We start from the raw sequence: 72089 nt of genomic DNA, 5'->3' as shown, positions 1-72089 counted from the left end.
GACCAAGTCGGGTATCAGTGTTTTTTGGTGCTCCTGAAGACTCAAAGATGTCACCCTCCAGAAAACCCCAAGGAAAGAAAAGGAAAGGACTGCCACCACGTTTAGCCAAACATGGGGACATGTTATCTGTCCTGTCCAAAGCTTCTCCACCCCTACGAAAAAAACTCATTCAAACAGCCTCCAAAGAGGTCATCGATACCGTGTGCGAATGTTGTTTGAACGTTTTGAAAGGCACGATCCCTTTGTCCAAACACCAGAAACAATGCTTAGGCAAACATCGTCACGTTCTTCGCCAAATGGTTCAAAAGAAAATTCCCATTCGTCAAAAAAAGAAGATGTTAGTGCAACGTGGAGGTATTTTACCTCTCTTGTTAGGCCCCATACTGAAAGGAGTCTTGGGAACCATATTGGGAGGACTGGTGGGAGCAAGATAAAAAGGCCTCGGAAGTTCCAAGATCTCAGAATCGACCCCTGACAACCCCATGGAAGGACGAAAACTAGCTTTAGTGCCTTACAAACGATGGATGGAATACCATCGGTGGCAAGAACAACACACCCCGCATTTACCTCCCAATCCCCATTTGAGCGAGATGTCCCAGTTACAACACGAATTGCAGTCCTTGATGGATCGCCAAGATTTGTCCGAAACAGAAAAATCACAAAAGTACGGTCAACTCTTGCAACGACTGCAACTCTTTCACCAGAAAGCTTTAGACGAAACAGCTCTACCCACTCTGAAAGATTTTAAGACCTTGATGAAAAGTCCAGCACCAGTACCAGTACCAGTACCAGTACCAGTACCACCAGTACCCGTGACCAAGACAGAAAAAGGAGAAGGAGAGGAAGGGTTTCAAACTCCACCAGAAAAAGTACGCAAGTTAACAACACCACCTACCTCCAGAATTGGATGGATTAAAAAGATGATGGCCACCCCTTCTTCCTCACAAGAGAAAAAGAAAGTGAAGACAGAAGTGAAGACAGAAGTGAAACAAGAACCGATATCCCCCGCTCAGACATCCTTCTCCTCTTCAACACCTATTGCCGGTCGCACACGCAAAGCATTGCAATCCAAGAAAATACCCCAAGAGAAAAAGAGTAGCATCCTCCAAGAGTGGGTGTCTTATTAACACACCAACCAACACAAAAAAAATGGAAAAAGTCTTAGCCAGCATTTACTACGATCCCTCCCATCCTGCAGGTTACGCAGGAGTTCAAAAATTGTATCGTGCTGCCAAAACGCGACTGAAAAGTCTCCGTTTACCTCAAGTGCAACGATGGTTACAAGAACAAGCTACCTACACTTTACACAAACCCATTCGACGCAAGTTTGCCAGAAGTCGCACCCGAGTGGAAGGCATCGATCATCAATGGCAAGCCGATTTAGCCGATGTCTCTCATTTGGTCAGCTACAATCGTGGCTACAAATATTTGTTTTGTGTCATCGACGTCTTTTCCAAATTTGCTTGGGTCGTACCCTTGACTTCCAAATCGAGCAGCGAGTTAGTGCGAGCCCTGCAACGGGTGTTGAAACAAAGCGGTCGTCACCCTCTTCGATGGCAAACGGACAAAGGCACCGAATTTCTGAACCAAGCTTTCCAAAAAGAATTAAAGAAACGTGACATTCATTTTTTTACCGCCGAGAATCCCGAAACCAAAGCCAGCATCGTGGAACGTTTTCAACGCACTTTGAAAGAACGCATGTGGAAATATTTTACGCATCACCACACTCTGAAGTACATCGACATCTTACCGCACCTGGTGCAAGCGTACAACCAATCTTACCATCGAAGCATCGGACGTGCCCCGCAAGACGTGACTCCCGACAACGAAGTGCTGGTGTTTGAGCGCCTGTTTGGTACGTCCCCGACGAGGGCTGTCCCCAAGAAAAGTGGAGTGTTGGCCATAGGAGATTGGGTGCGCATTGGCAAAACCAAACGCACTTTCGACAAAGGTTACTTACCTAACTGGACGACCGAATTGTTTCGCGTCACTGAACGAGTGCATGGCCGTCATCCTGCCGTCTATAAATTGGAAGACATGAACGGAGAAGTGCTCAAAGGAACGTTTTATTTGCCCGAGTTACAACGTGTCACCAAAAAAGAAGACGACGTGTACGACATCGAAAGCATTCTCGAACGCAGAACCCGTAAAGTGGGCAAACGACGTATCAAAGAAGTCAAAGTACGTTGGAAAGGATATCCACCCAGTTTTGATTCTTGGATCGACGCTTCGCAAGTCATCGACTATAAAAAGAAGTGACCATCATGCCCTTTCACACAGCAGACGCAGCTACGTCGACCACTCCTCCTTCACCTAGTTCTTCTGTGCAAGATTTACAAAAACAACCCTTGTGGGTGTGGTGTGGAGAACGTGTGCCTAAAACGCAAATCGTCTTTTTCTGCCAAATCTTCGTGGTGTATTGTGTCATCGGGGCAGCCATCGCCAATTTGAGTTTGCAACAAGGAGACAAACAATTGTGGACCATTTTATTGAGCAGTTGCATCGGTTACCTGCTTCCTAATCCCTCCCTGAAATTCACCTCGAACGGGAACCCCGGGAACCTTGTGTCCAGTGCCAGTGCCAGTCACCACTTCAATCACAACCAGAACCCCATTTTAGACGGAGACACGCCTCTGACGTCCACTAACCCCTCGGACAGCCACAGAACTCTGGAATTATGAGTCACCAAAACCAATTTTACTTAACCTTACCCAGTGACAGTTCCATGGAGGTGTTTCCCAAGAACACGTTGTGCTGTTACACGGCCAAATTACCTCAAGCCATCCAGTTAGATCACGAAGCCCATTGGGAAGTGGCTTTAGTAGAAATGATTCACCCGACCCAAGTCCTCAATGTCCTTCCCAATCAAAATTTTTTTGATGTGGAAGTTCATGACGAGCAAATGCAACAGTGGATGGATAGCAATGTCAAATATGACAAGAAAACCCGTACACAAAAGTACACCACCTATCACTTGTTCATTCCCCCAGGCTATTATTTTAGTGGTCAACATTTGGTCAGCACCATAACCTCCAGGTTTAATGTCGTGTTTCTGAAAGCTTTGGAGCATGTCAACAAAAATGTCACCATGGAGTACCACAAAGCAGCTCGTCGCTTCTTGATGAAATTTGAACGGAGTAAAATCCTGTCCATTTTATTTTGTCCTGAATTGTTTGACATGTTGGGCGGAGACATGGACATGAGAAAGACCATGATCAAGAAAAACGAATTACCCATCGTTTACGACAACGAGTCTTTTAGCAAGTTATTTCGTGCCCCGGTAGAACTGAACCAAGGACTGAATTTGATGTTCGTGTATTCCGATGTGGTGGAGTACAACGTGGTGGGACACACCTCCGTACCGTTACTGCCTGTCATTCCTTTCAAAGTGGATTCTGCCACGAACACTGACGAGGAAGGTGGAAACACTTACCACGTCCACCGCGAATTTGTCCATCCTCACTATTTGCATGTCAGTAAGTCGTATTTGGACACGGTCAACATTGCTATAAAAGGAGATCTGGGACAAAATATTTCATTCACCAAAGGAAAAGTCACAGTGAAACTCCATTTTCGAAAACGGTTCTCTCACGACTCTTAAGTCATGTATCCAGTGTACCGAGGGGTTGCTCGACAGCGAGGACACGGCTTAGGAGATATGTTAAAATCGGCCTTTCGTTCGGTGGCCCCGGTGTTGAAACCGATGGTGACACGCGGATTGCACGCCTTGAAAGATGCGGCACTGACGCAAGGCAAAGAATTTCTCCAAAATGTCATCATCGACAAAGAAAACCCTAAAGAAGCCTTCATGAGGGCAGGCAAAAATGTCTTGCTGCAAACGGGCAAAGACATTTTAGGCCAACGAGAAACACCTATAAATGCCCTGCACGCTACCGAGTCAGGCATTCAGCAAGGACAAGGCAGAAAGAGACGACGAAGAAAACACCCTTTCACCAGACTTCAAGCGAGAAAGGCCAAGAAAAGAAGAACCGTTCGAGACTTAGACGTTTTCGATTATTGAGAAAAGAGACAAAAAAATGATGCACCGAGAATCTTGCGCTTGTTCCAAGACGGAACTGGATCTGTTTGCCATGCCCCCCACGATGATGACGATGCAAGAATCCCAGTGGGTGGAATTTCACCCCGTCTCCTCACTGACCGATTCCGCTCCCATCGAGTTTGAAATCAAAGGACAGCCCGAAGATTACATCGATCTGAATAGCAGTTACTTGTACCTGAAAGTCAAAATTCTAGATAAGACTGGAGGTGCTATAGACGATGAAGCAGTAGCTCCCGTCAACAATTTCATGCATTCCTTGTTCAGTGGAGTGGACTTGTATTTGAATAACAAACTGGTCAGTAGCAGCATGGATACTTACCCTTATCGTGCCTACCTGGAAAATCTCTTGACGTACGGAATAGATGCCAAGAACACTCATCTCAATGCCTGTGTGGTATGGGAAGCTGACGAACCTACCAAGTTTGAAATATTGGAAACTGATGAAAAGAAAGACAACAATGATGGATTTCTAGAACGAAGAAAGAGAATCACGGGAGCCGACACAAGTTTAGAACTGATGGATCGTTTGCATTTGGACATGTGGTTGCAAGAAAAGTATTTGCTGAACGGGGTGGATGTCCGCCTGAGACTGAATCGTAGCAGTGCCGCTTTCCATTTGATGGCTGATAGTGACGGTTACAAAACCAAAATCCTAGAAGCCAGACTCTACGTACGCCGTGTGGAAGTGTTACCTAAAGTGGGAAACGACATCAGTCAGACGTTGAGCAGAACGACCGCCAAGTATCCCATACGACGCGTGGAAGTGAAAACCTTCACCATTCCCAAGGGACAGCGATCCATGATCGAAGATCATCTGTTCCAAGGACAGTTACCCAAACGTTTGATCGTTGGTATCGTCGAGAATACAGCCTTCAACGGAGCTGCCGAAAAAAATCCTTTCTACTTTCAACACTTTGGCGTGTCCAAAATCGAAGTCAGTCGCGATGGCAAGACCTTGTGTACCCGACCTTTCGAACCTGACTTTAAAAAGAAGAATTACTTGAGATCGTACTTGTCCTTGTACGAAGCCACCGGACAGTTAGGAACCAATACCAGTCACGGTATTACGTACGAGGATTATGCAGGAGGCTACGCTTTGTGGGCTTTCGATTTCACTCCAGACCAAGGCAGCGACGAGGGACATTTCCACCCTATAAAATCCGGCCAGATTCGTGTGGAAATTCAGTTTAAAGACCGAGACCCTGATGAAACGGTGAACGTCATCCTGTATGCAGAATTCGATAATACCATAGAAATCAACAGTTTGAGAGAAGTCATCCTAGATTACTAGAAACCATGGAAGACTGTTATCCCTCTTTACCTAGTGGAGAAACTTTTAGTGTTGCATTGTTGTTAAAAAATGTTAGAGTTGTTGTTGTTTAGTGTTAAGTGATTTTTGAATAAAAAATGTTGTGTTTTGAAAAAATTGTTTGATGATATATTGATGGATTATTGTTAAAAATGTTAGAGTTGTTGTTTAGTGTTAAGTGATTTTTGAATAAAAAATGTTGTGTTTTGAAAAAAATTGTTTGATGTTATATTGTTGGATTATTGTTAAAAATGTTAGAGTTGTTGTTTAGTGTTAAGTGATTTTTGAATAAAAAATGTTGTGTTTTGAAAAAAATGCCTTTGTCTTTTGTTTAGCTATAAGAATGTTGGATTGATGCTCTTTCATTTCTTACTATCCCTCTCATGACACTCACTAAACATTGCGACTCAAAAACCGTGTGGGGATGTTTTCCTTCACGTCCGCGCTTTAACTTTAAGAACCGGGTTGTTTCCAGTCTAACCATCCATTGTCGACTCATTCTCCTAAGAAGATGTGCTCCAAACTAGCTAAACTCAACGAAGCCTACGTGAATTTGCATAGGGTCAGACACAGTCTGATACCGAAGCCAGAAGAAATAGAGAATGTGAGAATGTTAAAAATCACTGAAGACCTGATAGAAGAGCTCTTCAGAGAAGAAATGAACAGGGAAAAAGAAGAATGGACAGAGAAGTACAGACTTCAGAGACAGCAGCAACAACAACAACAAGAGCAGCAGCAGCAGCAACCTGAACCTGACAGAGGCTTTGTCGATTGCCGTATCAACACCAAAGAGTTCTTCTTTTCTTTCCGAAGAAGCAGACCTATCGCCAGAAAGTCTATCCTCAGAGGACATCGCATTCTTAGAAACTAAAAAAAGAATGCCATAGCAAACAAAAAAACAGCCCTTTTCAGGGCTACCCCAATACTCTAGAAAAGAAATAACGATCGATTTGCCAATGTGTGTAAGTTGGTATGAATAGTAGATTAAAATTATGTTTTTTTGATGTTTGAGGTGTATATTTGGAGTTAGATTGGATTGCTTTGCGTATGTGGATAGTCTAATGAAGTGATTTATAAAAAATTTTAAAATAGTGATGGGTAGCATAAAAAAGTGAGTGAGTGTTTCTTTTAGGTCCGCGCGTTGTTGTTTTTGGTCATGATGTAGGTAACATCAATTTTATGTTTTTTTAGGGGGATGTTTTCCTTCACGTCCGCGCTTTCACTATAAATTGAAACTCGCTGGGCAGTCTAGCTACCCTTGTTGATTGATCAACACCAAAAATGAACACGAGACTGTCTAAACTGTTGGAACTTCATGTGCATCTGGAATATGCCAGGCGCCTGTTGAATGAACTGGCCGCGGAAGCCATTGTGGAGGAGGGAAGGATAAGAGAGGAGGAGGAAAGAAGAAAAAAAGAAGAGGAGGAGAGAAGATATAAAGAAGAAGAGGAAAGAAGATACAAAGAGGAGGAGAGAAGAAACAAAGAAGAGGAGGAGGAGAAGGAAAAGAAGAGAAGAAGAATAAATTTCAGAATCCCAGAGAGCGAAAATTGGGATTCTGAAGCGACATATCCTGCCTCTGCTCTCTCCCCCAAAAAAGTAAAAAGTAACTGGGGGATAAGATGTGTATGTGGCGCCAGGCCTGGAAGGTGCCACCATTAACCAGGTGTCCATGAAGTTCCAAAAAACAGCCCTTTTCAGGGCTACCCAATACTCTAGAAAAGAAATAACCATCAATTTGCCAATGTGTAGGTAGAGTAGTGTGAATATAAACACTAACTCTTTTTTAAGATAGTGTGAGGGTATGTGTTTGTGTGTTTGTGTTTGTGTGTTTGTGTTTGTACCCGCTCACGTACGATTGTGTGGATAGTAGATTATGGATTTGTTTATTGTTTCTTAGCGTATGTGTTTGTGTTTGTGTGTTTGTGTTTGTACCCGCTCACGTACGATTGTGTGAATAGTAGATTATGGATTTGTTTATTGTTTCTTAGCGTATGTGTTTGTGTTTGTGTGTTTGTGTTTGTACCCGCTCACGTACGATTGTGTGGATAGTAGATTATGGATTTGTTTATTGTTTCTTAGCGTATGTGTTTGTGTGTTTGTGTTTGTGTGTTTGTGTTTGTACCCGCTCACGTACGATTGTGTGAATAGTAGATTATGGATTTGTTTATTGTTCTTAGCGTATGTGAAGAGTATAGTTTGGGTTTTGTAAGCGCTCACGTAAGATTGTGTGGATAGTAGATTATGGATTTTGTTTATTGTTTCTTAGCGTATGTGGAGAGTATAGTTTGGGTTTTTATTATATGAAATGAGAAAGTATAGTTTGGGTTTTATTATATGAAATGAAAAAGTAGGGGGATGTTTTCCTTCACGTTCGCGCGTTGTTTGGTCATGATCTAGGTAAGATCAATTTTACGTTTTAGGGGGATGTTTTCCTTCACGTACGCGCTTTAAGTATAAGAACCCACAGTATTCGTCGTTCAAACCATTCTGCAAAGAATAAAAAAAGAAGATGGCTTCTAACCAAATGGACAAAATACAAACATTACAAGACGTTTTAGACAACTTAGGAATGATGGAGCAGATGTTAATAAGACTGGTTGAAGACCATTATTCCTATAGTCCCCATCGTGTAAAGATGGAAATTAATAACTTAAAAAAGGTAAAGGACAAGATTAGTGGTGTCATGAAAGAGATAAAGGAGGAGAAGGAGGATGAAGAGGAAAGAATAAGAATAAGCAAATGGAACGAAAAGATTGAAAAAGAAGAAGAAAATGAGAAGAGGAAGAAAGAAGAGGAGGAAGAGAAGAAGAAGAAAGAAGAGCAGGAGAAAAAGAAAGAGAAGAAGAGAAAGAGTGTTGGAGATAAAATAAGAACTTGGTGGAGAAAAAGAAGAAATTAGAAGCAGAAGAAGAAGAAAACCCAAAGGCCCTTTTCAGGGCCAGCCATATTTCTCGAAAAGAGATAGCCTTTCCATTGCCGACCCCTTTTTTAAAATTTAAATTTAAATTTAAATTTAAATTTAAAAAAATTTAAAAAAAAAAAAAAAAATCCCAAAAGCCCAAACTCTATTCCCCATGTTAATTTCCCTTGTCCCTAGACAGACCCAAACTCTATGTTAAATTCCCATTGTCCCTAAAGTGACCCACGATTTCTCTCCATGTTAAATTTCCATTGTCCCTAATCTGACCCAGGGGTCTTTGTAATGCTAAGTCCCATTGTCCCTAATGTGCCCCACTTAACTACTGAAATATTTACTCCATTGGTATAAAGTTTTCTGCCGACTTAAAGAAAATGGTACAGGTAAATTTTGAAAATAAAACACTCATACTAAAGACGTTTCTAAGGATTTGGTCCAAACGAACTACCATAACACTTGCTGGTAAAATAACATTTCTGAAAACATTAAAGCCAACTATTTGTTCATCTCCTCGCCTCCCACCCCGTAGAGTGTCATGAGAGAATTTAATGAACTATGTTGTAATGTATATTTACTATATAGTGTTTGTTAGCATTTTTATTCATTGTGTGCATTGGATAATTCTATTTTAGATTGACCTTGTCCAAACTCAAGTTCATTTTTTACCTGACCTGAATCATTGATTTTGGTTTTGTAAACAACATGTTTATCTGTCTGAGACCAGGACTTTGGAAATTTTCCATGAAAAGCAGGGTCTACATGGTTACAACATTTTATGTTATAATTTTAGTAACAGACGTTCTAATTATAACTAAGATTTTACCTTTTAAACATTTGGATCCTTCGGAATGAACTTTTCTATGACGTAATGTTTTTTTTTAAATTAACAAATGCTAAATGTAACCTGAAGTCAAGTAGTGGACCATATCATCTTGTTTATCTTTAAATTATTCATTCGTATTCGTGTTGTAAGATCTGATCCTATTCAGTTGTACTATTGTTGTGTCCAGTATTTCATTTAGGCTGGAATTTATTTATTTTAATTATTGAATGAAAACTATTCTTCTCTGGAAATGCAAATGCTCCCCAAAAATTCCTGGAAATAGATAATTGGAATTATAGTGAAATTAAAATAAGATATATTCTTGGATTTTATTATTGTGATTCAACGAAAGACTGTTCACGCATCACTATGACACTGGCCATCACAGGCATATAAACACTTAAAGCGTTGGGTTTATTTTGGAATAAAGTCTATATAACACTTTTTTTCATTAAGACCTGTGTTAGAAATTTTAGGATTGCTTGGAATTAAATTCGCAACACCCCCTTTTTTTAAATAAATGTTTTATTTTGGATTCTAGGGAACTAAATTATTGTTCAATGTTACAAACTTGGTGCTTTTCGCTCTTTTCTATTACTTATTTTAAGACCATATAATCGTAATGCATGAATTATTTCGTTATCATGTTACACATTGAATTTCACCAATAAATACATGTTTCCATACAAATAAAAGGTATAAAAACTTATGAAACTGATGAAAGTGCATTTTATAATGGTTCACCTGAAACAATATGGGATTTGTTTTAGGAATATGTTTTAGGCTATAGAAAGATATTTCACACTAGATTCGACATGCACTGAGAATAGAAGTTACTTCCCGCGCTAAAATGGTTTTATTTGGATATACCGATGTAGAGCAATTGTATATACAATTATTTTAGTTTATTGCTAGTCTTATCGAGGACAAAAACATATGGTCAAACAAGATGAAAAGAGGCACATCTTCATCAAATGGTTTCTAAATTTTCTTGAAATATTATTATATATTAGAAATCGGATGACTGAAGAGACAGTTAATACTTTCCAAACATAGTTGATTTTTGTCTTATATTCTATATATCCAAATTTGCATAAAATATTAATATATGATTACCATAGACAGAAATAACTCTCCTCTTTCTCTCTCTCTCATATTTTTTTTAAATACGTTAATGGACTTGATACAATAGCTTTAATCTAAACGAATGATTTGTATGTCACAATTTTAGCGGTGAGGACACTAACGTTTGTGATAACATAGTCCGATTCCATTTCCAGTTTGTACAGGAAACAAGAAACTTTTACAAAAGAATTACAGAAAATAAGTTAATCAAACGTTAAAAATTGTAGCGGATTAAGATGTTTCTGATTCCTGAGGGTAAAAATGTGTGTGTGTGTGTGGGGGGTATAGCATGATACGAGATACATGAAAGCAGAATTTGATCTTTTTTTAAATATTCATTCCCATTCAGTGCGTAGTAATTTAGCAACCCATGCTAAGCCACATTAGGGCAATGCATTGTGGGAACCAGAACTTCATTGTCTCTGTAATCACATGGATTGAAATTATAGAAGTTGGTGATAGAGATGGAATTTACATGGCATAGATGTCTATATCACTGAGTTTAAAGTAAGAGAAGACTGTATAACAGAAGAAAAAAAAAAACAACAACAACAACCCAGAAACAAAATCCTAGGATAAAGTGAAAAAAATTATCATACACTTGTCAGGAGATAAAAACTGAAATTCTGGTAATATCATTTGACCGGTTTATATTAATTTTTACAGTAATGTGAACAATGTATACAGATCCTTTTAAGTCTGACACTTTTATTCATATATCTGAAATGCAAAATCATACTGGAAGAAAATCGAAGTTTAATCAAGACAGTTGGTTAAAAACAGGAACGCTCTCTATTAGTCTATACATATTTTTCTGATTAGCATTGGTAAATTAAATGAAAAGTCGAAACATTATTTAAATAATATTAATTTATTTAATTTATGAGGAATTTAAATACAATTTTTTTTTAATGCAGAGTTCATTTTTAACATAATTAATTTTGTTTTAGATGTAGAGGTCATCATGGCCGGGACAACTCGGCATTTTACTCATGCTATTCCGCGTCTGATTCGTTTTCGTAATATATATGATACTAAAGGTGTGAGGACCTGGCTTGATAAGGTCTTGTTTACCCTGTTCTCTAGTAGCTCGACATCGCGGAGCAGGGTGTGATGGATCTTGATGTACCAAGTCTATTAGCAAATTTTTTTTTAACAGGGTGGCACAATTAAAACACACATGGCTGATTCAGATTTACGAGGCATTCTTCTTTTGACAGAAAAATTGTACAATGATGTTTAGGGTTACATTAAAATCTATGACACTAGTGGCTATTCAAGCAAAACATATTTAATGTTACAAAAACAAATAAGAAAATTCATGCATTTTAAAACATTAACTAACCAGCACAACGTTTTGCGGCTCAAGATTAAAACCGTATTCATTCAGTACCGATAAAGATGAAAACAGAGTATGCACAAGAATTAAAAAATACATAAGTAGTGGATAGGGATAGCCTAGCGTCAATGGGATTAGCATTACAAAAACCCCTGGGACAATCTAGCGTCAACGGAAATTTAACATGGGAAAAAATCGTGGGACGATCTAGCGTCAAGGGAAATTTAACATGGGAATAAATCGTGGGACTGTCTAGCGTCAAGGGAAAATGGAACAGGGTCGGGACCCTATTTTAATACGGTCCCGACCTGATGGGTCTATGGAAATGGAACAGGCGAAAATTGAAACAGGGAGGGGTCTCTATTTTTTTAATTTAAAAAAAATAAAATAAAAAAGGGGTAGGCAATGAAAGTCAAGGTCTTTTCGAGATATTGGAGTGGCCCTGAAAAGGGCCTTTGTGTTTATGTTAATATGCCCTTAACATAAAGGGCATCTGCGACATATTCTTCTTCTTAAACTTCGTCTAACTGTAGGTCCATAGACTAAAACTCTTTTGAGGCATCCTTGTCTCTCCACGTAAATCCTACGTATCCATAGGCTGGTGTCGGTCCTATGGACAACTGTCCACTTGGATCGGACATACATAGGTATGTCCGTCCTGAACATCATCGAAGACACAAGCGTAGAAGATTGAACGTCGGTCCACATGTTGAGGCGCCGAGAACAGGTGAATCAATGCAGTGAACTGCGCTTATTTATAGGTAGAGGAAGGATTGAAACGGATTGAGTGCATTGACCAATCCAAACACGCGTTACAAAATTCAGTCAGCCCACGTCCAATCGGAAGAGAGCAGTCTGTGACGTCTATATAGATTCGCTAGCGCCTGTGTGCAGTCAATCCATGTGACAGTTTTTCAACATGACGGAAACTCAGAAAACGATAAATTGGGGTGCACCAGCGGTGGAGACCACCCAAGGGAACCCGGACTTACTTTCAGAAGAGGTAAATTGGGATTTTGTGGATTTTCTTACCTCGCAAGAATTTGTTCCGGAACCTTCGTCTCCTTCATTACCGCACGTGGAGAATTTTAGACAGAGACAGAAAGAAGAATTGGAGAAATTTATACAACAGCAAAAGGAAGCGGAACAACCTTTTCTCCTACAGCAATAACAGCAAGAAGAAGAGGTAGGAAAAAAACACCAACAAGAAGAAGCAGCAGCAAAGAAACAAGGGTGTGAAAATCAAACGGTCACGGTACTGTTAGACATTTTAGCGGAGTTAAGAAGTCTGAAACAAATGTATCAGACTTCTTTATTACGACCGAAGAGAATACGACCTTCCCGAGCTAAACACTCCAACCCTGTGACTAAGCCTACCGTGCCATCCTTAGTGATTTCAACAAAATCATCATCATCATCAACAGTACGCAGTCTAGAAGTAGGCCTTGGCCGTGGCAAAGGCTTAAGACAGTTAAAGTTGATTGCTTAAACTCACCCCTACACCAAAAAAGGCCTTTTTCAGGGCCACCCACGTCTATCGAAAAGAGATAGACTTTCAACTGCCAATAACTCAAAAAACCCCATTTTACCCCTATAGTACGTGTGTATGAGTGCGTGAGTGTAGCTTCTTATTTTAAAATCAAAACCCAAAGACACTTACCTTTTTATGCCTAATTTATTCTTTTATAAATATTTACAATCCAATTCACAATTCTCAACAGAGCACTTTAAAAAGTTCATAGACTTCTTCTGTCTCATTGTTTAGTCTCTCTGTTTTTTGAATTTCTTCACCGTCACAGTCTTTTCCTCCTCTTCCTCCTCACTTTCTTCCCTTCTTCTTTTCTTCTCCTGTTTCTTTTTCTTCACCTGTCTGCTTTCTTCCTCCTCTTCTTCTTCCTCTTCTTCTTCCTCTGAAGAATCCCTCTCTTCTTCTGACTCCTCTTGTTTCTTTTTTGGGCAATCTGGAGACCAATGTCCTTTTTCTTGAAAATAATAACAGGTATCTTGACTTTTGTCTTTTCTAACCCCTTTATCTCTTTTTGGACGGTCTGGACACTCTGAAGACCAATGCCCTTTCTTCTGACAGATATAGCAAGTATCTTGACTTTTATCTCGCAAGGAAGGAGAGTAGTCCGTCGGCTGGTCTGAAGAGAATTTTCTAATGACCCCTCGCAAAGCTCTGATGAAACGTTCGATTTGTGTAGTCTCTTCCATCGTTGTGCTCGGTTTGAGAGTGAAATGAATAGTGAAAGGACAAGACACATACCCTTTTATATACGCTGGTCTGCTAGGACTATAAATTAGTCCATGGTGTTTAAACTTTAGTCATTTGACTTTTTGCTATCAAGATGAAACGATCCAATTCATTTGAGAAGAAAGAAGAAGAAAGTAAGAGGCAGAAACGTGATCTATCGCCTCGTACCAGGGCTGAAGTCTTGGCACAAATTCATGCCAGTGATTTTGAAGAGGACATGAGTGAACCAGAATCCAAACCCTCTAAACAAAGTTCACCACCCTTAGTTAACCCTGAAAAGTACTATGACATTCGAGAGACAGAAAAGCGTCTCTCTAGAAAATTTAGAACTACGGCTTACAAATACACGGTGAAGTTTAAAGATTTCAAGTCCGAAGTACCGTTAGAGAAAGCAGAAGGGTTCATCACCGAGATGTGGGATTCTTTGCTCACCACACTCAAGCGACAATGTCAACCCAAAGAAAACGATCGCTTGAGACTTTCCATACAACACGACGGTTTGAAATCCCCTGTTTGGATTGAGTTTAGCAGCCCTGCAGAATTGACCGCTTCCAAAGTCATGGATAAAATTCAACACGTACAACAATCCAATGACCAGTTTGACATCACCGATGGAAAAGCCACACTGGACATGAACCACGTCTCTCCTCCTCAAGGGACTGGACGCAAAAAGATGTTATTGGTGGACGAGCTTCGCAGCACCAAAACAAGTCTCGTTGCAATTGACAACCCTCAAGACCAGATGTGTTTAGCCAGGGCCATCGTGGTGGGACGAACCTATGCCAACAAGAACGACACGGTAGAATGGAAAAGAGCCTGGAAAACTATTCAACAATCGGACCGAGCCAAACAACGAAGTGAAGCAGAACTCCTGTTGCAACAAGCATGCCTGCCCAAAGACAAACCCTGTGGCATTCCTGAAATGCAAACATTGCAAGATGTCCTAGCTCCACGCTACACCTTGAAAGTACACCCTCAAGAAGTGCGCGGACCTCTGTTGTTTCGAGGAAAAGACTTTAAGGATGGAAAATACATTCATGTCTATCATCACGATGAACATTTCGATACCATTACCAGTATCAGCGCATTCCTGGGATACGGTTATTACTGTGAGAAATGTGACTATGGCTATAACAATCGAGAGCAACACAAGCATTGTGGATCGAAATGACCAGGATGTTTGGCCTCTCCACCCTGTCTGGGCGAAGGGCAAGAACCAGTGCATTGTTCAACTTGTCTGCGCACGTTTGTCAGCCCTGCCTGTTACCAACAACATTTGAAAACACAAGGTTCACAGAAGAAATGCGCTTGTCAACTGCTGAGATTGTGCCCTACGTGTAGACAAGGCCTATGTACCAACAGTACAAAGGCACACGTATGTCGAGGAAAGAAAAAGTGTCACATTTGTCACCACATCGTGGACTTGGAACACTAATGCTACGTGCAAAAATACCAACCCCAACCAGAGAAAGAGGATGGTCACAAGAAGAAGAAAGGCAATTTCATCTTTTTCGATTTCGAATGCATGCAAGAGACTGGCATTCACATTCCTAATTTCTGCGTGGCTCATCGAGCGTGCGAGAAGTGTATTCAAGAACCTATCTTCAGTTATTGCCCTCACTGCAGCAAAATTCCTGGAGGGGGTGAAAAAAATCTTTCGAGGACCAAAGACGCTAGACGATTTTGCCAAATGGGTCTTAGACCCCATCGACGAGACATGGAACCAAGAGGACATCGAAAGTTACCGAGATTGTCATCGCCATGCCACAGTGATGGCTCACAATTTCTCCGGATACGATGGACAGTTTCTTTTGAGGTACTATACGGAACATGGCACCGAACGTCCTAAAGTCACTTTGAACGGAGCCAAAATCCTTTTCATGCAAGTTGGACAAGTGCAGTTTAAAGACTCCATGAGCTACTTAGCCATGCCTTTGAGTCGAATGCCTAAAACGTTTGGAATGACAGAAATGGCTAAAGGGTACTTTCCTCACTTTTTCAGTACAGTAGCCAATCAACATGCCGTTCTACCCCATTTGCCCGAGGCTCACTATTACGACCCTGACAACATGCGTACCGAACAACGAGAAGATTTCTACGCTTGGTACCAGGCTCACGCCTCCGACCCTTTCGACTTTCAGGAAGAAATGTTAAAGTATTGTCGTTCCGACGTGGACATTTTACGGCGTTGCTGTGGAAAATTTCGAGAACTGTTCATGGAACACGGAGGGGTCGATCCTTTGAAAGAAGCTTCCACCATTGCCAAAGCTTGTTTCTTAGTCTACCGACAACGATTCATGCCTGAAAACACCGTGGCTGTCATCAGTCCTCAAACGACCAACTATGTCAAACGTCAGTACTCGGTTAAAGCCCTACGCTGGTTACATTACTTGTGCGACAAGGAAGACAAATGGATTCAGCATGCCCGCAACGGAGGGGGTGAAAAGACCATCGGAACGCATTCGGTCGATGGATGGGACTTAGAAAATCCCAAGATCGTGTACGAGTTTAACGGTTGCTTATTTCACGGATGCCCCGTCTGTTACCCTGACCGTGGCACTAAAAATCAGTTTTTACAACGGACCATGGAAGACTTGTACCAGGCCACTTGTCAGCGACGCCTAAAGTTAGAACAGGAAGGATAACAAGTGGTAGAAATGTGGGAACACGAGTACGATCACCGTTTGAAAACCGATTCCGGGTTTAAATGACTCGTGGAAAGTTACCAGTTCATGGACCCGCTGAACCCGAGGGATAGTTTGTACGGAGGAAGGACCAATGCCACCTGTTTGCTGTACCAAGCCGACGAAGAGAAAGGAGAAGAAATCAAATACTTGGACGTGTGTTCGCTGTATCCCTACGTGTGCAAATATTGTCGCTTTCCTGCAGGACACCCGCAATTGCTAACAGAACACAGTGACCTGAAAAACATTCGACAATACGAAGGCTTGATCAAGTGCAAAGTTTTGCCTCCCACGAACCTATACCATCCCGTCTTACCTCACCATTGCCAAGGCAAACTGATGTTTCCTTTGTGCCGTACTTGTGCCTAAACGTGCAACCAACATCAACCTTGTCATCACACCCAGGAAGAACGGGCCTTGACGGGGACGTGGGTCAGCATAGAATTGTTCAAAGCTTTGGACATGGGATACCAACTGCTAGAAGTGTACGAAATTTGCCACTTTCCCAAGACACAACAATACCACAAGGGTGACCCTACTCAGAAAGGCATTTTCGCAGACTACGTGGATGCCTTTTTTGAAACTGAAGCAAGAAGCCAGTGGCTATCCGTCCTGGTGTCACACTCCCTAAGACCAAAAGACATTCAATGAGAAATACTGGGCACAAGAAGGCATTACTTTAGATCACATCGAGAAAAACGAAGGCAGGCGATCGTTTGCCAAAGTGATGTTAAATTGCTTGTGGGGCAAAATGGCACAACGACCGTGTTTACCCAAGACGGAATATTTGACCGAACCTTCCCGCTACTTCCAGATGATTCACGACAAAACCAAATTCATCAAACACGTGGACGTCGTTCGCGAGAATTTGATCTTGGTCAATTACGAAGAAGATCTGGACTTTGTACAAGACGACCCCTTTGGAAATGTCATCATTGCGGCTTACGTGACAGCTCATGCTCGCTTAAAATTGTACGAAGCTTTAGAACTGTTAGGGGAACGTGTCTTGTACTTTGACACGGACAGTTGCATTTACATCCATCACCCGAGTCAACATCACCCTGACATCGAAGGAGACCGTTTAAGAGCCTGGACAGACGAGCACCCCGACGACAAGATTTTAAGTTTCGTCAGTGGTGGTCCTAAAAATTACGGCTACGAATACCGGGACAAACAAGGAGAAGTGCACACGAAGTGTAAAGTGAAAGGAATGACTCTGAATTATCGTACCAGTCGAGTGGTGAACTTTGGGGTATTGAAAGAAGCCTTGCAGTCTAGAGAAGATGAACACTTTAAAGTGACCACCTATCAACCCAACAATATTGTACGTTTACCCACTCACCACATCGTCAGTCGACCCTTGGAAAAAGTCTATCAAATCTTGTACCAGAAGCGAGTGCGACTTCCCAATCATTTCACCTTACCGTATGGACACGTCGGTATTGGTCTGTATATAAAAAGGAACCCTAGGCAAGATCGATAGTTCATTGTGACTACCAAGACCAAGCGAACAAGATGAATACTTTCAGAGAAACACAAAACAAGTTCAGAAAGGCACAATTCAAGTTTGGGGCTTCTGAAGTGGAATGCGATTGTGAGCCTGGCGATGGGAACGTTGCTGTACGTTGTGACCTTAGCGATGCCGTAAAGCATCATGGGAACTTTGTTCTCACTACCCCTATCATGGAAAGTGATGCTGTGCGTGTCAAACCTGAGGGATGCGAAAGCGATGCCGCTCGTCCTCTTGGACACTTTACTGGGTTTCGTTTTAAAGGTGAATGTCTACCTTCACGTCTACTTCCCTACGGATGTCATCCAGCCCTGAGCAAACTCCTGTCCATGTCACCCAACCCTCATCGAAACGAACCTGTGAAAGACGAATATTCGTTTCTTGTGCGTTTGTCGGAATACTGCAACTTTGAAAATCGTCTTCAATCGTTCAAAGGAAAATGGCCTAAGTATCTGGGAGGTCCGACCCCAGAAGAATTAGCCAGAGCCGGATTTTTCTACTTGGGCGAAGGGGATAAAGTCAAGTGCTTCAGTTGCGGTGTGTCACTCCACCACTGGGAACCACAAGATTCGGCCTACCTAGAACATGCTCGTTGGTCACCGAATTGTCATTACTTACCTTTAGTGGGACCGAGACATTGAAGTAACTTACCATGTCGTGGAAGAAGAAGAAACCAGATTGGTTAGGAGTCAAATATTGGACATCACCAAGACCAGTATTTAAACTCCATTTCAAAAACGATATTGAATCATTACCTAAAGAACTGCAAGAGAAGAGTTACAAAGAAGTTTGACAGGGGCTTGCCAGAGTGAAATCTCATTGGGTGACTGTAGAACTTTTGTGCCGAGAAATTCACAAGAGGAAAGTGAAAAAGGTCAACCAGTGTGTTAGATTTCTCTGGGTCAAGGGTGCATTCTTTCTATTATATTACTCTAAACCGTTTACATCAAAAGAGTTCAATGAGATTCTTAGACGTTACCCTGAGTGGCAGTTGTCAGAAATTGCTCACTATGTGGATTACTTTTGCTCTAGGAGAAGATTGCGAATTGTACGGACTGACCTATTCATGGATGCTTTGCTAGAGAACATTCGTGCTTTGCCTGTGGAGTTGAGAGAACGCATTTACCGAGAACTGGTCAAAATACAAGTGAAACGTAAAGAACAGTTGCATCCGTTACGTCCACTGGTACCTGAATGCTATACAAGGACTGATTCAGTTGAAAGTTTTCCATTGGACAGACTTTGGTTTTAAAAAGGATTGGTTTGCTATTGATGATTCTATCTACTACATTGCAAACTTACTGCATCGAATTCCAGAGGAAGAGTTAACGAATTACCAACATCTTTTACACAATGTCAACTTAGTGAAAGAGGAAACTTCTGAACGAATTGTAATGTGTAAATTAGTGATTAAACGATTTAAATTCGACACTGAAGTAAAACCATGTCTGTGCAAACGGTACATTTCTTGTGTCAGAAAGAGGATTTAGTATGACCTATTCATGGATACTTTACAAGAGAACATTCGTGCTTTGCCTGTGGAATTGAGAGAACGCATTTGCCGAGAGCTGGTCAAAATACAAGTCAAACGTAAAGAACAGTTGCATCCGTTACGTCACCACATGTTTAACCACTGGTACCTGAATGGTATAAGAGAACTGATTCGTCAGAAATTGTTTCAGTGGTCAGACCTTGTTTAACACTTTGAGTTAGTGAATGAACGAAATGTTCATCATTTTGGTTACTTCGAGATTCACCTAGTGCAACGCACTGAGGAAGACGAGTTAAAAGATTACCAACATATTTTACGTGGAATCTACTTAGAGGAAGAGGAAACTTCTAAATAAACTCTGAAGTTTCAGTTACAGTATGTAAGATTTAGATTTCCCACTGGAGAACGAAGATCTCTGGCTAGAAAGTACGTGTATTGCTTCCGAAACAAAGAGAGTATAAAAACAGGAATCCATGATACGACTTTTATCACATGTGATTGTACAGATTCCGTGGAAGGAACTCAATGACCATATTCAAACTGTGGATCATTACCATCAATTATTACAAGAACTATATCCAATCAGTTTGGGTCGACAAGTGGTGTGTGTCTTAGTGACTTGTTTTCTTGGATTTCGTTTACCAGCCGATTCCTTGTGGACTCTTTACGAACAGTACTTACCACCCATATGTCCTTAAATGGTCACGAAAGACTCCGTTTGCTCAAAGCCTTGCGTTTTCATCTGGATACTTCTCGACCTCTACGTGAATAAAAGATTCGTCAACTTTTAGCTACCGAAGACGTGTATGACGATGTGTGTGTAGCTTGTGACTTACACCCCCATTGGACAGATGTCCGTGACTGGAAAAAAGGGGGTTTTGAAGCTTGGATCCAAGAAGTGGCCCAGTATGCACGAGAGTTGTTCAAGGAAAAAAGTTACTTTTTAACCTGTGTTGGTGACGGTACCAGAAGAAGAAGAACCCGTCACCCAGGACAGGACTGTCGTGGACATGCCTGTAAGACCCTTTCGGGAGGACACTTGTGTGACCTTACCCCCTATAGAACTGGTCAGAACATTACCCAAAACATGTTGTACAGACACTTGTTTTTATTCCACGTTGATGATTTTGATGTGCCTTTTATCGTTGTACTTAAGACTTTGGCTTTTATGTATTTTTGTCTTTCGTGTTCATGTTTAAAACATTCAATAAACGTGTCCTGAAAAAAGTATATAACTCTTGTCTTGTTTGTTTTCGTGTCACAAGTCATCGACGAACACTTAGATCGTGCCAGTTGGGAGGCTTTGTATCTTCGCCATCCCTTTAACATGCTCATTGCTGGACCTAGCGGTTCAGGCAAAACCGAATTCGTCAAACGTTTGATCGAACATAAACATCATTTGATCGATCGACCACCTCAGCTCATCGTGTGGTGTTACAAAGAGTGGCAATCGGCGTACAGCCTCTTGCGAGAAAGTGAAGGCGATTCCATCGTGTTTGTGGAAGGCATTCCTAAAGAAGACGACGGCATCGTCTCTGACTCCTGTCAAACCCATTTGGTCATTTTTGACGACATGTTAGGAGAAGACGAAGAAGAAATTAAACTGTGGTTCACGCGCAAAGGGCATCATCGTAATGCCAGTGTCGTTTACATCACCCAAAATTTGTTTCAACAAAGTAAAGCCCATCGCACCATCAGTCTCAATGCACATTACGTGGTCTTGTTTAAAAGCCCTCGAGATAAATCGCAAGTGCAAGTCTTAGCCAAACAGTTAGGAACGCCTTGGCTGACTCAGGCGTACGACGATGCCACTCAAACAACACACGCCTATTTACTCGTCGATTTGAAACCTACGACCCCCGATGATTTGCGATTTCGTACCCACTTGTTTCACCACTGGTGCCAAGACGGAGGGCCTGTCGTGTACACGTCTCCGTCCTCAATAAAAAAATCTATAAAAACCTCAGACACTTTTCGTCTGTCTCACACAGTTTGAACATGATGTCCCTTCAGGTGGCGCTATACAGTTTCGCATTTTGCATAGGGTTAGGAATTTAAAGAAAAAGAATGTCCCCGGCTTTCCTCACTGGTTATACTGGCTATTTAAAAAAGACCTTGTATATCTTAGGTATAATGCAAAGAACCTTTAATTCCCTTTATTTTGGTGTATGATTGATGGGTGTACTATGGGTTATAGAGTATACAGCTTGGCCTTACTTCAAATGTGCACCTTTCAAAAAAGTGCTAGCTCTACTTGGTCATTTTCACTTCCTGAACTTCAGAGGTCAATTGTATAAAAAAGAGCCGATAACTTTTTTTACATTTTATATATTTGGTAATTCATTCATTGCACTTTCAGAAGCTGGTATTGTCTAGTCTGGCAAGATTCATTTTCCCTATTTTAATAGCTGCTATGTATAGTGTACTTTAGACTAATTCAGACTGATTTTTTAACACAAGGGAGCAGTCATTTTAGTTAGCAGTGTGCTTAAATCATGTAAAATTTCCAAAAGTACAATATCCAAAAGAAATATCATCCACATTACATTAATGTAGCATAGAGGTATGCAAACATTCTCTCCACTGTGCATGTTTTAAATGCGAACTACTTCACCTTACATACGTCACTCTCTCAAAAGCACATATTATCTGGTGAGCGCCACCTCAGTCGCATCTTCCCGTCAAATTGATTCGTGCCTTGTATGGTATCAGTCGAGAAAAAACCCACAAATACGAGCTCGTGTCTTAGAAGCTAGTCTCAAAGAAGCCTTACGATGGTTCACGGTGACAGCACGTCAATTACTACAAGGGATCATTCAGATTCCTCATCAAACCAAACGCTTTTTTGATCGAAACAAAGTCGCTTTGACCGAACTGGCCGATCCCCGCATTGACACTCAAACCAAAAAACAAATAATTTTGAAACCTGGAGGGAGCGGTACTCTAGGAGGGGTCATCATTCGCTCTCTCTTAAGCTGGGATCCTAATGCTCCCAAACTTCTCCCCAAGAAAAAAGTCAAACGAAGCTCCAAGAAGAAGAAAAAGAGCCACGGTGTCAAGACCAAGTCCCCAAGGAGACCCGTGTCTCCAAGAACTTCTCCAGTGGCGGGACCATCCTCTTACCAGTCACCACCCCGGATAAAGAAAAGAAGCCCCCAGAAAAAGAAACAGAGAAAAAGTTCCCAGAAAAAGAAAAGCCCACAGAAGAAAACTAGTCGCAAGAGAGTCACTTCGGCCACGACGCAACCTTACACTCGCAAACCACGACCTGCCACAGCGGTGGCCGCGTGTCCAGTAGCCTCAGGTTCATTCACTTCTCCGTTGATGACACCAAGAACTGAAGAGTACTTGGAGACGTTGATTACACCAAGAACTTCTCCGTTGATGACCCCAAGAACTTCTCCAGTGGCAGGTCCCTCCAATTTAGCGGCAGTGGTCGCTGCTCACAAAGTACCTTCTCCCAAAATCAAAGTTCAAGAAAGATCGGGCATGTTACAAAGTTTACTGGATTTGTCCAAGCAAGAACTGGCTCGATTTAGTCCGTTACGTACCCCTGCACGACGTGTCATGCCTGTCCTCAAGTTGATACGACGTAAAGACAACCAATGGCGACGCGTTCCAGTATAAAAAAGGCCTGTGACCAAGTAGGGTTATCAGTGTTTTTGGTGCTCCTGAAGACTCAAAGATGTCACCCTCCAGAAAACATCCCTTTTCTAAACAACCCCAAGGAAAGAAAAGGAAAGGACTACCTCCTCGTTTAGTCAAAGATGGGGACATGTTATCTGTCCTGTCCAAAGCTTCTCCACCCCTACGAAAAAAAACCTCATTCAAACGGCCTCCAAAGAGGTTATCGATACCGTGTGCGAATGTTGTTTGAACGCCTTGAAAGGAACGATCCCTTTGTCCAAACACCAGAAATAATGCTTAGGCAAACATCGTCAGTTTCTTCGCCAAATGGTTCCAAAAAAAAATCCCCATTCGTCAAAAGAAGATGTTGGTCCAACGTGGAGGCATTTTACCCCTCTTGTTAGGTCCATTGCTGAAAGGGGTCTTGGGAACCATGTTCGGAGGATTGGGGGAGCAACATCAAGAGGCACTCTGGAGTCCCAAGATCTCAGAATCGACCCTTGACAACCCCATGGAAGGATGAAAACTAGCTTTAGTGCCTTACAAACGACGGATGAAATACCATCGTTGGCAAGAACAACGTACCCCGCATTTACCTCCCAATCCCAATTTGAGCGAGATGTCCCAGTTACAACACGAATTGCAGTCCTTGATGGATCGCCAAGATTTGTCCGAAACGGAAAAATCGCAAAAGTACGGTCAACTCTTGCAACGACTGCAACTCTTTCACCAGAAAGCCTTAGACGAAACAGCTCTAACCACTCTGAAAGATTTTAAGACCTTGATGAAAAGGCCAGCACCATCATCACTACCACCACCACCACTACTACCATCCCCAGGGGTCACCAGAGATGCTACCCCACGAAGACCAGAGGAAGAAGAGATGCGAGAAGTGTTTCAAACACCGTCAGCAGCTCCCATTTCAAGTAAGATTGCAGCATCCTTGTTGATCCCGTCCCCCACACCCCAACGAGAAGAAATGAAAGCTTGGGTTAAAAAGATGATGTCCACTCCTCCTTCGACAGAAGTGAAAAAGAAAGAAGGGAAACCAGAAGTGAAAAAAGGAATGAAGACCAAAGCCATTCCATTGCCACCTCCACCACCACTACCTTTGACTTCTACTCCCGTAGCCCATCGGACACGTAAATCCTTTTCCAAACCACTCTTTCGTCCCACCCAAAGTAGCATCACCAAAGAGTGGGTGACTTATTAACACACAAAAAAATGGAAAAAGTGTTTGCCAGCATTTACTACGATCCCTCCCATCCTGCAGGTTACACAGGAGTTCAAAAATTGTATCGTGCTGCCAGAACTCGACTGAAAAGTCTCCGTTTACCTCAAGTGCAACGATGGTTACAAGAACAAGCTACCTACACTTTACACAATCCCATTCGACGCAAGTTTTCCAGAAGTCGCACCCGAGTGGAAGGCATCGATCATCAATGGCAAGCCGACTTAGCCGATGTCTCTCATTTGGCCAGCTACAATCGTGGCTACAAATATTTGTTTTGTGTCATCGACGTCTTTTCCAAATTCGCCTGGGTCGTACCCTTGACTTCCAAATCGAGCAACGAGTTAGTGCGAGCCCTGCGGACAAAGCGGTCGTCACCCTCTTCGATGGCAAACGGACAAAGGCACCGAATTTCTGAACCAAGTTTTCCAAAAAGAATTAAAGAAACGTGACATTCATTTTTTACCACCGAGAATCCCGAAACCAAAGCCAGCATCGTGGAACGTTTTCAACTCACTTTGAAAGAACGCATGTGGAAATATTTTACGCATCATCACACTCTGAAGTACATCGACATCTTACCGCACCTGGTGCAAGCGTACAACCAATCTTACCATCGAAGCATTGGTCATTCCCCGCAAGAGGTGACTCCCGAGAATGAAGTGCTGGTGTCTGAGCGCCTGTTTGGTACGTCCCCGACGAGGGCTGTACCCAAGAAAGGTGAAGTGTTAGCCGTAGGAGATTGGGTACGCATTGGCAAAACCAAACGCACTTTCGACAAAGGTTAGTTACCTAACTGGACTACCGAATTGTTTCGTGTCACTGGACGAGTGCATGGCCGTCATCCTGCCGTCTATAAATTGGAAGACATGAACGGAGAAGTGCTCAAAGGAACGTTTTATTTGCCCGAGTTACAACGTGTCACCAAAAAAGAAGACGACGTGTATGACATCAAAAGCATTCTCGAACGCAGAACCCGTAAAGTGGGCAAACGACGTGTCAAAGAAGTCAAAGTACGTTGGAAAGGATATCCACCCAGTTTTGATTCTTGGATCGACGCTTCGCAAGTCATCGACTATAAAAAGAACTGACCATCATGCCCTTTCACACAGACGCAGCTACGTCGACCACTCCTTCGCCTAGTTCTTCTCTGCAAGATTTACAAAAACAACCTTTGTGGGTGTGGTGTGGAGAACGTGTGCCTAAAACGCAAATCGACTTTTTCTGCCAAATCTTCGTGGTGTATTGTGTCATCGGGGCAGCCATCACCAATTTAAGTTTGCAACAAGGAGACAAACAATTGTGGACCATTTTATAAAGCAGCTGCATCGGTTACCTGCTTCCCAATCCCTCCCTGAAATTCTCTTCCAACGGGAACAACGGGAACCTTGTGTCCAGTGCCAGTGTCAGTCACCACTCCAACAACAACCCGAACAACAACCCCATTTTGGGCGGAGACACTTCTCTGACGTCCAGTAACCCCTCGGACAGCCACAGAACTCTGGAATTATGGTCACCAAAACCAATTTTACTTAACCTTACCCAGTGACAATTCCATGGAGGTGTTTCCCAATAACACGTTGTACTGTTACACGGCCAAATTACCTCACGCCATCCAATTAGATCACGAAGCCCATTGGGAAGTGGCTTTAGTGGAAATGATTCACTCTACACAAATCCAAAACATCACTGAAAAGCAAAACACTTTTGAGGTCGAAATTCTGAACCAACAATTGCAGGAAACCATGAATTAAATGGGGTTTTCATAGGACACAAGACCATCCAACAATCCACCCTTCAATATCTACACCTTGAAAATTCCGTCAGGGTTTTATTCTAGTGGTCAACATTTGGTGGATACCATTGCTTCCAGGTTCGAGTTAGCCTTTGGCAAAGCCCTGAACAGAATCAAAAATAGTGTCACCCTGGAGTACCATAAAGTGGCTCGTCGCTTACTGATAAAATTTCAGGATACCCAAACGTTGTTCATCAGTTTTAATCGTGACTTGTTTGATATTTTAGGTGGAGACACAAAAATGTCTCCAAATTTTAAACCGAAGATCAAGAGCAATATGGAATTTTACAAGTTTTTTCGATTCCCTGTAGAACTGAACCAAGGACTGAATTTGATGTTTGTGTATTCCGATGTGGTGGAGTACAACGTGGTGGGACACACCTCTGTACCATTACTTCGTGTCATTCCTTTCAAAGTGGATAGTGCCACGACCAGTGACCAGGAAGGTGGAAACACCTATCACGTCCACCGCGAATTTGTACATCCTCACTATTTGCCTGTCAGTAAGTCGTATTTGGACACGGTCAACATTGCTATAAAAGGAGATCTGGGACAAAATATTCCATTCACCAAAGGAAAAGTCACAGTGAAACTCCATTTTCGAAAACGGTTCCCTCACGATTCGTAACTCATGTATCCAGTGTACCGAGGGGTTGCTCGACAGCGAGGACACGGTTTAGGAGATATGCTAAAATTAGCCTTTCGTTCGGTGGCCCCAGTCTTGAAACCGATGGTGACACGCGGATTGCACGCCTTGAAAGATGCCGCACTGAAGCAAGGCAAAGAATTTCTCCAAAATGTCATCATCGACAAACAAGATCCCAAAGAAGCCTTCTTGAGGGCATGCAAAAATGTCTTGCTGCAAACGGGTAAAGACCTTTATGGCCGACGAGAAACACCTATAACTGCCCTGCACGCTACCGAGTCAGGCATTCAGCAAGGACAAGGCAGAAAGAGACGACGAAGAAAACACCCTTTCACCAGACTTCACACGTCTAAAGCTAGAAAGACAAAGAAAAGAAGAACCGTCCGAGACTTAGACGTTTTCGATTATTGAGAAAGAGAAAAAAAAATGATGCACCGAGAGTCTTGCGCCTGTTCCAAGTCGGAACTGGATCTGTTTGCCATGCCCCCCACCATGATGACCATGCAAGAATCCCAATGGGTGGAATTTCACCCCGTCTCCTCTTTGACAGATTCCGCTCCCATCGAGTTTGAAATCAAAGGACAGCCCGAAGATTACATCGATCTGAATAGCAGTTACTTGTACCTGAAAGTCAAAGTTGAAGATAAGAGTGGAGGTGATATAGGCAGTGACGAGAAAGTAGCTCCCGTCAACAATTTCATGCATTCCTTGTTCAGTGGAGTGGACTTGTACTTGAATAACAAACTAGTCAGTAGCAGCATGGATACTTACCCTTATCGTGCCTACCTGGAAAATCTCTTGACATACGGAATAGACGCCAAGAACACTCATCTCAATGCCTGTGTGGTATGGGAAGCTGACGGAGCTGACGAGTTTGAAGAATTGGAAACTATTACAAATGATAAAAATACAAAATACAATGAGGGATTTGTAGAACGAAGAAACAGAATCATGGGAGCCGACAAAAGTTTAGAACTGATGGATCGTTTGCATTTGGACATGTGGTTGCAAGAAAAGTATTTGCTAAACGGAGTGGATGTCCGCCTGAGACTGAACCGTAGCAGTGCCGCTTTCCATTTAATGGGTGATAGTGTCGATTACAAAACCAAAATTCAAGAAGCTAGACTCTACGTGCGACGCGTGGAGGTGTTACATAAAGTGGGAAACGACATCAGTCAGACGTTGAGCAGAACGACCGCCAAGTATCCGATACGACGCGTGGAAGTGAAAACCTTCATCATTCCCAAGGGGCAACGATCCATGATCAAAGATCATCTGTTCCAAGGACAGTTACCCAAACGTTTAATCGTTGGTATGGTCGAGAATGAGGCCTTCAACGGAGACTTCAATAAAAATCCTTTCTATTTTCAACACTTTAAAGTGTCCAATTTCGAAGTCAGTCGCGATGGCAAGACCTTGTGTACCCGACCTTTCGAACCTGACTTTGAGAAGAAGAATTACTTGAGATCGTACTTGTACGAAGCCACCGGTCAGTTAGGAACCAACACCAGTCACGGTATTACGTACGACGATTATGCAGGAGGTTACGCTTTGTGGGCTTTTGATTTCACTCCAGACCAAGGCAGCGACGAGGGACATTTCCACCCTATAAAATCCGGCCAGATTCGTGTGGGAATTCAGTTTGCAAAACGAGATCCTGATGTAACGTTGAACGTCATCCTGTATGCAGAATTTGAGAATACGATAGAAATCAACAGTTTGAGAGAAGTCATTCTAGATTATTAGAAGCCATGGAAGACTGTTATCCCTCTTTACCTAGTGGAGAAACTTTGGAGATGGAATGTGAGGAGACCGTGGAAGAAGAAGTTATCATGATGAAGTTGATATGGCCAGAATAAGAAGCCCATTTATTCTCCTGTTTTGCCAAACACTTGGTCGACAAAATGACGGAATTGATCAAGAAAGATTGCTATGGATGTCAAAACGATCATCCCAGTCAAATTCAACATGATAAATGCCTGATACTGAGTCAAGAAGAAAAATTGGACGAGTTTCTGGACGAAGCTTGGAGTCTCATCTCAGACGAAGTCGTGTTGCATCAGTGGTATAAAGACTTGCGTGAACATTCTTGTCCACCATTTACCACTCAAGAGATCCATCGTATCGAAGCTCTCCTGAATCAGAGTGGGGAGACTAAACGAAGAAACGGTTTTTTGTCAGACATTTTCAAGCAGAAAGTCAGGATCGAATTGATCACTTATTATTACCTGTGAAGAAAAAACCCACACAAATAAATGGATACCTGGGAACTTTATTACCTTTTGAATCACAGTTCGTACACAGCTTCTTGGAATCCTGTCGTCTGTGCTAAAGATGAACTCCCTCATCGCAAACCTCAAGACCATCAAACTTATGTGATCAACACGGACGACAGTCATCTCCCAGGAACCCACTGGGTAGCCGTCTACTTTCCTCAAGAAGGATGTGTGGAATATTTCGATTCGTATGGATTGCCTCCTTTGGAAGACGATATCGTTGACTTTATGAGAAGAAATGCTCAGACCACCCGATTCAATAATGTGAAATTACAAGGCACAGATTCCTTGGTGTGTGGACAATATTGTGTGTATTTTCTGCATCATCGCAGCCTGGGCTATTCCTTAGAACATTTAGTGACTCATTTTGATCTCGTTCTTCTTCTAGAAACGATGTGAAAGTAGATCGATGGTTTTGTGACCATTATGCTTATTTTTTGTCTCAAGCTAGGAAACGTAGTGTCCATCAATGGGCTAATGACTTCCAACAGTGGAAATCACAATTTCATTCACAACGTTGTCAGCCCTGTCCAAAATAATGTGTTAGTTGACAAAAAATGTTTGTCATTTGAAAAAAATGTTTGATGTTATATTGTTGGGTTATTGTTAAATATGTTAGAGTTGTTTGTTAGTGTTAAGTGATTTTGAATTTTAAAAAAATGTTGTATTTTGAAAAAAAAATGCCTGTGTGGTTTGTTTGGCTATATGAATCTTGATTCATGCTCTTTGACTTCTTACTATCCTTCTCATGGCACTCATTGAACGTTCCGGCTCGAAAACCGTGTAGGGATGTTTTCCTTCACGTCCGCGCTCTGACTTTAAAGCCGGGTTAGCCTCCAGTCTAACCATCCATTGTCGACTCATCCTCCTACGAAGATGTGCTCCAGACTAGCTAAGCTAAACGAAGCCTACGTGAATTTGCATAGGGTCAGACACAGTCTGATACCGAAGCCTGAAGAGACAGAGAATGTGAGAATGTTAAAAGTCACTGAAGACCTGATAGAAGAGCTCTTCAGAGAAGAAATGAACAGGGAGAAAGAAGAATGGACACAGAAGTACAGACTTCAGAAACAGCAGAGAGAGCAGCAACAGCAACAACAACAACCTAAACGTGACAGAGGCTTTGTCGATTGTCGTATCAACACCAAAGATCTCTTCTTCTCTTTCCAAAGAAGCAGACCTATCGTCAGAAAGTCTATCGTCAGAGGACGTCGCATTCTTAGAATATAAAAGATCGCCCTAGCTTCATCTTCGCACACACACAAAAAAACAGCCCTTTTCAGGGCTACCCCAATCTCTAGAAAAGAAATAACAATCGATTGCTTATAATAAGTTAAAAAATATTAGTGCGTGTATAAGCACATGAATTATTTATCTTGCTTAGAAAATGTGTGTGTGTGTGTGTGTGTGTGTGTGTGTGTGTGCCACTGTAAGCACTCACGTACGTTTGTGTGGATAGTAGGTTATGATAATGTTTTTTTGTTGTTTGAAGTGTGGGAATAGTAAATTTGGGTTTGATTTAACTGATTTAAGTATGTGGATAGTATAATATTTGTTTAATAAAATTTTTTAGAATAGTGATTTGTAGTATAAAAAAGTGAGTGAGTGTTTCTTTTAGGTCCGCGCGTTGTTTGGTCATGATCTAGGTAAGATAAATTTTGTTTTAGGGGATGTTTTCCTTCACGTCCGCGCTTTTAGTATAAATTGAAAATCGCTTGGCAGTCTAGCTACCCTGTTCATGCGTTAACAAGACAATGAATACCAGAATAAGCAAACTTCTTGAACTCCAGATGCACCTGGAATATGCCAGGCGCATACTAAATGAACTGGCCGCGGAGGCCATCGTCGAAGAGGGAAGGATGAAAGAGGAGGAAAGGAGAAAAAAAAAGAAGAGGAGGAAAAGGAGAGAGGAAATTTCAGAATCCCAGATACAGAAGATTGGGATTCTGAAGCCACTCATCCCGCCTCTGCACTCCCAACAAAAAAAGTAAAAAGAGACTGGAGTAGAAGATGTGTGTGTGGTGCCAGGCCTGGAAGGTGCCATCATTAACCAGGTGCCCTGGAGTTCAAAACAAACAGCCCTTTTCAGGGCTACCCAAACCTTTAGAAAAGAAATAGTAATCCATTTCCCAATGTGTGTATGTATAGTAGTGTGAATATAAACACTAACTCTTTTTTTCCTAGTGTGAGTGTATGTGTTTGTGTTTGTAAGCACTGACGTAAGTTTGTGTGGATAGTAGATTATTGGGTTTTGTAAGCGCTTAAGTTGGTTTGTGCGGATAGTAAATTTGGGTTGCATTTTAATGCTTTGCGTGTGTCGATAGTAGATTTTGGGTTTGTTTATTGCTGCTTCACGTATGTGGATAGTAGATAATATGAAATGAGAAAAGTAGGGGATGTTTTCCTTCACGTACGCGTTTTTAGTGATGATCTAGGTAATATAAGATTTGAGTCTTAGGGGATGTTTTCCTTCACGTCCGCGCTTTAACTATAAGAACCCACAAAGTTCGTCATTCACACCATTCTGCAAAGAATAAAAAAGAAGATGGCTTCGAACCACCTTGATAAAATGAAAAAATTGCAAGACGTCCTGGACAATTTGGGCATGATGGAGCAAATGTTAGTTAGGCTAAACGAGGATCACTATTCTTATAGTCCCCATCGAGTGAAGATGGAGATTAACAACTTACGAAAACTAAAGGAAATCATCAGTGATCTGTTGAAAGAAATAAAGGAGGAGAAGGAGGATGAAGAGGAAAGGATAAGGATGAGAGCATGGAACGAAAAAATTGAAAAAGAAGAAGAACATGAGAAGAGGAAGAAAGAAGAGGAGGAGAAGCAGAAAGAAGAGAAAAAGAAGGAAGAAAAGAAAGAAAAGAATAGAAAAAGTGTAGTACAGAAAATAAGAAGCTGGTGGAGAAATAGAAGAAATTAGAAGAAGACGAAACCCGAAGGCTTTTTTCAGGGCCACTCCAATCTCTCGAAAAGAGATAGACTTTCAATTGCCTACCCTTTTTTTATTTTTTTATTTTTTTAAAAAAAAAATAAAAAAATAAAAAAAATAGAGACCCCTTCCTGTTTCAATTTTCGCCTGTTCCATTTCCATAGACCCATCAGGTCGGGACCCTATTAAAATAGGGTCCCGACCCTGTTCCATTTTCCCTTGACGCTAGACAGTCCCACGATTTATTCCCATGTTAAATTTCCATTGACGCTAGATTGTCCCAGGGTTTTGTGTAATGCTAATCCCATTGGCGCTAGGCTATCCCTATTCACTACTTACATACTAAATAAGGATATAAACTTGTAGATTTACACATACTGCTAATTTATCAACAAGAAAATTACCAGGAAATAAATTTACTAAGTTAATGCAATCACACGGAGTAATGCACCAAAATACAAAAATAGCATTTTCTATGTGTAATGACAAACAATGGTTTGGTTTAAAACGGAAATGAATGACACATTTCACCATAAACTTAATTTCCTGCTCTGCATTTACGATACACTTAACTCACAGCACAACTATATAGTCAAAGTGAAACTCAAAACGTGCTAAACGTTTGCTTCTATAGTTCTTTTTCGATTTCTCCGTTAATTTAATCTCTAGAAACATCATTCTCTTCAGCCATACATTTCATAACCTTTTATTCTTGCTCTAGAAGGCAAACAATTTTTTAAAAATTAGTGTTGTACTTAGGTTGATTACTGATATTTTTAGTCGTCAAAATTCCCTCAAATCATCAGTTAGATACAAGTCTTTGTACCGTAATAGAAATAAAGCAGTAACTCTAACCACTTATCAAGGATCTAAAACGATCTAATGCGATCACTTTTCGTGTCCGAATAACCATGTTCTATTGCGATTCTTCTTCTGCAGAAAAATTGGACAGAGGATAGCAACATAGTGTAAGAAGACTTTGTTTTCAGCCTATATCATATTTAGTGAGAACATTGTTTTTTCCCACAGCTAGTCACTCAGTAAATTATCATATTATGAGGTTCTTTCAAAAACATTTATTAATGCTAAAGACATTAAAGGTTTAAACTGGTCGGTTTACATATTTACCTGACCATAAGCCAAGTAATAAATATGGATCTTGTGAGCATGGCCATTTTCTCTTTTGTTGAATTCGTTTTTGCAAGTTACCTAGTTTTAGAATGCTGCCATATAATCTGATTTCGTGCGTACTTCTGCAAACTGTTGTGTCAGTTGAAGACCACGATGATAAACTATCCTTGACAGACCTTCTACAATCACTGAGATTTTGTCTAATAGTGAGTTATATCACTTTTTTGATACACCTTCTCCTCTCTCTCTCTCTCTTTGTACAGCATCAAAACAACACTTACACGCATCACGCGAGAATTAAATAAGAAGTTCGTTAAAGTCGTATTGATTATATCCATAATAATTAGGTCAAAATATTCCAGTTCTGTACTTATCATTAATCAAACGTGTAATTGATTCCGAGATAGTCGTATCCACAAATATTTTTCACTTAGCAGTTATATTTGTTCACATTGTACCACGTGAGCTCCTGTTGCAAGTGTCATGTTCAATCTAAAATCTCGTGGAAGAGCGCGTGGATACAACGGAAGAGCATATGGATAGAGTAGACAATGATTTGTTAGGATCTGAAATGTTGTGGAAGAGCGCATGGATACAGTACGCAATGAAAGTCATGTGATATTCTAAATGTTTTCCATACTGCACAAACTGTACTGCTCCAGTACCAGATTTGATCACATGAATTACTGGTAAATCCAAATTTGCCTGAAAACACATGAATTTCAGAAACTTTTGCTTAACTCTTCCATTGTGTTGTTTGAAAACCAATTGATGAGGAGGCTGTACTTCACATAAGTATTCAAGTTCAATACATCATGCATAGCAAAGATGCAAAACTACTCATGACTGACACATTTGCAAAATTTTGCACCTACGACCAAACCTACATCCCCTACCCGAACTAACTGAACATTTGTATGCATGAAATATGGTGACATAAATTTAAACAGTACAAATGAAGGTACTTGTCAGCTATACAGCTAAATCTTTTATACAATGTCCCAACAGCTTCAGGACACACGGTAATAATGGTATGGAAAAATGGGAACCAGCCTGGAAATGGGTGAAGATAAAACAGAATATATATTGGTTTGTTTGGCTGGGATTGGTTAATAATGTAAGTTATGTTTTAGGAAAAGGAATCTTTTGTGAGCTTATCCTAGTTGCAAGTATAAAACAAATAGAGAATTTGTTTTATTGATGGGATTTCAGTCCTTTACCAGTCGTGAGTTTGGAACACTCATTACTAAAATTAGCACCTGACTCTTTGGTGCGGAATTGAAAGCACATGTTTCAAACACATGCAGGTCCAGAAAATGACGCGGCTCATATCCGATCCTCTACACTTAAGATGACATCCAGGTTTCATTTATACTGATAAATATAGGTTTGATCATGAGCACTCAAAAATGTTAAGTTATTGAATTTTTAATATCATGGTGTTTGCATAGGTTTACTTTGGGGAACTGAATTAGTACCGTGAGTCCTTCCCGTTTCCCACTAAATAGCTAAAGTAAATAGGTTTGCTCAAGTTTATGCATGTGACATAGCGATGTTTGTTCACATTCACTTTCAAGTGCCATTTTCCACATCACCTGATTACTCTACCTACATATTTCTGAAAGAGTTCGCAGTCGCTAATCTAGACATTTTATTTTTTGTAAAGCTTTTCGTCATCAGCTGATGAAAGAAACTTTCAGTGCTCAAGAACCAACAGTTAGGGGATTCGTATACAATAAAAATAGCTTGGGCCCCAAAACAGACTCTTGAGGTACAACAGAAATGGTCTCACACCACTCTAAACGTTAACCACGTACAGTGTGTGTATGGTGTGTGTGATTTGGATTTTTAACGTAGCTTTATATATCGCTACGTTGTCTGCAGTGTAGCAGTTTATAGGGATGTCTATCAATGAGGTTTCATGCCGCAGACATTTAGCATGATGCCCCACGCAGTCACATTATCCTGACACCAGGCTGGCCAGTCCTACAAATAGCATGTTAATGCTGAGCGCCTAGCGAGGCATCTGTTAGTACCATTTGTATAAGTCTTTGGTATGACTCGGCCGTGGTTCGAACCTCTCGCATCCGAGGCGGAAGCTCTAAACCACTATACCACTGGAGCGGTCTGACCACATACAAACAATTCTTTGATTGCTCTCACACAGATACGATGAAAATTAGTTAAGAATATTTCAGGTCACAACAGAAGATTGTAGACCGTGTAAAAGGAGTTTGTGAGACACGGAATGAAATACTCTCGAAAATAAATGTAAAATGCGTGAACATGCTAATTACTATCAATTTATTTTCAAATAAAACCAGTCAAACTTGCTACATTGATTACTGTAGAACGCTATGACATAAACCACAATTTTCTTCACATTGATTGCTGTAGAACGTGATAGCACGAACTACGCTGTTCTTGAGACGTGGTAGGGTTAAATAAGTTTAAAGAAAATGCTTGTTTACAACTTGGATAGGATCGGTAAGAGTGGCACAGATCTATAACTTGAAAAATATTTTATATCCCCTGATTAAAAAGTCTTTATAACATTCGCTGTTTTTAATATATAAGAAAAAGTGTCGGACTTTATAATGATGTTGAACGATTTGCATGCAAGTCCGCATAATTCATCAGCGCATGTTTTAAAAAGAATACCAGTCATATTATAAAAACAAAATATTAAGTGCACTTTCACAACAACTTTGTGTATATCAGTACATATATTGTTTGTTGTTTATGGATTGAATGCAAGTGTGCATATCAGGTAAATAATCTAAAGGATTCGAGTTAAACCCACCTTGGAGTTAAACCCATCTTTAAAGACATTATTGAACATATTCCCTGTCTTTAAAGAGTCTTAGAATTCGAAGGTATATCTGCAATTCTCGGAGGTAATGAACCATCCTGCTTTTTACATTTTACAAAAACTCCAAAGACGTACAGGGTTTCCTTTTTAGAGGAAAATCAATATTTGTTCTATAACCTTTGTTTGCACTCTTTTTGAATTTATTTTCGTTCTTTTCTTGGCACAGCAAAAAGTCAAAGGTACTTTTAGGAGTCTTTCATACGTTCACATTTCGCATACTTTCTCTTCTTCTCTCACTGCAGCAATCAATCAGATCGTTATATAAAGAGACTGCAAAAGGTTTCGAAAGTCTGGCAATTGGTACAGTGGGATTTTATTATGAATATATTTGTGTAGATTCATATCAGTGTAAGAGCTCAGGGGTAAAAATACGGCGAATATAAAATATACGAACGCGCCTCTTTATGATATATTATAATATATCATAAAAATGAAAGCAACATCCCTCGTATCAAACTTTTGTCTTTGATTGTATGATTCCATTTCTTCCATTATTTGTCCATATAACATGAATGTGCTGACGGTCTCCATGGATATTAGTTGATGAAATAGCTAGAAAAATTGTTGTCAATTATGCCACCCTGGATAAATGCAGATGATGATGATGATGATGATTATTGTTGTTGTTATTATTATTATTACTATTATTATTTAGTTTGTTCTTCTGTTCTTCAGTTAGGCAAAGAGCACGTTTTGTTAGGATGGCGGTACTTGAAATATAAACTATGCTAAACTCAGAGACAAGACCAAACTTGAATCTGCAGAGATTTCCAATATTCCCGGAAAGCATGTTGCTTCGTGTCTTCTTCCGCATTCGTGGACGTTGCAGTGAATAGCTTAACCTTATTTTAAATGTTCTTCACGTGTTAAATGTATGCTTGAGGTACGGTGGCATAACTCACTGTTAAAATGTATTTTCAATAAACATGTTCCAAAACGAATGCTGCCATCTTAGTTACATGTAAGAAAAACCCTACTGATCAGTAAACTCTTCCTCAGTAGCACACTAGGGGTATTAACCCATACTAGTCCGAGTTTCCTCTGACGTACCCCATCCCATTTTAGATATTTATGTCCCTAACATAAATATCAGAATATCTAATTAAAAAGGTCGGTAAATGGTCAGAGGAAATTCGGACAAGCCCCGTGCATGTGTTGGTGTCGATGCGGCATCCAGTTAGTTCAGCTAAAAGAGGAAAATATTTTTTTTTAAAAGGTAATATCTGTTTGCACTTGTATTAAAACGTCAAGGTCACTCCCTTTCGTACACTTAGGAGGAAATACAACTGCAGAAATTCAGTCGAGTATGACCTTGTGACATTCTCCACTGTGGTTTACAGTCACATTTCAAGGGAAGTAACTCAATTAGACAGTCGATTGCCACGAGAATGTTGAATCCCCTGGATTTGTAATGGATGTACTTATTCCTCGCAGTCTAGTTATTAATCAAACTGAAAATTACGTACGAGGTCAGACCACTAATTATTTTACTATATGCATTTCTCCCAGCTGAACTCAGACCAACATTCCAATGACACTAGGATTCCTAGGGTGACAATCAGGTTAGAAATTAACTAAATTGTGTGCATTCTTTTATTTTTTATCCTCGATGCTTTTCGTAATCTGTTGGGGGTGGGTGGGTTTGCAAACAAACGGGGTAGGGTGGGGCGAGCAAAACTATATTTACTTCAAATAGCCCGCGTGGACATTGTCTTGACTAATACGGACAAAAATTGAAGGACAATGTCTTGACCAATACGGACAAACACTGAAAGAAGAAAATATTCAGGGAGTGAAATTATAATTCGGTCTGATAACAAGCCACTTTGTTATACAGCTCTGCAAGTGGAAATCAACGTAAAATTATACTCTTTATCTCAGTAATTAGGTTGCCGTTTAATAATTCATACAAAACAGGTGAATATTTTGGAACGAAATAAACTTCTTACAGTATAAATGTCAGACATTAAGTACAGTTACTTCTATATTTAGCAAACGGTAGAAGAAAACACTGACTTTTTCAACCTGATCTGACACATAACATCTGTATCGGAAAGGTTTAACGGGATTCTGATAAACAGAAAGTGAAAATATTTCGGTCAGTATGAAAACATTAGGTTGACATTTTACAAAGGTTAAATGAGCGATACAAAAACACCTATACAGACCAATAGTCATCACCCTAATGGTAATATGAAAGTAAAAATCCATATCAAAACTATGGATTAATACATTCTGTTATATTTGAAGCACATATACTAAATATTGTTGAAGTATATGCTTTCAAAATAAAAGTAATCTATGCAAAGGTGTTTCTTCCTAAAATTAAGGGGGGGGAGACATTTTTTTATTATACAAATGGACAAATTATACTAAATAATCCTGTCGTTTGCCAAATAAAATTGAAATAGAAGAGGATATAGAACACACCATTTACGAACAAGAGTTATCTCTATGCAAGAAACAAAATGACATGTTCGGAGCTGAAACGTTATTAAAGACTACAATAATAAACAGTAATTGGTATTTATTATATGCTCATTTTTTCTTTTCTTTCTCCGTTAACTTTACATTATCAGAATCGTTCAATATTTTACGAAATTGCACACCTTCATATCGCACCCACGCGCAGGACACGTGTGCCCAATAGTGTATTAGGAACTACTTTGTAAAAAAAATCCTGTACATTCGCATAGTAGACGCAATACGTTTTGGTTGATTAAATTTGTTTCTGAATGAACTAAAGCAGATGTTTCGTGGACTGCAACATACCAACTGTTTTGCTACATTCCACGTTAACATTTTGATACATTGTTTCAGATTTTGCGATAGACACCAGATTTCATAAAATTGCTTGGTACCTACAAATAACACGCAAGCTATAAAGGCATAAACTGTCTCCTTTAGCTGGTAATAAGAATGGGAAAAAATATACTTACAGTTTTACATCCAGAATTTCCTCAAAATGTACTTTCTTAGTTCTGCAAATCCGAGCCATGTCAGGAGTTCTCAAGCTTGATTACACATTTCGAAATTGTACTGTAATTTCGACTATATTCCAAGTGCAATTACATCTTCCTTACTGTACTCAAAATGAAATAAACATTAAATTCAATAGCGTCTTTTTGATAATTGCAAATGAAACACTTCATATTTTCCTCACATAATGATTTCAAATAGTCAATGACAGAACAAACACACTTGCAGATGTAAACACGCTTCTTCCGCGCCGCTTCAATCCGATGTATTTCATGTACAATTTGCACAGATGAATCCAGTCCAAAATCACAAACTTCAGCCGAATCAAAACAAAATACCAAAATCTATTCATTCCAGATCAAATGGAAAAGTTGTTGCAATGCGCATTCATTTACAATATGACTGGAAATTTCAATTTTAACTAGACACGCCATTTTCTTTCGAAAGTTATGTCGAGCGCGCGACTAAGTTCAAATCTAATTGGGCCGAGTTATGTGCGCATTAATAATGATGTTGTTGTGTAATGATAAATCTGCGCTTGTGTATTTAGTTTGGAATACGGCATACATTCATTTACGTTGTTTCTTGTAGTGTATTTTGTTTATAAAGTTAAGCCTTAGGTAGAATAAGAAAATAAGCATATAATAAAAAGGTTACTGCATTTGTATGGGAAAATATGAACTCGTTTTGTCGGATGGATATACTGCACTCCTAAAGTCGTGCAGTATTCCATCCAAAAAACTCGTTCATATTTTCCCATATAAATGCAGTAACCTATAAATATTGCATGATCATTTTGTTATTCATGTTTACTATAGGTTGAGGATTCAGACAAGGAATGTGCTTTAGTCTTGGCTCACAATCGATTCAACAAAATCACCAAGAATAGATCTAAAGACGCCTTCGAAAGACTGAGCGAGATCTAACAGTATTGGTTGCATCGTTACAGCTGGATATTTGTCAATTCCAATCCTTGGTCGAAATATGGGAATCAACTTAAAGTAGCTTCACTTCTTGGAAGCAAAACTTGTCAATGTACCCATTCTATTCTCATTTTCTTCGCCACCACTGGCATTCTTTTATCAATAACATTTCATTTACTTACTCGGGGATGATATTGTCTTTGTGCAAAATTGCTAAAATGATCACATACAACGCTGAGGAGTTAGGAAAAAAACAGAATAATGAAAAGGGCTGTCATCGAGTAAGGGATACATAAAAATGCTTGAACTGTTGATTCTGAAAAACAGGTGAGAGGTGCGAGATCTGCGAATGAATGCCATGTCCTTCATTCTGAAATAATAATAAAAGAGAGGGGTCAAATCCTGGTGACAATTCATACTCTTTTATCATCTTTGCCATATTTGTTATTCGAGTTCTCTAAGCATTAATCAGCGCTTATGACATTAATGTAACACGGCGAAGTAAACTTCCCGGAAATGATGTTATGCAATCCTGAGTAAGTTGATGCTACGCCTGCAGCTATTCCAACTAGAAGTATTTCAATGTTTAAGACCTTGGTGTGAAGAGGCAGTTCCCTGCAAATATAAAATAAATATTTGAAAATTAATTTATCCTCGATCGTTTAGACGCTTTCCGTCACAGGACAATGTTTATTTATTTATTGCGTAAACACTAGAAGACATTAATGCAATGTCAAATAGCGAGCCTTAAGACAGCGGTTCATAATCTATTTTTGCGGCGACCCAGATTAGGTTTGTGGTGTTAGCCTCAAATTATTCGGGCTGATCTCGGCCACCCACTCGAAACCCACCCATAGGTTAAGAATCAATGTCTTAAGGTCTTATAATCCATTCAAAAGAGAACTTCGGGACAGAAAAATAACTTTTTTTAATATCGTCTAACTCGATTGATGACACCCGGAAGACCCTAGATTAAGGAATTATAGAGCATGGTACAGGTTTGTATAACTAATGCCGGAACAGACTAGTTTTAAATTATTTCCAGTGCTTCACTGACAAAACTGACGCCATTGGACCACCCACCCACAACACATCCCCTGAACAAAAACAAAATAAAACAAAAACAAAACAACAACAAAACAATAACAAGAAACAAAAAAAAAGGCAAAAAAAAAAAAAAATAAAAAAAAATTGAGTCGATGCATGATGACACTGTATTTTATGAAACCTTTTATAATAACCCTTTCACAACTGAAAAAAGCAAAACTTTTCGTGTTCGTGACAAATAAGCCACATATTTCCACTTGATGTATACACAAGGCGGATAACTGTTCAGTAAGATATGACCATATGTAGCTTTGTCCTACGTGGAGAGACTGATTGCGCCATTTTTCACTTCATTACTAAGTACCCATTTAATACTTGATATGATCACTATATACCGACAAGTTTGTCACACTCATTTAATATTATACTCATTAAGTATGTGATTATCAGTCATACAAGTACATCAATGCACATTATATGCCGATTATGTGCCGATAAGTACGTCATGCTCATTTAATCATATGCTCATATTTTATTATCAATCATACAGGTACATTAATGCTCATCATATGACGATATGTCGTGCTGATAAGTACGTCATGCTCATTTCATATTATACTCAAAATATGCCATTATCTGTACATTAATGCTCATTATATGCCGATAAGTACATCACGTTCATTTAAATATTATACTCAGAAGTATTTGATTATAAATTAATGTTACATTAATGCTCATTATATACTGATAAGTATGACATGCTCATTTAATATTATGCTCAAACGTATGTAATTATTAATCATACTGTTATATTAATGCTCAATATTTACCGATAAGTATATCTTGATCATTTAATATTATATTCAAATGTGATTAATCAGTCATACAGATACATCAATCCTCATCATATACCGATAAGCATGTCATGTTCATTTAACTGTGTGCTCAAAAGTATGTGATGATCAATACTATAGGTACATCAGTGCTCATTATATACCGATAAGTACGTCATGTTCATTTAATATTATACTCAAAAGTATGTGATAATCTGTCATACAGGTACATCAGTGCTCAGTAAATGCCGATAATCATGTCAGTACTCTTATCATAAATGTGTCATACTAATTCATATGTTTTGCATTTAAGGTAAGGACATCTGCATGTTCATAGGTACGTCATACTAGATTTTATATTTTGACTTCCTTATCCAATCTATTTTCACACTCAGCATCGGCTGTTTTTTGTTTGTTTGTTTGGTTGTCTTTTCGAAATAATTCAGCAACAAAAGATAGATAATGTGAATCTTATGTTTATTCAAAATTTGCGAGATTAGCAAATGCAAAGCTTTGGAATGGATAGGTAAATAAACTAACCCACTCCGTCCAATTACGGCAAGGCCCGGGTGCATGCTGCAAATTTTCAGGTAAAATAATGGTGGCAGAATATACACGAGCAGAGTAGTGGTTGATCCTCCAATAAAAGAAAGGACCAGTCCAAAGTGCGGAATTGTTTCCGCTACGAAAACAATTCCGACAACTAGCATGGTTCTGCTGAGAATTCTTTTCCAAGAAAATTCTACAAAGGTTAACAAAATATCAATATAATATTATGTTGAAATGGAAAACAAACCAGTCTTGCACGTTGTTTTAATACCATGGATAATAAACTGGCTAAGAAAAAGATGTTTTTTAGTGCACCTATTTGAATATTAGAAAGAATATATGACTTCACACTTTTTCTACTCTGCCATTTAAAACTGATGCATACATACATACATACATACATACATACATACATACATACATGCATGCATGCATGCATGCATACATACATACATACATACATATATACATACATAATACATACATACATACATACATACATACATACATACATACATACATACATACTTCTTACATGTAACAAACGTTTTTAAAAAATAGAAATAGTTCACTGAAAACAAACAACGTGTTTTATCGATAAATAATCAATAATTTTACGGATGGATAATCGATGGAAAATAATGGGCTATGAACACACTCACCATCTGGAACTTTGAACAAATGCTCCAATTCTTGATTTACCGGATTTAGAAGAATGACAAAGCCAAACAAAAAGTGCGAAGTCAGTAGAATTGTTATAGCGTGTTGCAAAGGACCTTTCGATATAGTATCAAGAATGTTGTCTTGTATATCATCCCCATAGATGAAGTAGGCTGTAGTAGATACAGGTACGTACATGACTAGCACCACTGTAAATAAATATAATAATAATATAGTGCTGTCTTACACTTGTGGAATAATTCCTCAAAAGTTCTTACTTATCCGTTATTTATAAAGTGACCTAGCAAGTAATTTTATTAGTCCGAAAGCAAGAGGAAAATTCAATTCAATGATTTATTATTTTTAATAGTCCGAAAACAAGAGGAAAATTCAATTCCATGGTCTATTAATGATGAGACGATGGCAACAATAACGATATAGATTGATGACAAATTCTTAGAATAAGTGAATGGGCTTCACAAAAGCAGACCAATGGCTGGTAATTTCTATTATTATTATCAATAGATACAGACGTTTGAATTGCTCTGAAGTTGGTTAAAGGGTAGCTTTTGAAACATGTCCTTGACCTTTAAAAAGATAGTGTCAAAATTCATTACAGATTGTCAAAATAAAACGAGTTAGAATCAGACAAAATATTAAAGTTTTGTTTGCAAACATTTGAATTTTAATATGTAAGGATGAAAATTAATTAAAATTTCGGTCCGCACAATCGAAAATATGAATGCCATAATCAACCAGAGAGGTCGGCTGAACATAAGCAAAGCATCAACGATTGGATCATCTTGACTGGACAAAGCAGTAATCTTGCACTATAGCAATATTGTTTTGGCTGGAATATCGACTGTGAATCAGTCCAAGAGAATGAGGTGGGGTAGTAACATGATGTCGGTTTGAGCTACAATTCTTGTTATCCTAACGCCGTGTTTGGTTTTATATATGCAAGAAAGAAAACCCGAGAGAAAAAAAAAAGAATGTGGCCTCGCTGACTTAAAATTTAGTCATACACATAAATCATAACAGCTATATCGCACATCTCCAAACCATGACATTAAACATGTGATGTAAACATGCACTGATGCATAGTAAAGATGGCATCAAAAATTGCGCGAAAAGATTATTTACTTGTGTATCCGACAATTACGGCTTTCCAGAATTTCTTCTTTTCCCTCATGTCTTCTTGGAAGGTAGGAAAATTTGGATGTCCTCCGAAACCAAAGCACATAGTGCCAAACGCCGTGGAGAAGGACATGAAATCCGGCGACGTGTGCTTCACAGCGGGATGGTCTGGTTTGTCGATAATGATGTTCGCCAGAAGAATGATGGATGCGATTCCAGTAGTTGCAGTTGCTCCTAAAGCCAACAACCTAGAGTGCATAAACGGGAGAATTTAAAGGATCTACTTGAGGGGTATGCTTTAAGACAATAATGGTTGTGGCAGCAGCAGCAGTGACATAACATTTACATGAACAGAAATGCAAGAAAATATGCACCATTCTTTATATCATAACCTATTTCGTATTAGAATTGATATATAGAGGATATCTACGTTGTTAGAGTACATATAGGAAATATTTTACTAGTGAAGTGGGAAACATTGTATTGTCACGAGTGGTAAAGCCACGAGTGATAATAGAAAATGTGTCCACTTCACGATTGAAATACATCCTTATAGCTACTGAAAAACGTAAATTTTCTTTTAACTATACATTTTTAAAAGTCAAACTCCGACGATTCGTATAGATTTTTTCTCTCAATTGTAAGTGTGATTCACAGCTGCATCGATATAATCAAGTTAATATTTTACAATAATTCTAGGACAGCGACCTTCTACAAACGCAATTTGTGCATAAAATACCCATATTGTGTATATTGTCAAATTAATGACAGTTTCCAAACTAAAATGAATATAGTTTTTATTTTTTTAAAACAGATTTCTTCTCTCGCGGATTGATACAGTAAACATTGTTGGGTTGGTGGTATTGTACAATCATCACAGATCGGTCGTATCTGAAAGATTTCAAAACGTATAATCTTTAAACAAACTATTATCATGATTTTAACTTTTGTGAGTTTATTTGTTTCTTTATTTTGTTTATTTCTACGCTCAAAAACTAATATTTGGCTCTGGTAAGCTTTCAATCTAGTTGAACTCAAAGTTGGATTATCACTTAATTTCGGTTTGCAGTCAGCATTCATCAATGCCTGATTTCCCCATTGTTGTCGGACGATGACTGTGCTGAGAGTTAGAATCAATACTTAAACAAGTGTATTACTATTTCTAATCAAGAGATTTCCCACCCCACCCCACCCCCTCAAATGTGTCTGCTGTCAAGTGTGAAGGGCATACGATACGGTACAGAATAGATAGCAACAGTTCACGTGGAAAACTAAATTAATGGAGTTAATTCCTGAATACTACTTTGTGTTCTTTGAAAATCATTTATAGGCAGTTTTTGAAGCCGTCTCTTATTGATTAACCAAATGTATACTAGAGGGTCTACATTCTTGAGATTTTAAGATATGTTCACCCTGAGAGAGAGAGAGAGAGAGAGAGAGAGAGAGAGAGAGAGAGAGAGAGAGAGAAAACAAGAAGATTGGAATATGCATAGTTATGGAAATAAATATCTGAATGGCATAAATTAGGACAGATTTATTATCTGAGCAGGAAAAGAAAGTAAGTTCCAAAGTGATATCGTATCTGTGACGATATCATTTTTTTTCCCCACTGATACATTTCAATATCACGTTACAAAATATATACTAAAATAAATTCATTGTTTTATGTATGTTGTATATTCAGATGATTTAAAAAAATAAAATAATAAAATAAAATGATCAAAAATCCCTTAACTAGCCAAAAAGAAAGAGGCGTTTTACAATTATACAAAAAGTGTTTATATGGTATATAACCATACGAACTTAATGAAATCTGTATACTGTAGTGCCAATGAATTATAAAACGGCTACCATATTTTGATTTACTCTAAGGTTTGTTGTTTCATTCTGGGTGCAATCAATGAAGATGATAATGATAAAATGCTAGATGAGAGAAAATGATCGTGAACTTTTCCTCTTTATTTAAATGAGGGTCACTTCTGTCTTATCGTTTGTAGTCATATACTTTCCACGGAGAGCAAGCATTCATAGCGTATATACGTCACGTGAATCTATTTAAGGATGTAGGTATCAATTACAAGAAACAAAGGCAAGCCCCACCCCCACCCCATATGTAATATATACCAATACGAAAAGGACAGAAAAAAAAGACATGATCATTTTTGATTCGATTATGGCTTGTGGATGATTACAAAGAGAACATTGAAATTGATCGGATTTATAAACGATTCGCAGTTGAATATGATATAGAAATGTATCCATGCGTTTCGAAGATACATTCATAAATAGAATTTTACAAATGTGCCACGTTCAACGAAACTTTTATTTTGGCATACCTATACCTAAAATGACACTCATACTTCAACCTTGCACGTTTCTGAATGTTACGTTAAAATTCATTGGGCTTGCTCATGAGGGAACTTCAGAAACCAGGAAATTAAAGATGCATAACAATCAGTGTGTGTGGGATTTGTATTGTTAATGTAGCTGTAACAATTTTTCAGTCATATCGCTACGATGTCTGTAGTGTGACAGTTTACAGTGATGTCTAGCACTGGGACATCATGTCGCAGACATGTAGCATAATGTCCTACCCAGTCACATTATCCTGACACCAGGCCGACCAGTCCTAACACTAGCTTCTTAATGCTGAGCGCCAAGCGAGGCAACTGCTAGTACCATTTGTATAAGTCTTTGGTATGACTCGGCCGGGGTTCGAACCCACGACCTCCCGCATCCGAGGCGGACGCTCTAACCACTTGGGCCACCTAAGCAGCCAATCCTACCTTTTTGAAGTTAATATCTTACCAGAAATCTTTTGGTGTGTTGAAGAGGGTGAAGGGTGCGAGTACCCCTCCCAGGATGAGGGCCCAGTAGCAGGCGTGGATGTCCCCGTGTAGCTCCCGCACCAAGCTGTGGATATTTTCCGCTGAAACTACCAAGTACACTACCGCCGCTCCAAACAAGGTAAAGTTAATAGCAAAGGATACCAAGTGCCTAGTTAAATAATAATAATAATAATAATAATAATAATAATAATAATAATAATAATAACAACAATACTACTACTACTACTACTACTACTACTAATGATGATGATGATGATGAATTTGATGATGATGAATTTGATGATCATGTTGATAATACTAATAAAAACAGCAACTACAATAATTGCAATGATACTTATAATAATAATAATAATAATAATAATAATAAATTATAATAATGAGAAGCAGTAGAAGAAGAAAAATCAATATCATGGTCACTGAAAGTAGTAATATTAGAGCTACTGCAATGTTTGTAGTAGTAGTAGTAGCAGCAGCAGTAGTAGCAGTAGTAATAGTGGAAGTAAGAGTAGTAGTAACAGGAGCCTCATTTTAAGAAATCTTAGCAGTGACGTAGGAAGAGTTACAAGATCTAAGATACACTTTAAAAGGTATCAGATCCTTCATAGATAAACATTTTAACAGCTTGTTTAGTAATATATAATTAAGTTCTCTCTATTTGACCAGTGCTTATAATGTACCACATGCCGTGTCAAGTACAATCGGCTGGTTTACAGAACTTGGTATTTCGATATCGTTCATGAGACATGTTTGACCTCTTTCCTAGCTGTCGTCTGACCATTCATATGATTCATTGCTGCATTATAAATGTGTCGATATTGGACCACCCAACCCGTTTAAGCAAGACATTCATTTTTCCAATTTAAATCCATTATCCCTATACAAGAACATTTCTGTACAATCTATTTTTTCTTAAAGTAAAAGTACCCCCAAGCCCTATTACTATATTATACAACGTCTATTACTTTTACATTGGGACCCCAAGTGGTCGAGTGGTCAAAAGCGCTCACCGTAACGGATCATTGCCATCTCACCTCTGTCTGCGTGGGTTCGAGTCTCAGGTTCGGCCAGTGTGGGTATGTGAGAAAGCTTGCCAATAGCTTCTCGGTGGTTCTTTCAAGTGTTTTCCCGGTTTCTTCCTCCACCATTTATACTGGCTGCCATGTATAGCCTTGTGCTGAAAAATGGCGTTAAATCATACAACAGCAACTTTTACATTGGCATGCATAACCACTCAAATAAAAAAATAAACAACAAACATACCCCAAAGTCCCTGGTCCATAGTATGTATTTTGTGTAATCTTTGACACTTACATGCAGAACATTAATTTAGATTTTTTTTCGCACATCTTACAATATGGCACAACGCTATAGCATTAAATTCAGTAGTTGTCAGAGACGTAATTTATTTAGATCAAAAGTTTAAATTGGGAGCCACAATGTCGATATCAAGAGATAATGCGTATATGTAAATGAACTTTAGATTTTGAACATGGTGCAACAAAATCCCATTTTCCTGCAACTGTACTCATTACACCAATTAATAAGGATATCGCTCAAGTATTTAACGGAAAACAAATTTAATATACTGTTTAACAAATTGGCACTTACAAATGATCAAGCATTTTTTTTAAAAAATAGCTATGCCGTAAAATTGATAGTGTATTACTAAATTTTGGCGAGATCAGCCAAACTTGGCCGTGTGGATGCCAACAGATAAACCAAAGGTACCAAATATACCATATTTTACACAGCCCGTTTTGACAGCAACATACGCTGTTAACAAGGTTAATGAAACTATAAATTTTAAGAATCAATGTTGCAACTCAGATTACGATATCATGACCAATGTTCAACAATACGAGCGGTATTTAAAAAGTTGTGAACATTAGTGCTCCGTACAACAAAATTACTATGCTAGTTAACAGTGAGTAAATGGATCCCATTACAGTATCCACCCTCTTGCAGTTCTATGCACTTTCTCAGTCTGGGTAAATAATTATGAAAATACATTTTGAATTAACTCTTTAGTATCTTGTTCAAAGAGGGGATAACTGCATTTTAACTGATTGACGGTTTTCATATCGTCCATCTCTCAGCGAATCTTTGATAAAGGGATTGAAGGGGAAATAAACTGGAGCTAAGTCAGGATTGCATGAAGGATGTGACAATATTTAAATACTGTTCTTTAGGAAGTCTGGATGACAGTGGATTTACGTGCCGGTACGATGTCATGCAGTATATTGATATCTCTAGATCTATATGCGAGGACCACTACCGCAGGAACTTAGACAATCAGATCTTTCGCATCGAAAAGTAATGCGTATAAAACTATCTTTTAAGATCGACTACGTCGAGCCATATGTTGTCCCTGCTAGTTTTCTTCGATCGAGTTCAAAAATGCAAGTCATGTTTTTTTTCTTCACCTGTGACAATTGCATTTGAAAAGGTCTCTTTTCATATTTAGCGAATAGGTGTTTGCCTATTTCATACAGAGTCTGTTTTTGTTCAGCCGTCAACAAAATTTGGGACCTATCCTCTAAGACATCTTTCGGAGCTTCAAATGACTCCTAAGTATATTGAAAACAGCTGACGAATTAATGCCAGTGATAAAAGAGATATCTTCTACTATGTATCGAGCCTCGCCATCAGTTGCCACTTTCAATTCACCAATCGCAGACAATGGTCTTTCTGAACGTAGGTCATATTCCATGGATTTGCAACAATCTTTAAAATGATGAAACCACCTCAACATTGTAGGATATGGTAGAGAAAATTACATAGGTTGACTTTAACCAAGTCGGCCATGATATCAGTCGGAGGGGACCCTATGAGAGCCTTGATTTTACGGTAATTTCTTTGATCAGTAGCAGACTTGTTCTCCTTTTCAAGTGTTTTTAGAGTATTTTAATTTACCTATTCTGTGTCTCAAGGATACATTTGCTTGTGTCCGGCTTGCTGCACTAGCAGCCGCTCCTCCTTTTGTAGAACGTTATTTTGTCTATGGCGTTATATTTATTGAAAGAAACGAAAAAGTTGCAACCAAATATTTAGAACTTTAATTAAAAATCGTATCATCAACTTTTGTTCGGTCTTGTTCATCTATTACATCCTCCTCCTCATACAAAAGATTTTCAAGCGAATAATCAAAGTCAACACCACCCTTGGTCACTTGCATGTGTTATACCAGTAAACGTTGTCGTCAGAAAAGATAAAGATTCACTGAGTCCAACTGACGTAAAAAAAAGTTTTGCTTTTAGCTTCGTCACTAAAGTGAGGAGCTGTATGACAACAATAAACATTTATCGTTATTTAATCAGGAATAACCGAACAAACAGCATGGGTCAAAAGGTAAACAAAAATGGAATTTATTGAAGACAAAGGTAGAAATAGCATTCTTTTTTAGAAAACGAACTGTACAAACAGAATTCAGCAAAGTTATTGTAAACCGAATATAGTCTGAGATAGAATGAGATAACAAGTAAGACTGGAACTGAGAAGGATTTGTAAACAATGGACCAGAAATAAATGAAGAAGAGGTTAAATGTTTATAACGCATAGCTCTTAAATAAAAAATCATTGCTAAATTTATACAGTGAATCATTTCTTATAATCGATAAATTAGAAGTAAAGAAAATGAGATGAAAGATGACTACATGATATAAAATCATATGAATGGATTTGTCGATCTTAGTCTGCATAGGTAAGTAACTTTGAACAAAATACATCAATGGAGTCGGTTTCAAAATGACATCATATTAATAGAATGAATCTGAAATTCTGAAAATGTTTGAAAATATAAATGCAACTTGTGCTGTCTGCTTTCTGGTGTCGATGCTTTTAATGCCTTTAACTACAATGGTTACAAATAGCTGCAATGCAGCTGTTTTCCTGTGTTGAAATCTTATAGGAAAAGTATATTAGACAATGAAGAGATAGAGCAGACTAATTAATATTGTTCAGAATCCCCTGAGTGATTAAGTTTGTAAGTTTAAATTATGTGCCGTTTTTAATGCGCTCCTTATCTCTTCTCTGGAAGACATTCTATCATCGTTTGACCTATTTTCACTGGCTCTCTTTATGTAGTGACTAACCAGTGAAACAATTTCTCTCTTTTTTCTAGACCAGTTAGATCATATAATACAAACTGAATAATCTATGCCTAAATAACCCTCATACATTCAGGTTTTATGGAGTTTGGCCTCGTCCATATATGGGATACAGCGGTTTTCAGTGTGGTATCTGATTTAATTTTGTATCTTAGAGAAAAGATATCATCATTGCCTTACCTTTGTTCGTGTACTTATTCATGTATCCGTTACAGAGCTGTCCACATTCGTCTATCCATCATTTAAAGCTCACTTTCTTGAATTTTATTTTAGTTTATTATATCACTTTTTACTATACGGTTTAGTATGTTGATTGTAAATGGTTAACATTATATATTATTTTTTTGCGATTGAAACGCAGTTATTTTTGTATCTAATACATACAGTACATAGCTTTGTTTAGATTGTTTTTCTTTCAACAATTATATTTAAAATGTAGTTTTCATAACTTGTTAGTAAAATTGAAAGATAGCTTACAAGTAACGTTTTCAACATCTTGAAATCAAATATCGTAAACTTTCTAGATTTCGTTGGCAATTATATATAAGATAGTTAACAAAAATGAAAGTTAAAACAAAGTTAGCAAAGAACCTGTAAAGGTTACTTGACACAAACCAAAAGAATATTGTACACATGGACTTGGCAGACAACAGGGGAAAGGTTAAAAGGAATTTAGAAAAAAGAAGAAGCTGAGCGTTTGACAAAAAGAATAGCAAAAATCTGAAAAAATTACTAGATTTTGAAAGAATATTAAATGAAAGAAATGAAGCAAAACATTTAACTCAAACAGAACATTTATTATTTCATAGGCCGTGATGTTGTTGTTTTGTGCATATTGGTCAAAAAGTAAAGTTGTTTCACTTTACATCAACCTAATGAGGTAATAAATCCTATATAAAGCAAGCCATTACACGATACACATCAACACATCTAAGGAACAACATTACAACAAAACAACACACCAAAAGAAGAACACTACAACAAATCAACACACCAAAAGAACAACACCACAATAAAACAACACCTCAAAGGAACATCACCACAATACTTTGTCAAAATATAAACATTTCCGGAGATGCTTCATCGTTTTTGCTTGATAAATAATGAGATGTGGACTTAAAGGGAAATCATCCTAAACGCAACAGATCGTGCAGTAGTATATTCATGCTTTTACTGCTACGTATAGCATGAAAATAAAAACAGTACTTAAAGTCGTCTATAGGTAACCATGGATACTATAGAAGTTATTTAACTAGTCATTAAAGTTTCCTTCATCAATATCACAATAGACAACATTATAGGTCATGGACTTATAATGGATACAATTTTTATTTAGTGAATATTCTGCAGAATTCCACTAACACATGAGTTGTCTATCGACGACTAACGTTTAACACAAAAAGGTGTTTAATAAATTAAGAGATCTCTTGCATGGGGCTGATATTAATAGACTGAATATCGGAAGATGAAGATAGAAAAGCGTTATGTATATTTGATTTAATTATATCTGATTTAATATATATTTATTTAAATTTAATTGTTTGTCAGTTTTACTTTTTTATTTTTCATTACATGATATTGTAATGTAAATTTATTCACTAGAGATGATACATTTTTAGAAAATAGTTTGACCTTGACTGTTAGTTTATAAACACCAGGTGTTGATCTAAATCCTGACCTTGTTTCAGAATTTATAGCAACCTTCGTAAACAAGTTCTATTTTATTTTAAAATGATTGGTTGTCTCCAAGGTCATTATGGGACTTTGTCTTTAAGATATAAACCATTTTTATGTTTTTATTTCTTAGAGTAAAAATGATTAGTTTTTGTCAGGGTCATACTGAGTAAACGTGATCTGTAACAAATATTTGCTTCTATGAACGTCCAGAAGATGATCACGTGACCCTTGTATACGTTTTAGAAAGCCCATATAACCTATATAACCCATGTTTTGGAGAATAATCAGTAGAAGTTGGGCTGTTAAACTGTTAGTTGTATGTTGTGCTGTTTGGAGTTATTTCAAATTACATGGTTTGGAGTTATTTTAAACTACTTGAATTCAAAAGGATTAATTCTGTTATTTTTCAGGAAAATACGTGTGCTCATGTAATATTGTGGAACAAGGACAGTGTTTTCATAAAAATGTATTCAGCTATCAGAAACCGGATTGATATTTCTTGTTTCTACAAGGAACTGTAGACTTCAACACTACATATTGCAGTATACGTCATCATCTTCTATCTTGGATTCTTCGTTGGGATTCGAACGTGAAATCAGTAGAACCTTTTGTTATTAGGACTTCAAAATTTTTATTCTTGGATAATTCTCGGATTATTTTTGGATTTGATTCTATAAAACCGTAAGTTCATTTTTTTTTCATTTTTACAGAACTTTTGCATGGAAATAAATTATTGCATTTTTCAAAGCTTGTTGTTTTCACTCTTTCTGGTGTTACTGTTTATTTGAGCCTAAACAAGCGACATAAGAAAAGGAATATATATTCACTGCATGCCAATGACGTATGTTACTCAGGTAAAATGACGAAGTGTTGAGTACATGTGCGATATCTTTATGAGGTATTAAGTGCTTATCTCTACGGATTAGATAGCAGTTGTACGGACACAAGCAATCTCAGCAATATGGGCATTATCAGAATTTTACATCCCAAACAAACAAGTTATACATGTAATAGTCACTCCGTACAAAGACGTGTTAATAATCAAATGCACAGGGCTCTGAATGATAACACTGTTAAGTGGTATTAAAAGAGCTAACAAAATATTATAGATGTACAAAAACAGTTTGATGAGATGATTTAATAGTTCAGACAGAGATTCTACAGCTATGCAAGTGTTGCAAATAGAGAAATAGAATATCATTTACTTAACAAAAACATTATATGCATCCGATCAAACATAGGATAGACTCAGAGATAGTTTCTTTAAAAAACGACTTGGGAAAAAGAATAATTAACTGGAAGCTTATGGAAGTCTCCAATATCGACCGGAATAATTCCAGAGAGACTTGAATAAATATATCCAACAAAATGACACAAAACAGTAAGGTACTAAATGATTTGAACACAAACGTTGGCGACTTGAACAAGAATATAATTGTTAATACTACTACTACTATTAATACGCTGACAGGGTTGCAGAATAATGAAAAACAATGAGAATAAAAACGAAATCAACGTTAATGAAAGCACGATTAGATGAAATCATCTTGTCAATTAATATATTGCAAATTTGAATGATAATATGAAAACGATAGAAGATGTTACATTTATCGAATTTATATATCGCACTTTTACACTTGGCCAAGACTGCAGCACTGGACCCAGATATGACGGATAAGTACTAAGCACTTTGATGGGATAGGGTTCTGCAACTTGTCAGCAGTATAATAAAAAAGGTTATCTTTTTCATCTTGTTCCACATATGCATTACAAGTCCTACTGCTTCAATGTCTTAATAATTGGTATTTATATTAAATCCAAGTTTTCACCTTGACTACGTTTGCTGACGTTGCCATTCTTTTGATTTCCATATACTGGCTTGAATTATACATACGCTTATGACAAATTTTTTATTACAGATTTGTATTATAGAAAAGATTCATGCTGGGCAACTACAAGCGCAATATTCGACAAATTATTTTTATAAAAAAATGAGATTAACACCTTACAACCCAACGACCCTCTAAACAATCCACACCCCTCAAAGATAAACAAAAAACGCAGCAAAAATAATAAATAAATGGGTTCGATGTGGGTATGTGAGAAAGCTTACCAGTAGCTTCTCGTGGGTCGGTGGTTCTTTCCGGGGTTTTCCCGGGTCCTTCCTCCATGATTGATATTGGCCGCCATGTATAGCATTCTTGTGCTGAAAAATGGAGTTAAACACAACAGCAGCAGCAACAACAACAACAACATATTCCTCATGATTGAATTCATGATCATTTATCGCCGTACTCACCACATCATCGACACTATTCAACTTATATATGGCAAAAGTTACTATCTCATCGTGTTTAATAGTTGGTTGCACCTTAGCTTGTCTTCAAATGTTTTAGCTACAAACCATGATAAGGGTGCAGGAAAGTATCATTCTAACCTCAATCCATCTAAACAGATGAAAAAGCTTGCATCCTTTCTTATACTGTTTTCTAACACATCTTTTATCTTCCATCTCTTTATCTAAATCATTATTAATCAACCTAAAATTAATGACTTTTAAAATCGTTGTTGAATTAATTAATGCTACCGGAGCGGTATGAAGAAGATAGTAGATCTTGGTGTACTTCTCGCATAAAATATTATGAAAGTTCAAAACAATTACAACATAAATTTAGGAATAACTCGAACAGTGTCCAGATGTTATTGGTATAGACTGATTTTAACTTTTGTTAGAAGTTATTTTAAATAAATAATTTTGAAGCTATTCAGATTTTAGTTTCGGTCATAGTTTGTCTGTGTGACCAAATCTGCCAAGTAATATATTACATTGCAAGGATACATCTCCCGAAATTATTGCATGTTGTAAAGATGTTTAGCACATAAGCATTATGGCTTTTCATAATAGTCTACCTGAATTACATGTATACAGAGCTATGCTAAAACGAGAAACACTTAATTTTCCTTACATGGATCAGTACACTAATTAAGCCAATATACTGTTACGTAGATCTGATTTAATTCATATTTATTTGAATTTAATTGTCAGTTTTAAATTTTTTATTCTATTTTATGCTATTATAATGTTAACGTATTCACTGGAGATGATATTTTTCCAGACAATTGGTTGACCTGAACCATTCTTTTCATAAACACCAGGTGTTGGCCTGGATGCTGACCTTGATTCAAAATTAGTAAACAAATTTATATTTTTATTTTAAAATGATTGGTTGTTGTCAAGGCCATGGTGGGGCTTTGGGTTTAAGATGTAAACAACATTTATTATTTTTTTATTTCTTAGATAACGTTCATGGTCTAATCAAGGCCATATTCTGTGCACGTAATATAAACATGATCACGTGACCCCCCTTCTAATTTCGCAACTTGGGGGAATTTTGAAACTGCGTCTTATAATACAATATAACCTTTGTTTTAGAGAGAGATCTTTCAGTTTGGGGCTTTTTACACTGATGTCAAGTTAGTTTGTTGTAGCCAGATTTTGAGCTATAATTTTCTTCAGATCAGTTGGATTTCAAAAGGATTAATTCTTTTTTCTCTGGAAATATTTTGAGGAGTGCTCACACAGAAATTTTGGAAAGACATTGCTTACAAATTTAATATGGATTTCCAACACTGGATTGCCATTATTTGTATTTCTACGAGGAACTGTAGATAAGCACAGTACTGACCACAGCTAAAGTCATCGTCATCCATCTTGGATTTTCCATCAGGATTCGAACTTGAAATTATTAGAACATTTGTTACTAGGACTTTTGCAAAATAATTCGTGGATTATTCTTAGATTATTTTTGGATTTGATTCTTGAAAAAGTACGTTCTTCTCCTTTTTTCATTTTTACAGAATTTTTCCAGGAAAATAAATTATTTGTTAAATTTTAAAAAGCTTGTTTTTTTCACTCTTTCTGTGTTACTGTTTAATACGTCAATTGCATCTTATTGTAGTCCTCGTAATTAAATCAAATTAACATTACCTGTTATTTCCTGAGCAGCTATGCTCTGTACCAGATGTAATTTTGCAAACACCATTTATTGTTCAGGCTTGCCAGTCTGCTGTGGTATAGTTTTCTTTAACTTTTGGGAAGGAAATCCATCCTTGCACGATTGACTTGGGTGACATGGAGGATTGCATGTCAGTTCTACAGGTTGGACGTCAGAACATGCAACATTATGCATGATAAGCTTTTTAATATATTTGTTGTCTCTCGTTTTAATTTACAGGAGACACAGTGGTCCTCTGTGTACAATTATTTCCTTCAGGCTATATTTTAAAATAAATATAGATAGTATATATGAACACTAATCATGTATTGATACATTTAAACTGGTTGGGTGGTGCAGGATTCTGCACATTTATACTTTCCCTTACGTTTCTGGTCCAAACGCCCGGTTTACAAACTTGGCGTTTAAGATATCGTTGATGAGAGATAGCATAACTCCTTTGATTAAATCGTACGATTTTTCAGTATTATTTATTGGAAAAACTAAATAAAATGTATTTAGGGCTTTTGTTGGTCAGACGTGGACATTGAAAGTCAGAAAATTACTAGTGGCATGAAATAGGACTAAAAAGCAACAATACAACACACAGCAAAACAACATAACACAACACAACATAACCTTTATAACCTGTGTAATTATGCGACTAAATAACTCCATTTCGAAACCTGACATTCTTTGCTCGGTTAGCTGTGCTATAAGATAACGGATTCTATGTCTGCCTGTCTACTGTCTGTGATCGTCATTATGTCGCCATGATCATTCGCCGTTGCAATGAATTTCTTTGGGAGTAGGAAATTAGGTTAGACATTGTTGGACAATCAAAGTTAAATAGACCAAGATTTACCTTCCTAGTCTTCCGAATGTAATTTCTCCAATTAAAGGATAGGGATATCGGACGCGTGCTTCTCTATGTTGGGGGTATCTTTCTAAAATTATCAACCAGGTTCGCCCCAGAATAATCCCAGTGTATGAGGATACGAGGCATGCGCAAAACATCAACAGAATTCCAATTTCACCTGCAATATACCATGAAAATGCATAAATTATAAACAATTTGTGATACCTGGCTGTAAATATATTTCTTTCATTATTAGAATTTAAACTAAATTGACTGAAAAAATAAACCAAACAAACTTATAATAAGGCAAAATCGGGCGCATAGCAGCTTGTGTTAGGTTTCAATCGCGATCTTTGCTTTGCTGTTGTTCTAAATGTGATTTCTTGCAAAACCAGTTTGATATTTAATAACAATTGATTATTATGATGTATTTCAACCTTCCATGCACGTGTTGATTTAAGACTGGCAAAGTAAAATGTATTTTTATTCTATTGGCAACGTACGAAATGGCAAAAAGTTAACATATAATTGTATCCACTCTCCAATCAGAGTTAACCATTCTATGCGTCATCATCGTAGTCAAAGAAAGGACAGATAAGAAGAGCTGCTTGCAAAACCTTATTCATGTTTGCTAAAATAAGAAATGGGTATAGAATGTAAGGTTATCTTTAAGTGTTCATTATTTTAATCGACCTATTAGCCTCCGTTTCATGCCTTTTTTAAAATTCGGTTTATATTGTTTTCTCTCTTTTAATAGTACTCTAAACTCAGTTACGGACTGTCGATATTGATGGGGGGGGGGGAGACGGAGTAATTTACGTATCGTATTGTAGATATAAAAATTAAACGTTCTCCAATTACTGTTAAAAATGTTATAATACCTACAACTATACTATACAATTTGCCTTCTTTTTTACAAGAAAAAAGATCGTATGTTATTTCCATATAGCACATCCCCTTCTCATTCTCAATAAGAGTTATCGTCGTATTGTCCATTTCCAATGTTTAAAGAACTGCCACCCTCTGGGTAGTGAAAAACAAAATATGAAAAACAAAGATCAAGTCAATGTAGTTTTTGAGATATAAAATAAAACGCCATGTTCTTTTGTGTCTTCTTTACTTTTGTGATGCAAAATTATTCAAACACGAAGCGATTTTGATGTTAAAGATCATGTGGGATGGTCCATATTTAAAGAAAAAATAGATCTGTCACATTTCTTCTTCAGTTTCAGATGTCAGATTAAGATGGAAGTTACCTATTGCCGTGCCCAATAAATAGTTAATTAAATCAACTAACCAGTTTAGAATGTGTTCATGTACTTTGAGCACCACCTGTAGGGGCAACAACTCCATGCCTACGTAACAGCACATGGTCGACTTAGCTGCTTAACATTTTACTTCGATTCGTAACCTCTCCATTTTGTTTGTAGTCAGATACTTTTCTCAACAAAGTTATAAAAATAATTCTTAAATGGAGAGATTAGCTTTTCCACAGAATATTTGCTAATAGTTTCCTCATTTTGGAGACTTCAAGTCTTATGTTTGATGCATCTAATAATAAAATCATGTTTTGTTATCGAATAGTCTAATGTAGATAAAAATGATATACTGACAAACGTGGGTATTCCCAATTAAACATGCAAACTATTGTCCTATTTTCTCTTCATTTTACAACTTATTAATATTCATTATTGAATTAATGTTGTGTTATGACTACATCACCTTTCTGCTCGTCTACCTATCTCTTTTCATGTAGCTTACCAGTCCCTTTGAGAGCATTTGGCAAGGCAAGGGCTCCGGCACCGGCTATCACACCAGAGACAAACACCGAAGTTTTGAAAATGTTTAGTCCACCTTCTTGCGAATTCTGTAAGAATATAAGATCTGTTACTTTATCTCATCTATAACACCAACTGACCGGAAATAACCAGAATTACATAAAGCTTGAAACCGTCAATGTTTCTTTGAGTGGTAGTTTCGAAAGTGAGGTGAGACTGGACGAAGCATTAAAGTGGGAGGCCAGACCAAACGTTCAAAACCTCTTTTAACAATGATTCTTTCTGAATCTGACATAAGCTACAATAATAGTATATGGCCTTATATACATTATATATCCTTATATACAGTACAGGGCCTTATCTACAGTATATGGCTTTATATTTGGTATATGGCCTTATATACATTATATATCATTATATACAGTACGGGGCCTTGTCTACAGTATATGGCCTTATATTTAGTATACGGCCTTATATACATTATATATCCTTATATTCAGTACAGGGCCTTATCTACAGTATATGGCCTTATATTTGGTATATGGCCTTATAGTTAGTATATGGCCTTATATTTAGTATATGGCCTTATATATAGCAATTTAAAAAATGATAGGTATGTGTAGATTAATGAATGGATGGATGGTAAAATCGATGAATGTATGTAGGCATGTAGGTGGGAAAAGTACCATTTCATCCACCATTTATGGTTACTCAGTAGCTACATTTCACTTAAATAATAAATACATGAATGTAAAAATGAAGGTCAAAAAGTACCAAACATGATAGGATATAATTGACAACAAGCCTTTCCTTTTATTATCTTTTTGTTTTTTGTTAGCATTTATCACTAAAAATAGGTGACGCGCTTTAGCTACACGATGTCATTTTATAAATAAACATGTATGTACACACACACGCACACACACATTTGTACACCCTGATTGATGGATGAATGGTTGTGTGTGTGTGTGTGTGTGTGTGTGTGTGTGTGTGTGTGTGTGTGTTGGAAGAGTCAGTTCTAGCATATATGTAAAAAAAACCAAACAAATATATTACCTGAATACTGATATTGTCTTCCATTAGGGACACCCTCTCATATATTCTGGTTGTATCCGAGATACTCATCCTCATCTGTGCACTGTAGCCTTGTAAATACACGAAAAAGGAAATTTGTCACGTGTTGCCTATCACACACAGAAATTTATATTGTCCGTATACAAGAATTCGATTGGAGCAAACGAATGAAGAAACACCAGGATATGGAAGTAAATGCGTATAGATACAATGACACACCTGTTACGATGTGTATATAAAGTGGTGTACATGTATATTATCTCTAAATATCATGTATCATTCTGTATCAATATATAGGTACAGTGATATGTATATAGACAATGTCATGCTGATTAAATTAATGACACGCGAGTAGATAATTTGAGGACTATGCCGGATCACCGGTTGAAATGATTAAGTGACTGTCATCTCTTAACCACGATTCTCAACATGCTATCAGAGGATGCTACTATCTGTGCGTGTGTGCGTCCATTCGTATGCGTGCGTGTTGTCACTCAGCTCCTCCTACACCTTACATGTATAGATAATTACTTCAGCTTATACACCTTAAATATCGACTTTAGATTACAACTTCTTCAACATAATTAGGCGTGGTACATGGATATCCACGATGGTCTTTGACTTTTGATCCATAGTAAATGGATGGTAGTAAACCACGATGAAGAACCTATGCAGGTGGAAGAGTAGAAATCACTGCCTCATTGAAACGTCTTTTGAGATTTGTGGGATCTATCGAAAATTGTGCCTATTTAAAAAGAATAAAAATATGCCTTTACTTAAAACTTCATAAAGTCCTCAACGATCGTTATCTAATTCAATTTCTCTCTTTTGCAAAAATCTCTAAGAATATTAAAATATAACATATTTTGTAATTATATGATCACCATCCAGTGACATAGTATATCTCATATACGAATATGTATAAATAGACCGACTGAGAAATTTATACCTACTTACCTACCTACTTACCTGCCTACATACATACATACATACATACATACATACATACATACATACATACATACTGTTACGTGTTTAGCTCTAATAAACAGTAACACAGAAAGAGTGAATAAACCAAGCTTTTTAAAATTTAACAAATAATTTATTTTCCTGGAAAATCTGTAAAAATGAAAAAGTAGAAGAACTTGCGGTTTCAAGAATCAAATCCAAAAATAATTTAAAAATAATCCACGAATTAAATTGCAAAAGTCCAAGTAATAAATGTTCTAATAATTTCAAATTCGATTCCTGATGGAAAATTCAAGATGGATGACGATGACGTATGCTGTAGTCAGTACTGTGCTTATCTAGAGTTCCTTGTAGAAATACAAATAATGGCACTCCGTTGTTGGAAATCCAAATTAAATTTGTAAACAGTGTCTTTCCAAAAACTCTATACGTGCACTCTTCAAATATTTCCAGAGAATCAAGAATTTAATCCTTTTGAACTGATCTGAAGAAAATTATAGCTCAAGATCTGGCTACAACAAAATAACTTGACATCAGTATATAAAGCCCAAAACTGAGAAATCTCTCTCTACACATTTCTATTAAAACTAACAAATGCGTAGTTATGGAAAAACTAGAATTGCGAAATCAAAGTGTGGGGGTCACGTGATCGTGTTTATGTCACGTTCATCAAAAATGACCCTGACTAAAACCAATCATTTTCTCTAAGAAATAAAAATAAAAAAGTTGTTTACATCTTAAAGCCAAAGCCCCATCATGACCTTGACATCAACCAATCATTTTAAAATAAAAATAGAACTTTGCTTACTAATTTTGAATCACGGTCAGCATCGATGCCAACACCTGGTGTTTATAAAAAGAATGATTTAGGTCAACACATTTTCTGGAAAAATATCACCTCCTGTGAATACATTTACATTACAATAGCATGTAAGAAAAATAATATTTTTTTTCTCAAACTGAAAAACGAACAATTATATTAAAATAAATATGAATTAAATCAGCTATACGTAACACCTTCCCCATAAAAAAGAAAGATTTATATGATAAAGCTTTCTTTTTACCATAGATTAATTATACACGAGTTTTAAGAAAAACATAAGAAGTACTCTTATGAATTATTAACAGTGTACATGAAATAATACATTTGTATGCACGGGAAATTCAGAGACAGCCTCGACCTTAACATCTCTGGGTTTAACTTGTCCATGTCCCACAATATGTCATAGAAAAGTTACACTAGCACGACAGAACTCACTTTTAGATAAATTAATTGTCAAACATGCATCTGTGAGTCTGTCAAAGAATTTCCGAATTGTTGCTAAATGTTCTTTCCAGATGTCGTTGTAGATGATGACATCATCGACGTAAGCGTCACAATTGTCTAGACCAGAGGTAATCGTAATCATATTCATGAGGCGTTGAAATTTACTTGGCAACCCTTTCATCCCGAAAGTTGTTGTTGTTGTTGTTGTGTAGTTTAACGCCATTTTTCAGTACACGAGAGGCTATACATGGCGGCCAGTATTAATGGGGGAGGAAGAACCCAGGAAAACCCCGGAAAGAGCCACCGACCCACGAGAAGCTACTGGCAAGCTTTCTCACATACTCGAACTCACGCAGACAGAGGTGAGATGGCAATGATCCATAACGAAGAGCGCTTTAGACCACTCGTCCACTCGGGGCCCCCATCCCAAACAGTATTACTTTATATTGGTAAAGTCCATCTGGAGTCACGAATGCTGAAACTTCCTTTGCTCTTTCCGTTAGTGGAATCTGCCAAAATCCTTTCAGAAGGTCAAATTTGGTGACATACTTGGCATTCCCGATCTTATCAATACAGTCATCAATTCTTGGTAATGGGAATGAATCTGTTTTTGTCACACTGTTCACCTTCCTATAATCAGTAAACATACGGAAAGTTTTATCTGGTTTTGGAACAAGTATGCATGGTGAACTCCCGTCACCTTTACTGAGCTCTATACAGTTATTCTCCAGCAAATATTGAATTTCCTTTTGCAAGTATTCCTGTTTAAGAGGGTTCATCCTGTACTGGTGTTGTTTGACAGGTTTGGAATTTACAATTTCGTCGTCATGGAAAATTGTCTTTGTTCTTGTAGAAACATCTGGAAATAAGTGCTCATATTCAAGTACTAACTGTTTAAGTTCATTTCTTTGTTGCTCTTGCAAAAGTGAAAGTTTATGGTTCAGATCTTTCACAATTTCTGAATTCCGAAGATTTGTCACTCCAATGTCAGTAGAATCTAATTATATTCCCTCACATAAATCTTCACCGAGTGGGACAGGTACAACTAAATTAATTGCATGTTTAACTTGGCTATCTTTCAATATACTGGTACTCCTATAATTTATTTAGATCCCATGAGCACTAATATTATAATTTAACTCATTCATTTTCTTCTTAACCTTGTAAGGGCCGTATTATCTAAATTGAAGAAAAAATTGGAGAATGAGCAAGAGAGACATAACTCCATTATTACAAAACTCAAATGTTCTATCCATTTTAGTTCTGTCAAACCATAAATGCACTCCTGACTTGAATTGCTGAACGCCAAATTCCAACACAATAGGCTGGAAAGTTCCAGACCTAAAATTTGACCCTTGACCCGATTGAATAGAGTTAGAAAGGCTAAATTGAGTGAAAGACTTTATCAAAGCTTTTACTATTATTTTAGATTTTATATTCCTCAAGGGAATTGCCTCTGAAACTTTGTTGATGCACACATAATGGTCAACATGTATTGGTTACCTGACTTACTGTGATCAATAAATGGTTCGTTAAAGGCAGGTATAGGTTGTAGATGAGCTTTGGAAATTTTCTGAGTTGGTTTTCCTACCATTTTACAGGTCACAAGATCTACAGTATTTGGCAACATTACTTTTGATTTTTGGCCAATAAAAGTGAGTTAAGATCTTGCGATGATAAGTTTCATTTATCCCTAAACGACCAGCCAAAGGAATTTCATAAGACAAAACTACGTATTTCCTGTCTGTAAGGTTTTGGAACTACAATTTGAGAGTTCACTGACCATTCGTCATCAGCGGGTACCTCGGGAGGTCTCCATTTTCTCATATGAATGCCATTGTTAATGAATTAAGAGACAGGAACTTTAGTAGCTTCAGTTTCACTAATGACTTTCTGAAACAAACAGGAGATCTCAGGATCATTTTCCTGTTCGACGACAAGTGATTGTCGTTCATCACCCTTAATAGAATAAAGAGAATGAGTCGTTAAAAGAGGATCACTGTGATCAATACCTTCTGATTGATCCAAACAAGGAGTGAAGGTGACCTCTTCAAAAATCTGACCAATACATGTGTCAGCTAAAGGAATACTTTCCTTATCTACATCATTCTAAAGAGCTTTCTTTGCCATAGCTCTGGTAAGTGCACAAACTGGAAAAACATCAGAGAATACTTTTTCAATTGGATCGACTTTCTGATCCAAGCAAGGCTTGTCAGTTGCAAGTGGATTAACCACAACCTTGTCTCCAGCTAGGTCATTGCCTAGTAATAAATTAATGCCATCAACGGGTAAAACAGAGACCGTTTCGACTGTCACGGGTACTGGAACTAAGTCTGATGACAAATTTACACAATGGAGAGGAACATTAACAAAGCCGCACTCTACTCCCTGGATAAGAACACTCTCATTAGAAGAAGACTTCTCAGAAAAAGGCAAAGTACCCGACAATAAAAGACTCTGAGAAGCTCATGTGTCCCATAAAATTTTAATTGGGATAGGATTGGCCGAATCACCCTAGAGTGATATAGAACCTTTCGATATGAATGGTTCATAATTCTCCATAATCAAATCGGACTGGTGTTTGTTAGACCCAACAAATGTATTGCTTTCAATACATGACCGTGACCTTGACCTCTTAGAGAAAAGAGCATTTGGAATAGGTCTGTCTTCATTCTGATGCCTTTTTTTCAATTTGTAGCAATCAGAAATAACGTGTCCTTTTTTTCTTGCATTAGGTATACGTAGGAAGAGACAAGGATCTTGAATCAAGCTTCTCCGAAGTTTGATTTTTAGAAGTTGTGCCAGTTTGAGTTTTAGAAGGGCTTGTATTAGGCTGAAATACTTTTCTGCTAAAAGAAGGTTGAGTAGAAGTCTTATTTACAAAAGGAATTTTATGAGTTAAAGAATAATCATCAGCAGCACGAGCAGCATTTTCCAAGGTTTCAATCTGATGCTCGTCAAGATAAGACTTACTGTCACTATGTACACAGTTTTTGAACTCTTCAAGTAATACAAGTTGTTTAAGCCTTTCATAATCTTGTTCAACTTTCTTGGCGAAGCACCATCTATCATATAACTGCTCTTTCTGTAGCAAATTCGACATGAGTTTGTCCAGCTTCTTTTCTACAGTTTCTGAATATTTGCCGATAAATTTCAGGGACTAACTCATAACCCCTTAAGATGCATTTTTTGACCGTATCATAGTCGCTACTTTGTTGAACTGACAGTGAACGGTAAATATCACTAGCTTTACCAGTGAGTACACATTGTAATAATTGAGTCCAATGCTACGTTGGCTACTTCAACTTTTCAGCAAGTTTTTCAAAATAAGGAAAATATTTGTCCCCTTCTTTTTCTCTGAAAGGGGGCACTGATCTAATATTCTTTGCAAAATCAAAACTTAAATTTGGAATTGAAGTATGAATGTGCTTTTCACTTGCCAGTTCCATTTCTTTCATTCTACATTGGTATTCCCTCTCTTTCTTCTCTCTTTGCAGTTGTATTTGTTCTTTTTGTAACTGCATTTATCTTTCTGTCTCTTTTTCTTCCTTATCTAACTGCATTTCTTTTTCTTGCATTTGTCTTTCTTTTTCTTCTGTTTTTAATTGCATTTGTTCTTTTTCTTTCTCCAATTTCATTTGTTCTTTCTCTTTCTCCAATTTCATTTGTGCTTTCTCTTTCTCCAATTTCATTTGTTCTTTTTCTTTTTCCAATAGCAATTGCATTTGTTTTTCTTCTTTATCTTTCTGAAGCTCCAGCTTTCTCAATTCCAATTCCATCTTGTATTTTAATTCTAATTCCTTCATTTTTGTGTCAGAGTCTGATACAGACGTACCGGCTGAAACGAAAGCACTTTTATCCAAAACATTCCTTTCTCCCACATACTGAACCAAAATATTTCTTATTTCCTGTTTCGTTAAGGAAGTTTTTACTTCCGAAAGATAGTATTTTCTGACAAGTTGAATCAAATCATCTTTTTTGAAATGATCTAATTGTTCCTGGGCAGAATATGAAGGAAAGATTTCCACCTTTTATGCCATTTTTAGAAAAAGCATGTCGATTTCACTAAAGATTTCAAAAACTAGGGAAATTCAAATTTCAAAAAACAACGTTTTCTGAAATATTTTATTCAAAATACAAAAATCCTTAGGACGAGCGCCCAGTTTCTGTTACGTGTTTAGCTCGAATGAAAATAGAACGTTGTTTACTAATTTTGAATCAAGGTCAGCATCCAGGCCAACACCTGGTGTTTATGAAAAGAATGATTCAGGTCAACCAATTTTCTGGAAAAATATCATCTCCAGTGAATAAATTTACATTAAAATAGCATGTAAGAAAAATAAATTTTTGTTAAACTGACAAACAAACAATTAAATTAAAATAAATATGAATTAAATCAGATATACGTAACAACACATACACATACATACATACATACATACATACACACACACACACACACATACATACATACATACTTTCGTACGTACATACAACAAGTATGCATGCATATATACAAAAATACATGGAGCAGACACACACACACACACACACACACATATATATATATATATATATATATATATATATATATATATATATATATATATATATATATATATATATATATATAAGTATGCATACCATTGGAAACAAATACCCATTTACACACGCATACCGTTCGCCTTGTAATTTTTGGCTTGTACCAATTACGTGATATAAAATGGTCACTATTAAATATCAAGGAATTTCACCAGGATCTAGCGCAAACATAGGAAGTACCACCTTATGTACATTGCAAAATATCAGGACAAATAAATATACATGTAAGATCAATAGGTGACAATATATAAACTGTGCGCGAGGCCCCCTCAGTCGGATGACTAAGTTCCTTTTTATATCTCTTTTCTTTTCTTTATTTGTGTTGATATGCAAACAAAATCCCAAAGGTTCTCTACACGGCCATGAAATGTTAACGTTATATAATTAGCAGAGTACTTGTTTCGTATTCCTAATTGCTCTGAGTTCGATGCCGCCATTGTTATGTATATTTAATTTGCATTGTTTGTTGGCTTTTCTCAATGATTATATGTTTTATATATCTGTATTTTGTACTTTAGCTTTGTGCAAAAATCAAATTTAATGGTGTACCTGACCAGCGACATTTATTTCGTAAACAACACAATATGTAGCTAATATTTCTTTATGAGTCTAGATTAAATATTCAGATAATTAATAAGTGTAAACATGTTTACTTCAGTTTGAGTTAAAGATATAGTCTTGAATCTGACCTTAGTATCTTCCAGAAAGGAAAATTCCAATTAAGTTGACAGAATATTTATAGAAAATGATAATTGTGACTTACATCAAGTAGAGGGGGCATATAATCTTGTTTACATTTAGATTATTCATTCTTGTCTTAACATCCGAAGCAGAAGTCTTAATATTGTTCAGTTTCTAATTTCGGTGGATTAATTTACTGAAATTATTATTTGCTGGAATTACAAAGTGCTGAATAATAAATCTTTGACTAAAACTTTAATTTGGAATTTTAGTGAATTCAGACAAAGACATTTTGTATTTATTATTGTGATACATCAAACGACTGTTAACACATCACGACATTCCACGGCACATCGGCATAGTCGAAACTACAGGTACATCAACACATTCAATATTGGAATTTATTTTAAACTTCATACATTTAGACTTGGGGTAGATCTTTTAGGACTATTTGGAATTTAATTCACAATACCGCAAGTTATTTAAAATTAGTAGCTGAATGTTACAAAACTTGTTGATTTTCGCTCTTTTCTGTTACTTAGTTTAAGACCATTTACCAAAATCAAGTTATGATGAGATGTATTCTCCACGTGTCCAAGTTTTTCCTCGCCTTTAATATCACTGCTACCTGCGTCTTCAAGAATGTTTGGTACAGATTGTTTTAATTTGGTTAATATGTGCAAAATACAATCTTTAACTGAGTGTAATACAAACACGGTCATCTGAAAAAAAAACTTTAGTGTACTGTGTAAATCGTTCTGAAATATAATAAAAAATCTCTTTAAGCCAATAATATCAACTCTTTTTAGACCTTGCTGATCTAATATTGAGAACTAACATCTTATAGTCAATCACATTAATATTTTTAGCGTTTATTTGTGTGGATGCATGTACATGTAGTACATGAATGCTGTTTCAATAAATGCAAGATAAAAGAGACAACACAGAATTTTTGAGAATACGAATGAAAGTAAACATAGATCGTTTTCTCCATTTGTAAATGACTTAAGATTATGTATGAAGAAAAAAATACAGAAGGGAAAGTGTATAACGCGAGGAAGGCTTCTTCAAGTTTATGTGGAAATTTGTTTGTGTCTGTATGCCATCCATTTCTACTTGTCGACAAACGGTACCAACAAAGACTGCACAAATGGCTTCTTTTTTTCCAAACTTGTTGAACAGATTACCATTTTAATCATATGAAAATTCTGACATATACAAAATGCTTTTTTTCAATTTTAGGAACGTTTTAGTGATATTGAAGAGCAAATGAGCAGTAAATATTTTTTAAATTATTTGACATTGATTATTGAAATGAGTAAATGTTTTCTTAAGAAATTTGTTTTTTCCCCATTATATCTTGCTGGATTACAAAGATGAATTGCAGATTTTGACGTTTCTGTTCAATCAGTTTCAGCTGGTTCTGTTTATATTATTGTTTTAAGAACTATTACAGATTTACAGATCCTCCATCTTCTGCAAAATTTAGACTTAGTTCTCTCTCTATCTCTGTCTGTCCGTCTGTCTGCGTCTCTCTTTATGTTTATCTCTCTGTCTCCATCTCCCTCCCGCTCTCTCTCTTCTCTCTCCTCTGTCTCTCTTCTCTCTCTCTCTCTCTCTCTCTCTCTCTCTCTCTCTCTTTATATACTAATACAAATAATACTGGTTAGAGAATTATTAATTCCTCCTCTACTGAGATTCGATCAGACATCGCCCTGAGAATGCTAGGATGGACATCAACGCAGTCCGAAATTGATAGAAGAAAATTGATGTTTTTACACAGATTGTGTTTGATGCCTAATAACGTACATACTAAACGTGTGTTTAACGTTGCGTTATTTCACTTCATTTTGAGCGGATGCATGTCAAGCTGCCGGTTAATTTAAAATGTATATTATACGTTAAAGAAGTTTGACTTGCTCGAGTATGTAACTGATTATTTGCAGCATTCCGAATACCAGATAAACAAAATTGAAAAGAAATTGTAAGGTCAAAAATTGCTGGTCTTGAAAATATTCCCTGGAGAGTTCGTATGTCTAATCAAGCAGATTTTGATAGGTTCTCTTCGATACACGAATACGTACGACCTGCCTCAGTGTGGCAGTCGGCTAAAACCAGACAGCACACTAAGGTATATACATAGGTAGCTAAACTATGGGTTGCTGTTCCTACAACACAGCTCGATATGTGTATTAGATGTGGGAATGTTCATACAGACTGGATACTTCACTGTTGTGCTGTTTGTCCTTATATGCCGAATTTCAGAAACTCTTTCTGGGATTTTCTTACTGATAAATTTCCACTGAGCCTGCACATTAAGTTATTTAATGCAGAAGATGAGCTGCAACTACAATATCTTCTAGGTTAAAGGTTACCAGCAGATGTAATCGACAAAGAAAACTCAAGCTATTCGTCCAGTATGCAGCATACTTTGTCATGCAGTGTGCAGCTATCTTCTGCAAATAAGGTACTGAAAATTGCAACTTATACAGTTGAGGAACACTTTATTGATTGGTATATTGTAAGAATTTGTATTCTAATGTTCAATTGTTTTTTGGGTACTTATTTATTGATTATATTCAGATGATTTATTGTTATATCATGCGATCTTTTATGGAAAGAAATAAAGATAATGATGATGAGCATTCTTCTATAGGAATCCAGGGATAGCATTCTCCGTTCTGTCTTGTGTATATTTATAACTTCTCTCTCTCTCTCTCTCTCTCTCTCTCTCTCTCTCTCTATATATATATATATATATATATATATATATACCACCGCACCCGTACACACACACATTCTTTAATTCGTCTCTTACTGAGAGGTTAGAGATATTAGTCTTGGTTGAATAAAATCATTGTTATGAATATCAAACGTTGGCCCCTGATTGAGATATATTCGCTCAGTGTATGCCGGATATAGATCATGAAAACGATTCGAACAATAACTTTGTACTGAACTATTTGCCGGATTTAAAAAAGAACGTATTCTTATATTTTTGGGGGTGGGGGGCATTTGCATTTTTATGTTACATGAATAAATTGCAGAAATATAAGATTTTAGGGGTAGTACTCTTATTTCCAGTCTTCTAAACTTTCAGAAATGAGACTTATAAAAGACCTTTTAGGTTCTTTTATATTGTAAGAATTTTTCACGACTATATTTCCAAACAGGTAAAACAATCACCAAGTCACCTGGTGATGACACGATATTAAGATTTGTATAAGTAGTAAATCGCCGTCGCTGTGTGATGAGTCATACAGCTTTATGAGATATAATTTAATATTTTATATTGATTGAAGTAACAATCCTGAATATCTTTAATATGCAGCATTAAGAGTGCTACGTTAAATTTAGTAACATCTATACTTAGTCAGTGATCAAAAAGTCAAAACACTGACCACCAGGACTCAATTCTTCCATGTAATTTGTGAGTCTTAAGTTAAGGATGATCTGAATTTCTAAATCTGCCACAAGGAGGACAGGGAAATTGGCAACCAAATGTGATTCGTATTAGTTAGGGATGGAGGGCGGGTAGGAGACTTGCATTTTTTTTGACGAATGACATTAAGCACGTGAGAACGGAGATCTACTTTAGGGTAGGTTACTTAATAATGTAAATTCCGTGTATAACTTGATATATAATGAGACAACCTTTCGAAACTGTTATGTTGTTTTGAAACAACACATTCTTTGATAGATCGATCAATTTTGTCAAACTTTGATATCACAGTAGAAGAAACACAAACTTGTGAAAAGTTGGAAGTTCTATAAACTTTGATTTAAAAAGAGAAGAAGAAAAAAATTAATGTTTTTGTTTTTTGTTGTTGTTGCAAGTATCCGCCAGTTCATGTCGCAGAACACCGAGAAAGAAACATGATTTTGATAGGCTGAACGTTCTTTTAACCTTCATTTATTTTATTGTCAGATCTAAGCTTTATGATAGTCGTTGAGAATGAGCATTGTTACTGATAAATCTGTTCTTGCCTGATGTTTAAATAAGGTTTAGAAGAATCTTATCCTTTCTTAGGGCACATGCGTCACGCAAAATATGTAAGGGTAATGG

General features: G+C 37.5%; 1 protein-coding gene across 1 annotated transcript; it reads right to left on the bottom strand.

The window, feature by feature from the left end:
* Window positions 1-38550: 38550 nt before the first annotated feature.
* Window positions 38551-64334, bottom strand: LOC149797259 (uncharacterized). Its single transcript, XM_089960737.1, has 9 exons — window positions 64253-64334; window positions 60487-60575; window positions 59414-59519; window positions 57659-57830; window positions 46975-47163; window positions 44173-44414; window positions 43032-43238; window positions 42361-42562; window positions 38551-40555 (listed from the first exon to the last, which is right to left on the bottom strand). The coding sequence occupies exons 1-9, from the start codon at window positions 64332-64334 to the stop codon at window positions 40405-40407; spliced, it is 1440 nt and encodes a 479-aa protein (XP_089816863.1). The 3' UTR covers window positions 38551-40404.
* Between the last annotated feature and the right edge of the window lie 7755 nt (window positions 64335-72089).

The sequence above is a fragment of the Sinohyriopsis cumingii genome, chromosome 6 (assembly GCF_028554795.1).
Source record: "Sinohyriopsis cumingii isolate HCF-2022 chromosome 6, ASM2855479v2, whole genome shotgun sequence".
NCBI lineage: Eukaryota > Metazoa > Mollusca > Bivalvia > Unionida > Unionidae > Sinohyriopsis > Sinohyriopsis cumingii.
This window is presented reverse-complemented; position numbering and strand designations above follow the sequence as displayed.

Bases quoted from the DNA above. Each gene is read 5' to 3' on its own strand.
- LOC149797259 (XM_089960737.1), bottom strand. From the start codon at position 64,334: ATGGTAGGAAAACCAACTCAGAAAATTTCCAAAGCTCATCTACAACCT. The intron at 60,576-64,252 runs GTAAGTCAGGTA...TGTATTTACAAG, and splicing joins CGAACCATTTATTGATCACA to GCTACAGTGCACAGATGAGG. The intron at 42,563-43,031 runs GTGAGTGTGTTC...TAACCTTTGTAG, and splicing joins TTTGTTCAAAGTTCCAGATG to AATTTTCTTGGAAAAGAATT.